The sequence below is a fragment of the Panulirus ornatus genome, chromosome 38, assembly GCF_036320965.1.
Source record: "Panulirus ornatus isolate Po-2019 chromosome 38, ASM3632096v1, whole genome shotgun sequence".
Lineage (NCBI taxonomy): Eukaryota > Metazoa > Arthropoda > Malacostraca > Decapoda > Palinuridae > Panulirus > Panulirus ornatus.
This window is the reverse complement of record NC_092261.1, coordinates 3,630,821-3,702,909: the sequence shown is the minus strand read 5'-3', so window position 1 is coordinate 3,702,909 and position 72,089 is coordinate 3,630,821. Positions and strand designations below refer to the sequence as shown.

At 45.4% G+C, this 72,089-nt stretch overlaps 2 protein-coding genes across 3 annotated transcripts in view; both read left to right on the top strand.

The window, feature by feature from the left end:
- Window positions 1-29,069: 29,069 nt before the first annotated feature.
- Window positions 29,070-52,562, top strand: LOC139760808 (leukocyte elastase inhibitor-like). Of its 2 annotated transcripts, none has more exons than XM_071684438.1 (7): window positions 29,070-29,452; window positions 43,782-44,180; window positions 44,719-44,948; window positions 45,327-45,500; window positions 46,777-46,981; window positions 47,813-47,961; window positions 50,150-52,562. In XM_071684438.1, exons 2-7 carry the CDS (start codon window positions 43,872-43,874, stop codon window positions 50,352-50,354), a joined length of 1,272 nt encoding a protein of 423 aa, XP_071540539.1. In that variant the 5' UTR covers window positions 29,070-29,452; window positions 43,782-43,871; the 3' UTR covers window positions 50,355-52,562. The 2 variants fall into 2 exon arrangements, with proteins under 2 accessions (XP_071540539.1, XP_071540540.1); XM_071684439.1 differs by having other exon boundaries at window positions 29,315-29,452; window positions 43,768-44,180; window positions 50,150-50,504.
- Window positions 52,563-67,735: 15,173 nt separating this feature from the next.
- Window positions 67,736-72,089, top strand: part of LOC139760806 (dnaJ homolog subfamily C member 8) — a 34,313-nt gene continuing 29,959 nt past the window's right edge. Inside the window, exons 1-2 of the mRNA XM_071684434.1 lie at window positions 67,736-67,894; window positions 72,027-72,089. The exon at window positions 72,027-72,089 is cut by the window's right edge and continues 96 nt beyond it. Of these exons, the coding sequence (XP_071540535.1) occupies window positions 67,805-67,894; window positions 72,027-72,089 (153 nt within the window). The 5' untranslated portion in view covers window positions 67,736-67,804. The remainder of the gene's footprint in view (window positions 67,895-72,026) is intronic.

Here is a 72,089-nt window from a genome sequence, read left to right as displayed (position 1 = left end):
CCCCCAAAAAGGTGAATTAATAACAGGCCATTTACATGGTTTCCGAAATAACAGATCATGTTTAACGCATCTGATTGAAGTTTTTAGTCATGTTTTACACTTGGGCTTTCGTAAAGCCTTTGATAAAGTACCACATAGGAGACTAGCCAACAGAACTGAAGCTCACTACTTGAGAGATCGAATCTCCGCGTGGATAATAGCAGATTGGTTTTCTCAGCGGGAGCAGATAGTGGTACTGACTGAGGAGACATCTGACGGGTTTCACATGTCTAGTGGAGTTCCAAAAGGTTTACTCCTTGGACCTATGCTTCTTATCATATACAAAAATGACTCAGAGACAGGACTTGCCGACAGTCTCAAATTTTATCGGCGACACAATCCTCGTAAAAGCCTGAAGATTCAGAGGGATTTAGATAAACTGGTTGAGTGGTTAGAGATATGGCAGATGGATTCCAATACCAGCAAATGCAAAGTTATGCACTTTGATGCTGAAAATATAAATCACGTGTACAAAATGCTTGATAAAGCTCTACACGAAGATAAAGAAAAAAAAAACATTGTAATGATTATCATTCATGACCTAAACCATAACAAACATTGCCTAACTACAAGCAATAATGCCAATAAGATGTTAGGTGTTATACATATATACAGCAGAACATGGGATGTGATACACTTTACTAGGACCTGCCTAGACTTCATTTGAGTACGCCTTTAGCTCTGGTGAATTAAAAAAAAAAAACAACACTCGAATCCCTTCACTCAGAAATGAACCTTATGAGGAAAGATTCAAAGACTTAAAATCATTCCATCTTCTGAACAAAAAAAAAAAAAAAAAAAGCACAGACTCCAAGTTGACTTGACAGGAGTGTTCAAAATCCCAAATGATTCAGATAATATACCACAGGAAACTTCTTCCTCTTAGACACGCTTACTGACCAGATACAATGGCAGGAAGATAAAGAAAAATGTGATATCAGTGTAGGCAAAAAAAACATTCTAACATGTAAAGTGGCGGAGCTTTGGAGTAACATATCTCCCGAAGTTGTAAATGCAGACTATAAATACCTTTACATCGAGGTTAGACTAACTTACACGATAAGGAATATGCCTCATTTACACTCTCATAAGTACAGTTCTCCTGAGACAGATATTCCTATCATCCTGACTTAATACCCTCAACATTTTCACTGGAACTGGTCTGCGTTCAATCTGATGTCCATGTATGTTCAGCTACCACTGTCTCCATGTAAGTGTCCAGGTATTTTGTCGCTGAACTGATTCACTGGTTTAATCCTGGGGTAATAAAACACCATAATGCACGATGTATTTTCCAAATACATAAGTTGCTGGTATATCACCTTTTCCAGTGATACAATGTAACGAGATAACTAGGCAGTTGGATGGTTCAGTTACAGAATTTCAACGTTTGGTGGTTCAATGGTAGTTAGCAGAGCATGGAGTACAAGAGACGGGGGACCCACATGTGTACATCTGCCTCCCCGTAAGGCACCATCAGGTGATTCCACTCATCTTAGTCCTGGTGCGTGTAGTTCGCAGCCACGCCGTCAGGCGGGTGCTTGTTTGCGAAGCACCACGGCTGCTGAGCTGACCCACGTCAGCCGCTGGCTTGACCCATGCCAACCGCTGACCTGACCCACGTCAGCCGCTGACCTGGCCCACGTCAGCCGCTGACCTGGCCCACGTCAGCCGTTGACCTGGTCCACGTCAGCCGTTGACCTGGTCCACGTCAGCCGTTGACCTGGTCCACGTCAGCTGCTGACCTGACCCACGTCAACTGTCGTGTCCATGTCGCTGTGGCAACACACGTCCAATCATCACGTGATCCATTAAAAAAAAAATCACTTATTTCCTTCAGATGTAAACAATTTTCGGCGCCTCGAAAATGAACACGGTGTAGGGTGTTGGCTGGATGGACCTGAGACGGCCTTTACGATGCAGTGACCCGTCTGGGCACAATGGAGGCAGGGGGTAGGGGCCGGCCGGCGCTGCTGGGGCAAGACGTTCGTACCAATAACTTGTGGGAAAGTGACGGTGCGAAGCGCAGGAATGGTGGCGGCCGAGGGAGGAGGAAGGGGCGCTCGCTCGACGCTCGACTACATCCCCTGCAGGAATGATCGACGGTCGAGTGTGTGTGTGGCGGGGGAGGGGGACACCACCCCTCCTTCCTTCCTTTCCACCTCTATCCCCCCCCACCCAGAAGAGAAGAAACACACACACACACACACACACACACACACACACACACACACACACACACAAAGATTACATATTTCACAGCGCAAGGACAGCCAAGGCTGGCGCTCTCTCTCTCTCTCTCTCTCTCTCTCTCTCTCTCTCTCTCTCTCTCTCGAGAGAGAGAGAGAGAGAGAGAGAGAGAGAGAGAGAGAGAGAGAGAGAGAGCTGGGATAAAGGTTTAGTCCTTGGGTCTCTGCTGTCACGCTACAGCAGTCACCGCGCCCTCCGATGGGTCAGGCGATAACCACCACCCACCACACTAACCCCCACTCCCACTCCCTACTACTCCTACACTAACCTCCCCCCATCACCCAACGCCCCCCCATCCCGACCCCCGTAACGTCACCGGACACTTTGCCCCGCGCTGCGGGCCGGCCCTGGCGTCCCCGCTGAGCTCAGGGATCGAACTGGATTCTAAAACCATTCTGGACACAGACCATCACCTGAACCTTTCTTAGTGCGAAGGTGGATGTTAAACACACCTAAAGTCTCTCTCTCTCTCTCTCTCTCTCTCTCTCTCTCTCTCTCTCTCTCTCTCTCTCTCTTAATCCCTATGGTGGCTGTCACGTTCACCTCTCTGGCCCAGGTTGCTACCTTCTTTCTGCCCGACATCCACTTGGGTTGCTGGAATTCGGTCCTCAAACTCTCACTCACTCACTCGCTCCATCTCGCACGTAACACTCGACATCACGAATGTCACACGCCTCTTGCATCGTAGCCCTAATTCTTCGTGAGGTGTGCGCTCGCTACGCTCTACATAATGGCAAAAGTCGGTCATAGGTACTCAAAGGCACAGCATATACATCAACTGTTATATTTCTTTCTTGTTTCTCCCCGGATGATGTGATTAGTACACGAAAGTGCACTTGGGAACTTATCGTGTTTCATTTCCCCGTGGACTCATAGGAATATATATATATATATATATATATGGTTGCGAGGCGTGGGCTATGGATAGAGATGTGCGCAGGAGGATGGATGTGCTGGAAATGAGATGTTTGAGGACAATGTGTGGTGTGAGGTGGTTTGATCGAGTAAGTAACGTAAGGGTAAGAGAGATGTGTGGAAATAAAAAGAGCGTGGTTGAGAGAGCAGAAGAGGGTGTTTTGAAATGGTTTGGGCACATGGAGAGAATGAGTGAGGAGAGATTGACCAAGATATATATATATATATATATATATATATATATATATATATATATATATATATATATATATATATATATATATATATATATAATCATTTATGCTGCAGAATCATGGTAAAACGTCGGAGAGACACGGAAGGCCAAGTCTGGGAAAACAATTAGTATTCGTGTCTCTTCATACACGGGCGGTTCTTAGTGCATTTTGAGCACGTTCATCTTCCGTGTATTCCTGCGTCTGTGTTTGAGCACAACCGCTGCCCCCGCCATTAAGCATCTCTCACATGGCCCCAAATGAAGGCACCTGACATAATGATGTAATTAAAAGCAGAACACACCCTTGGACATCCACCTGGCTGTAATTAGGAGAGTCAATTAGATATCCTGAACTGGGCAGAGGGATTGTAGTAGACCAATTGGCCCCTAAAGGCACAGTCGTGGCGGTCCGGGACACTGGTGGTCCCCTCAGGGCGGTCCAGGTCACTCAGGGCGGTCCAGGTCACTCAGAGCGGTCCAGGTCACTCAGAGCGGTCCAGGTCACTCAGGGCGGTCCAGGTCACTGGTGGTCCCTCTGCATGGTCCGTGTCAACGATGGATCCTCAGAGTGGTCCAGGTCTGGGGTCACACTACTCGACCTTCAGTGACGCTCTTGTAAGTATAAAGAGAACTCGGCCTTCGGTGATGCTGTACAGAACTCGACCTTCATCAACAAACTACTAAGGGCAAACAGAGCTGGACAATTAGGCAAAGGATATTTATCAGAACTTTAAGTTACACCTACATTTCAAACATCACCAAAACTTGATCTTCAGCTCTGGTTTATGAATATAAACCTCAGGTTTCAATGAAGAATACGACCGAAACCTTAAGAGCGATAATCATAATGGAACATTTATGAATACTGTTCTCTGAACAAACCATACTACTCTATATGCAAGTCGCCTCATAGTTCCAAATACACATCCATAGATGGCGTTTGTTGTTTTCATTCATTCTTAAATTTAAACATTTCATACGAGGGAACGAGCACGCAGATAATGGAATAACTTCCGTATGCACTGATGGACGACAGTCGACCCACAGATCTCACGCAAGGTCCAAAAAATGGTCGACTTAAGGCTGTGAATGATAAGCATGATTGACGATGGATTTGTCCTTCTGAATCACACCCACAAGATGGCAGTCATCCCTCGGAAATAGATATGTTCTTATTTCAAGAGAATGAGAAGTTCCGAGGGCTTGATGGCTGTCATACCTCAAAAATAAATGTGTTTTTGTTATAGGACAATGAGGTGTTCAGGGGGGCTTGTGCCTCGAGCGACTCTTGAAGAGGGTGGGCGTCTGTGGAGTCACCTTGGCCAGCCAGCTGACAGCACGACATCACACTTCCCTTGCTCTTCCCCAGGGTAAGTGTCCGCTGATGATAATGCTCGCTAACAGGTATTTTCACGCCTGGGAGTCACCTAAATATACTCTTATCTTCTGTTTACTCGCTGGTGACCAGGCTTTTATTCCTTGATCGACTCGCTGAACAGTCAGGAGTTTCAGGGCGTCTGGTTAGACGAGAAGGATTTTCTGGTCGTTTCAATAGTCAGGAAGGATTTCCTGGTTGCATGCTGGTAAATATGGTGGATTTCACGATGGTTCAGTGGATGGGACACCTGTTCCCGGTACTTAACCAGATGGAAAGGTATTCCGAGTAGGGTCATTGGTGGTTCCTAGTAAACGATGCTGACTGTCGTTAACTGGCCAACGGTCAATGCTTCTTTTCTTGTTGACTGGCCAACGAGAAACAGCTCCTAACTTGTCAACAAACAGCTAACATTTCCTGATTATTGGTCAGTTAGAAGGGTAACCTCATTGCTTATTGATCATCAACTTGCATCTGATTGTCTAATCGAGGTTATCCGTGGCTCCTGTGAGGTCAGGGGTCAACTATATAATCACAATGGGAAGGCAATATCTGATGATGCATTCATCACGAGTTCCGAACAAGTTTGTTCATCCCAGTCAGCCATACTCTTTCTGAATCTCTATTCTAAAGCCAACGAGATGTCTGGTTTACGTCGACAACCCCTTCACACACCAAGGGGCTTCACAGGTTATGATAACGTCTTTCCTTATCTCTCTAACTCGGGTATACTTCGAGGGATGACAACCTCTATCTTGCTTATCCTTCTTGATAAACATACACTCTCTACTGCCTGCTACTGAACCCTCCCGAGCTAATCCACTCGTGCCTCCTCAGTATGAGAGGAAAGCGGAGGAAAAGAGACTGCACGAAGGATCACTTTCCTTCACAGAGTTGGCAAGGTGTATGGCAGGATGGTGATTGGTCGTGTTAGAATGATTGATGAACCCCTTTTTGGCGAAGACCAAAGTGGGGAATGAAAGAGCAGTAGGGTATGTAAGACCAGATTCTTGCACTGAAAGAAGAAGAAAATGTTTAGAGACAAAAGTGTATACAGCATTATGGATCTATAGAGGACTTGAAAGACAGAGGAGCAAAGCTTACTGGAAATTTTCAGCTACATGGTGTACACAAAGGAACTCCTGAATGCTGCTAAGAACTTTTACAATGGACAAAGAACACGTGTAAATAGTAAGGAGTGATGTCAGTGACTGGTTGGATATAAATGGTGGGAGCGCGTCAAGGATGGGTGATGTCAACGTGGTTATTTAAGGTTTTTATGGATGGGGAATTACGTGAGACGATAGCGAGCGAGGTGGTGTGACCCTGGTATCTACATACTATTAACGTGCTATTGTGTATTTTTCTGTGTGTTTGTCTGCGTGTGTGTGTGTGTGTGTGTGTGTGTGTGTGTGTGTGTGTGTGTGTGTGTAAAAAGTTTCGGCCGGCCTTGAACTGAGCTTAACGAAGATAAAGGTACTGAGATGATGAAGGTGTAGTAAAAAAAAAGGTATAGCAAACACAAAATGAGCCAAGCTAGGCAGCTGGCCTTAAACCTAGTTTAGTGAAGGTAAAGGTATTGTGAAGTTGTAGTGAAGATAAGGATGTCCTGAAGACAAGGGTGTAGCGAAGATGAAGGCGTAGTGAAGCTGAGCGGAGAAGAGTCGTGAGAGAAAATTAGGTTGAGCACCAACAGCAACTGGCAAATGGGATAAAGCTAAGCATGAAAGTGTGCATGGAGGAGTCCCATCTGTGGTGTGTGGATAGGAAAGCTAAGTTTAGACGGGTCAGCAGAGTTGGAAGATATGGACGGTAGAGATGAGTAACTTGTGGAGTCAGCAGGATAGATAGAACACAAAAGGAATATGTGGTATGTAGTCTAAAGAAGTCACGGGAACGGCGCATGGATGAAGTCATCTAGTAGGGAATGGCCATGTGGATTGTATGGCGGATGATAAGCTGGAAAAGAAGATTTATAGTAGTGTAGGAGACGGCACAATGGAGGAGAGGTAGGCCTATGGAGAGGTAGATGGATGCAGCGGGAGAATTTATCAAAACTCGGGACATTTTGGATGATGATGTTAAGAGGTATGAGTGAGGATCCGAAGCACCGCAGAAGGTGGTGTCTTTTTACGAATCAACTTCGTGTGTCAAGCGGGAAAAGACACGCTTTTGTGAGCGTCTCAGTCCCATGATTCTTTTGTTATATCACCTGATCCAAACCCATGAAAAATGGAGATGAAGATAATGACAGAGAGAGATGGAAAGACCGAACAGTCGATGGGTCGGGAACGTACGTGCATGTCTTCAGTACCACGCCAAAGACCCAAAGGTACGAAAGTTGTGAGTATGTACGGCTCAGACAGCGTCAAAGTCTGGCAATTCTTCAGCGTTAAACGTGCATGTGTGCAATTTCACCTCCTCGCCTGTCAACATTTGAGGATCGAATGTGTATACTTTCAAATACCTAGCAGAGGACTGGAGTTCCTTTAGCCTGGAATATGTGTGCCTTCTGGAACGGGAGAGACTAGTGGTCAATTATCCATCCATCCAGTGGCACTTGTATTACTCCACTTGTTATGGTACAGAGCTACCACAACCCAGATGGTCGAGCAACCATACACTTTGACGTTGTGGGAGCGTCTCACTGCCCATCCTGTGGTCAGTGAGCCGAGATTTGACCAGTGGATTAAGCTGGTGCGGTCCAACGTGAGGAGCCTCTGGGTGGCGAGTTCGAGTCCAGGGTTTGGCACACCCTATTGACGATACAATGTGGGTGTGGGAGATCCGCCTCTTTAGTCGCTCGGGGGTCAATCACCCGGATATTGGTGTCTAATGCGGCCCATCAACAAGTCTTGCCACCTACAGCCACTGAGTACTCTTCTCCGGGAACTTCCCTTCCTAATCGTCCCTTTCCATTTCTAAACATATATAGACTTTTGGCTCATTTCCTTCATTCTATGTAACTCGTCTTACATAAGCTGGCGTCAGCGGGATCAGCCTGTGTTCGTGATTGTGTAGCGGAGTGTCACGTCGACCCCAGTTCTAAAGCTCTTGAGATAATACCCACATGAGCTCTTGTCCTGCAACATTATGGAGCAGGACACTGACCACTGACTGTGGAAGCTTTTTTTTTTTTTTCTATTTCACCCTGACATGTAGATACCTGAACAAGATCACGGAGAATGAATGTGGACTGAATTCTATATGAGTCCCAATCAATGGATTCAGAATCATTATTTCTGGGAGTCAGAACCTCCGTGTCTCATTAATAATGATCTGGATTATGTTGACACGGTTGTGTTTTCACCATCCTTTGGTCCAAGTATCTGAGATGTTCCACTCATTTTCAGTGAATCTTCCATGTACTGACTAACCTACATATGTTTTAATCACTCGTCTTCATGAAAACGTAACTGCTCATAAATACACAGCAGGTGTTACCGGGCTCCTACTGCAAGGGCTTCTCAGTCCAAAGGAGACTACATTTCCCTATTACTGGAAGTAGCGTGGCCTGCGGCTGCAGGACCCTTTAGAAAGAGGTCGTGATGCCAGAGGTCTTTCATAGAAATTCGTCCTGTGGTAATCATAAACCAAGATGCATCGCATCATAACACCGTCAGTATCTCCAGGCAGTCCGTAGATCCGACGATTGACCCGACTTTCTTGCCCAGACCGTAAACAGGGCAGCACACATATCACCCACCCGCTGCGTGTCGCCATGAGTCTGTTGTGTGTCATGGCTTCCAACACCTCATGCTGCTATCCTGCAGCCTCTCGCTTCCTTCCTCCTGCCCACAGCATGCATTCCCTACCCAGGATACAGTATGCAATCCTGGCAGGGCATGATGCCCCCCAACACAGCACAAGCAATACCCACATAAGCATGCAGTAGGCCGTATCACTTCTAGCATGCACGCCATACGCCAATGAGGCCCCTTATCCCTCCTCATACAGCAACCAGCCCCCACACTGCATGCTGCTCCACACACAACATACAACACCATCCACAACATGCAGCACCATGAGCATCATCCAACACCACATACGACACACATACATGAGGGAAAACCATTGTGGAGTAAACAAGTTGGTGGTGCCACGGGAGAGATGGTAGTGTTATAAGGCTGTTGGTGGTGTCAGAGGAGAGATGGTAGTGTTGTAAGGCTGTTGTTGGTGGTGTCAGAGGAAGGCTGATGGTGTCACAAAACTCTCGATGTCGCCAGAGACTTTTAAAGCTGCTACAGGGATCTGGTCAGTGTTATTGGAGCAGGTGGTATAGGGTTACTGATGTTGCTGTAGGTGGTATGGGGTGAGGACAGTGGATGCGTCTGTAGGGACAGGGGGCAGCGCTACCGCTGTTGTGGAGGTAAGCGGGGATGGTGCTGACGGTGGCGGACAGATGTAGCCAACGGGGCAGCTCCGACGAGTCCTGCCTAAGGACGGGGGGTTGGCCGCTGACCACTTGGACCCTCGGAGAGCGAGGTGAATGACACCCTCGTCTGGCTTGGAGAGGATGGCAACACTGACCCCTTATTTGTCGGTGGTCCCTTTCTCGGAAGGAAAGGTGGGAGGGGAAAGAGGTTACTTCTCTCTTCCCCCAGAGAAGAGAAGGGGGTCTTGCGACTCTATCCCCGTAGAGAAAATGACTAACAACCTTTTTTTTTCCAGGTAAGAGCCACCGACCCCCCACATCCTCCCCCAAGAAAAGGAGCCACTGACCTCTTCTACCCGGTGGAGAGGAGGAACCAAAATCCATCTCTTCCCAGTAGAGAGGAGAGGTACCACTGACCTCTTCTTCCCCGTAGAGAGGAGAGGTACGACTGACCCCTTCTTCCCCGTGGAGAGGAGGGAGCACTGACACCCTCCGCTAGAGACGAACAGGTACCACCCGCCGCCCCTCACCCGCAGAGGATGAACAAGTCATTAGCGCCGACGAGGAAGGAACAATGAGCCTCTCCCCGCCACAGGCAGAGAGAGAGAGAGAGAGAGAGAGAGAGAGAGAGAGAGAGAGAGAGAGAGAGAGAGAGAGAGAGAGAGAGAGAGAGGTCAGACAAGGGAAACCAGGTCAGCCACCTGCTCCACCTCACCCTCAGAGGAGGTGGGGCAGTGATCACCCTCACCCCCTGGTCAAAGAAGATGGGCGGACGACCTGCCCTCCCTCCCCACAGAACAAGGGGAGATCTAGCCACAGAAGGGCTGTTGACCTGGACCGACGGCCCTGGGAGCGACCCAGGGCAGACGGCAGGTCAAGCAAAAGGCATGATTCTCGATGTTTGATTCTCTCCGGATATGGTCTCTGCCGCTGCCTGGGGAGGCAGGCCACGCCGAAGCTTAGGCCATCAGAGACCATACCTACAGAGTACCGGACCGCATATGACCTTTTATGAGGAGGGCCGTTGTGTAAGGCTTCGTGGGGGTGTTAATGACCGTTCTGGGGCGTGAGTGGATCCCGGGGAGAGGAGCTGCCACTGACTGGGTTATGACCCAGCCACTCACCAGACCACCCTCCCCTCATCTCTCTCTCTCTCTCTCTCTCTCTCTCTCTCTCTCTCTCTCTCTCTCTCTCTCTCTCTCTCTCTCTCTCTCTCTCTCTCTCGCTTGGACCTTGGGCCTTTAGTATGGTCTGTGTACCTACGTAACTCTCTCCCTCTCTCTTCACCATTACCAACTGTATCCCGGGGTTACGCAGAGAAAAGCATGGCGGTGGGGAGATAACTCGCCTCTGTTTCCCTTATCTCCTTTGATCATGTTTACGATAAGGAAGATATTATTCTGGACGGAATACGAACGGCGGTGGTTTACTCTCGCTGTGGAGAGCGAGACGTGCTGACCCCGTGCCGAGACCTTTCGATCATTACTTCGTCGAGACCCTCCCGCCGGAGGCCCTTTGAGCCGCCATATTCCGCACATCACGCATTCTAGATACTGAAGAAAAAACAAAAAGCGATCAACACAATACCCGTCAGGAAAGAACACAATACCCGTCAGGAAAGCAGGAAAGATGAGGGGGGAGAGAGCGTCTTTGCGGGTGGGGTTCCCTTCGTCAGTATGAACCACCACCCCCATCATCCCCTCCCTGAGGCCAATGTGGTTCGGGATGAGTGGCCAACGATGGAATCGGGACTGCTCAAGAATTGGAGACTCTTGTGAGTGAAGCCTGTGAGACGTCCGCTCGTAAAGTCTCAAAAGTATTGAAGCTTTTATTACTCCATGATAACATTTCTAGTGATTAGAAGAATGAGGAAAGAAAATTGTTTAATATTATCTGTTATAAATAAAGCGTCTTTCTTCCATGATCTTTGGAAGGGATCAAGACGAAAGAAAAAATAAAATGGTACGTATAATTACACACGTCGTTTAATTAGTTTTACAATTAAGGTTATTGACATAAGTTATATTTTCATTACGTCACCATACGTATTCTTAACTGGAATCTACGACAAGATTTACAAAATATATTGTCGCTCAACGTATTTCTAACTGGGTTTGGATCTGTGGAAGGATTCATTCGGGAAATATTATTCCACGTAGCGCAAGAGTGACTTCAAATGGTATTATGTTGACAGACACGCCAAATCCATTAGACTTAATGGGGTTATGTTGCCTTGAAGATCAGCCTGACCACGGACATGTCACGATAGCATCTCACGCTACACTGCTATAAGGCTGGTCAGCATTATAGGAAGATCGCTATAAGGCGGGCCAGCATCATAGGAAGGTCGCTATAAGGTGGGCCAGCATTATAGGAAGGTCGCTATAAGACGGGTCAGCATTAGAGAAAGGTCGCTATAAGGCGGGTCAGCATTATAGGAAGGTCGCTTTAAGGCGGGTCAGCATTATAGGAAGGTCGCTATAAGGCGGGTCAGCATTATAGAAGGACTGGTACGTAGCAGATGTGCGCTATAGAAGCGGTTTTCTGTCATGATGGAGATCATAATCACGTAAACTATTTCATCATAACTGCTACCATATTTTCATGAATCTGGTGGAATAAACTCCATGTGAAACTATAGCTGATCAGATGGGTCGTTCTCTGGCAACAGAGTCATTTGAAATAATGTCAACATTTCTGTTAAGATTATAAAGGGAGGCGAGGAAGGAAGGAGCCCGCCATCCGGGCTGGTAAAAGCCTTGATCTTTCGGCTCTGGTCACAGCGGGAGGTGGTGGTGGTGGAGGGAGGCGGTGGGTAACGTAGCGTTCCCCAGGTCATATCCTCGTCGGATGCAAAGGTTACCTGAGCCTGGACGTACACATGGTCCTCGCCTCCTGTGTGACAGCACCCAACTGAGATACGACTGTGATGGGTCCGAACTGTACCGGAAAACAATAAACACCAATAAATAAACATGGGGGTCTCTCCATACTGGGATCTACAGCTCTTACATGACCTGACCCGCCCAGGTGTTTCCTAACTACGTGTGCCACATCACAATTGATATTTACAACAGCGAGTACAAGAGAGAAGGGGCCAGAAAAAGTGGAGATTAACGAGTGTGGAAACTTAGCTACTAAGAAATTATTTCATTCTATTAATGGTGGTGTATATATATATATTTTTTTCCCCTCCACATCAACAGTTAGTGTGGAAAGGAAACAAGTTTGTGGAGGTCATGTTACCCACGCTTACCACTGCCCAGGACGCGAACATATCCATGAACACACGCACTGATAAACACATGCACACACGAATGCACGCATACACAACAAAGATGGATAAGGAGATGCCTAGCCAGTTGTTCACATCTTACATTAGGCCAAAAGAATCCTAAAAGAAGCACACAGAAATGATCAAGCCCAAAGGAAGGCAATGAAAATACCAATATTAAGGAAGCTGAATCACAAAGAAAAGTTAGGGGCATGGAAGAGAAAAGGGTAAGGGGTGACCTGATCATAACCGTTCTTAAACCAGTTTGATGAAGTAGACACTGATAGATACAAGGACAGAATAACTATACTTCATAACATGAAAAATCAAGCAAAGACATTGTTGAAAGAGTTATAAAGAAGTGTTTTCACAATACAAAAGTAGTAGATGAATGGCATTAGCCAAGTGATGACATGGTCAATGTGCGCCACATACTGGAAAGGTTTTACGACAAACAAAATTCCAGTGATGGCGCTCCACGAGGGTTGGGTTCCCTCCCAGCACAGCACAAATACTCGAGTCCTGACAGTGGCAGACTCCGCTGAGAGCCGTATCCTAACAAGGTACAGAAAAAGGAATCAATGTCAAGGACGAAATCTGTAACAAAAGACAGAACATCAAATAGTTGCTGACACAACCACAGTCATGCCAGATTGGTTGCCTGATACCAACGAACCAAAAAAACAAACAAAAAAAAAAACACGTATGAGGCTAGAGAAAAAAAGGAGGATGGAAAATAACGAACAGGGAGAGAGAGGAGGATAAAAGTAATGAAGACGAGAAGGAAAAGGTACATGGGCCAGCCTGCTTTACACCAGAGTCTGGTCCACACAGCATGAGCCAGTCTGCTGAACACACAACCTCCTGATCAGTTAGAGCAACGAGGATACAGATTTTCCACTCTTGATACAGACCGTCTCGGGTGATGGAGGACCACTAGGAGAGTTCTTCATAATAATATCCACAGTCGTTCTGGTTTCCTCGCGTTCCTGTTGTTGGAAGAGCCACATGCACAGTGCAGGTGTATGACGTCTTACAGGGATCCTTAGGACCTGAAGAAGGTGTTCAGTCATCATCGTTTGGTGGATGTAGCTAGACGCTGACGGCCTCCACAACCCTGGCAGTTGGTGGCCCTTAAAGCCCAAACAACCAATCAACTCACAAGCCATCCCTCAAAGAATTACTGTTGAGACAGACGACGTAAATCCGTCTAATGTTTTCGAAGCGGTAAGATGAACTGAGGCCACTGATCCACCTGTGAAACAACAAAAGAAGGAACAAACTACAAAACCAGCCAATCATTGTGTGTCGTAATGACCAACCCTCGCAGTGGTTTTGAACTTTAGTTATAAGAGTTCGAATTTTAAGTGCGTTGGAATTATATAAACTCTCGGGTTCAGGAGTGTAAAACTTTCTAGTATTTATGGAGTATCTATGGAGTTCGCATTTGCTCTCTGGTTCATATTGACGTGACAAACTTTCATATGTGGGCATGAATAAGACAGCAGATTCGAGGGTTCATGTGTGGACATGAATAAGACAGCATGGTCGAGGTTCACATGTATGCATGAACGACAGTAGAGACAGGGTTTCACACGAAGACAGGAGGTTTGATGGCTCCACATGTGAATGTGAATGAGACAGTAAGGTCGAGGTTCACATGTGGACATGAACGAGGTAGGAGTGGTAGAGATGGGGGGGGGGGATTAGACAATGGAGGGGGCAGACACGTGGGAGGCCTCTCCCCACCTTCTCTCTCTGCCAAGCACGAGCACCCTGGACGCGTCATGCAGGGCCATGGGCCATGCATGCAGGGAGAGCGTGTATGGTCTAGAATTATCTCGCACACCTGAGGAGGGCGCACAGGTTTTTCAACTGGTGATTATAACTTGACGCTGACGGCCCGAATGACCTTGTCGGTCGAATGGCTTAAAGTCCAAAAATCACCAACTTAACCGCCATGAACCCGTAACTTCTTGTTAGCGGCGGCGTGACCAATTCCAGCACGTCTGGTCAACCTCACACTGCCTACACCTGCCTGACAGCATCTCAGGGAAATGCTCCTCGCCATAATAGCAATAATTAGATAACAATAAGTAACGGATTATTAAGTTAAATTGGCGCCAAAAGCTGAAAATACACTGAGAAAATACTGAGCACAGGACATGAAGGACATGAGCACTGGGGCTACAGCGAAGAGGATTGAAACCGTTTGTACATTGATAAGAGGTTGATATACGAGTCACTCATTACTGATGCTCACTTTGATTGAGATAGGGCTGTTCTCATGGCTGTCTGCACGAGCTTGGATGGCCTCGGTGCCGTTGCGGTGCTGAACTCCAACACAGAGACAGGGGATATCGTTGGTAGGAGATGACGGTGGAGGGAGTAATGCGAATTCATCCCGAAGTGCTAGGTAAAGTCTTCTGTTGGAGTCGGGAGGACCAGTGTGTGCTGAGCACTTCTTGATGGGTGGTGCCTTCATCTGTACCTTCTGTAGTGTCTCCTGCTGTGTGGTGGACGGGGAGGAAGACCAGGCGGGGAAAGCAGAGGTGAGTATGGGGAAAATCAAGAGTTTGTAACGTTCCTTTGGAGGTGAAGATGCAGGGAAGTCCAAGAGTCTCGAGTTTCTGAAGAATATAAAGAAGATATCTGCAAGACATCGAGACGAAATCTGGAGGATCTCAAGACGAAATCTGGAGGATCTCGAGACGAAATCTGGAGGATCTCGAGAGGGAATCTGGAGGATCTCGGGACGAAATCTGGGGAGTGTCGTAATGGAAATTAAGTGTTTATTAGTTACAAGTCTGCAGTACCGCTGGCGGCCCCACTGACAAAACTTCTCACAACATCCCAGACTTATTCCCGAGTAACACAGTATTGCTGACGGTCTCAGCTTCTCGTGTCAACATCGTACGCGATCCTTGTGATAATACCAACAACAGAACTGACAACAGCTCAGACAACGCTGCTGACCTCACTCCTGATGATGTCTTTAACAACAATCGATATATCTACTACTACCACCACTACTACTAATGATAATGATAATAATACTATTAATAATAATAACTACAAATGAGAAGGTCTTATGCATATCTGATACGAACCTCTAAATTTCCCTCTATCGTATAATCTATTCATGATACATAATGTTGACTACATATAAACCTGTAGCAACAGTGCATGTAGTGAGGAGTATTTGATATAAGCGTGTCTCCCTGATGATGCCTTCATGAAACGTCGAAAATCAATCATTTCTGAGAAGTCGTGTTTGAACATTGAACGCCTGGGAGACCAGCGGTAAGAAAATCAGAAGATATAAGAGAGGAAATTAATAATTGTGGATATGCTGTCGTTTTCAGTACCATCTGCTTCCAATATATATATATATATATATATATATATATATATATATATATATATATATATATATATATATATATATATATATATATATATATATATATATATATATATATATATTCTTCTCTTTCTTCCTTCCTCGTTCAGTTTTTCTCCGTTTTTGTCTGGCCTATTTTTAGACTCTGTCCTTAACCACATTTTCACTACCTGCCCCCCCCCCCCTCTCTCTCTCTCTCTCTCTCTCTCTCTCTCTCTCTCTCTCTCTCTCTCTCTCTCTCTCTCCGTATCTTTCTCCCCTCTTCGTACACCTTTGGCTTTCTCCTTATCTTTCTTCGACACCTTTGGCTTTCTGTCTTCCTCTGTCTCCTACTCAGTGCACCTCTTATTTTCTCTCCTTCTCTATCTCTCAACTTTCCCATTCTTCCTTTTGAGGAGCCTCCGTCAGTCCAGAGCCAGCCTCCCCCCGCAACCTGTGTTTCCCGCCAAATGCCTTGAAAAATGAAACACTAACTTGCCTCAATGAACTCCCACGGATCAGTGACCTGTGACTCACAAGGACGCCTCTCTCATATCACCTCAGGGGAATTTCTCACTTAGGGATTCTGTGGCGAGGTTTTTTTCTCTCTCTGACCAGAATTTATCTCTCTCTGTTGCTCTGGAGGTATGGCAGTCCAAAGCTATCCCGGCTACAGGAAGTGGCGGAAATATTCGGGTCTGCCAGTTCAGAGGTTCGGTTAAAGCTTCGAAAATCAGAAGCATTAATCGGACCGACTCCCGTATCTTGATAATCTCTTAGGGTTTATGACTGTTGCTACCATGCGCACACTTCCCATGAATCAGCAACGTTCATTGTTTTTCTTCACCCAAGTTACGAGTCAAGACACAGACGTACATCCAACGGGCCACCATGACTTGGATTCTTTCTTTCCTAGGAGACGAGAAGCAGCACGCCAAGCTCCCCGGGCCACGTTTCGTGGTCATCCTTTGTTTCGGCTAAATCGGCGATCATCGCCAAACATACACGAGCACCAGAGACAAACCAGATGCCATGAGAGGGTATGGCCACGGAGCCATCCGGCCATGAGGGCAGTGTGGCTCGGGACGGAGGGAGGGTTGAGGACGTCGCTCTGGAGCATCGTGGGAGGAAAAAAAAAAAAGTGCACGACCCATCCTACACATGCAGGGCCGCTACCACCACCACTGCAGGGGCACTGCTCGTCTACCTTATAACCCTTAGGAAGGGCACGTTAACTACACACCTGGGCTGTAGGGGCGATGATGGAGGGAGTCCGACGGCTGCAGGCGCAGACGCGCTCGGGGAATAATAATTCATTACCAACACACCTTACGTGGAAAGGGAGACTCATCCCGTCCCTTTGACAAGGCCCCGGCCTACAACACACAAAGAGGAGAGCAATCGTCTGGAAAGTTAAGTTGGAGGACGTGGAAGGCCGGAGGAGGTGTCGCCAGTGTTGTGGGCCGCATCTGGCCCATATTGGAGGGCGGCAGGTCGCCTGGCATTTCCTACAGCGTTGTGGCAGACGTTTGTGGCCTCCTCCCAGACCCGTCTTCAAACATGTTCCTCAAAGTGTCCCATCCTCTCTCTCATCCCCCATTTCCCTATTTTTTTTTCTCTCTCTCTTTCTTCTACTCAGCCAAATACTGAATTGTCAATACTTCCTTCCTACACCTAACGCTATCATAGTTACCTACCCAAAGCAACCTTCAGCAACAGCTTTCGCGAAAGAAGAGCAAGCGAAGGTGGTACGTCAGCTCAAAGCGTTCGGTTAATGGACTTCATCATCGCTTTCACTGATTTACGCATGAACCTAATAACAGATGAACATACCTCAATATGATCTATACCAGATCAAGACAATAATGCTAGTATGGCATAGATTTATGATACCTAGAACCCTATCTGAAAAATCATAATTATACAAACATCCAACGGCCTTCCCCGCCTCAGCAAGGTGGCGTCAGGAACAAAATTATCAATAGATTCATCTACACACGTCTCCTCTTCACCTGTCGTGTATAAAACACCATAACCACACCTCAAAGTAGTAGTAGTAGCAGTCGCACTGCTGGACGTGGCAACGCACGACTCTTTACGACTGGTCGTAGTGGTTTCGAATGTTTGTGATTGTTGTTTTTGTTGTTGTTTTTGTTGAGTGTCTAAATCAAAGTTGATATGTGACGTCAACAGTAACTCTTTTCACCAAAGGGCCATTATCATGAACATGTGAATCTATAGACTGTTACTACGGGTGATTATCAGACTGATCTCATCTCAGATTATGCGCTTTGATCAACATGATCGAATCCTTCGTGATAATTCTGATCATCTGTATGAAATCAACGTTTTAACCTCCCCTCTCCTTTCTAAGCTCAGTATCATCACGTAATCGAAACGAGTCTCATAAGATTTGTTCCTCAAACCGCGAATCACCTTGTCAGCTATTTCGTATTCTGTCTGTCTGTCTGTGTCTCTTCCCCACCTCCCCCAAGTAGGTCGGCCAAAACTGACCACAATATTCGAGGTGGAGACGCACCAGAGAGACTCGTTCTGAGCGTGGTGTTGCTGCCATGTGTCGCTGCCATGCGTCATGTATGTTCTACATCAATGTCCTTTTTTAATCGAGGTTTCCCGGAACCCGAGGGTTCCGTGAGCGTCCTTCAGGGGTTCCACGAAAGTCTGTAATAATCAAAAAATGATAATAAAGAAATATGAAAGCCCAGTAGTCCATGATTTACAAATGGAGTTCTCTTTAACGTGAGTTTGAGTCATGGTTGCCAAAAAACTGCTTATGGAGCAATATATATATATATATATATATATATATATATATATATATATATATATATATATATATATATATATATATATATATATTGGACTACAATTTCCCTCACAGATAGATCGGAGGTGGCGACCAGAGAATGGCCACCTCACCCTCCAGATTTCAGCCCGTGGTGTTTCGTTCTGGGGAAGAACAGTTCATAAAGTCTCTGCCCGCAAAGCTGAGACCATTTTAGAAGTCAAGGAGACGGCATCACTACTCAGCCTCGTGGTGAACGTATGTCGGCTGTTTTACCGACGTGTACTCCAAGACCCGGGGGTAGTTTAAAGACGAGACGGAAGGACACAGAAGGCATGTAACGTAAGACAAATTCTGTGTGTATCTCGCAAAGCGAAATGATATTCAGTAATGTCATACTGCAACGAAAATGTGATTACTCACTTCTGGCTTAACCTATAAGCGTTTTTTTACGTGATCTCCGTTCATGTTCCTCAAAACATTTACACACAGTCTAAATCGAACACGCCAAATTCCTAGATATTGCCCCCACGACCACCAGACATCGTGTCCACGACCACCAGACACTGTGTCCACGACTATTAGATACGTCTTAAGTAACCTCCTGACACCTGGGTTTCGTCTTGCCCGAAGGGGACTGTTCAGCCAGCCTCCCTGCCCCATCTCTGGCCCGCTCGCCCACCTCCTCATTTAAAGGCGGCGTTTTAAAACTGTTTTTTTTTTTCTAGTGACCTGTTATCTGATTCAGTGTGAAGCTGGTTTATGTCACTCTTCTCGTCTGCGGCTTCAATGGGTTCCCTTGTGTTTATGAGGTTGAAAGGACAAAGAGCAAGGTCAATGATGTTCAGAGAATAATATGACGGAACAATTGAATGTTCACCGACCACAATGGAATTCAGGTGATTCAAATGAAACCTAAATGACTTCATGATTCGCCAAGAAAATGTGTCGATCATGAAATGACAAAACTGATTATCATCTTACAATAGTTGGAGAGCCAGAGGGATTGTCCCGTAACTTCACAACCCTCTGGTCAGCAAGGTTGGTGATAAGAACACTCAAGGTGTGTCAGCGTCAGTTTGACTCCGTGAGCCATTATGGTACCAGACCAGCTGTACCACTGAGGGTCGGGCCCTCCTGCCTACCCAAGACCTGTCACAGGGCGCCTCGGTTGCCACAACACCAAAACCCCTACAGGAGTTCTCACGTCCACAGGACTATCATCATGGCTACCACAGTGGTGAGCCTACCATACTGTGAGATCAACCACGACCAAGACTCATATGAAAGTACTAATGACTGGCACTTCCCTCCCTCGAGTACGGGTTTGATCAGAGCCATTGATCGTGTTCCCCCGCTACACTAACTCTCATGACCTGACACAGCCACGGTGGGTTGACCTCCCACACCCGAGCCGACACAAGATGTCTCTCTCTCCCCAGCGTCGCCACACAGCGCAAGTTTTTCTGCCCACTTTTTTTGACAACACATTAATCCTTTTGCCCCAGCGTACGCTACATCCTCCTTCCTGCGATATTAGCGGTGGCGGGAACTGCCCATCGAGGGTGCTCCTGACCTAACCCCTGATGATATGAAGCTGCCCATCCGTTAACTACCTCGTCCACACACACACACACACACACACACACACACACACACACACACACACACACTGGAGGGAGAGGATGTGTGTGCTAAGGTCCCCAATATCTTTGCCTCGCAGGAGTCTTTAGTAAAACATTCTTTCCTTATGATTCCCTGATCCTGCCTATCAGCGAAGGTCTAGTCAGTACTGAGGCAACCTGGATTTGGTAATATTCTTCAAGGATTATAATATGTCCACATTTTGGCTTTCGTTAAAGGATCACGGGCGAAACTATTTTTTTTTTTCACCAATGAGCCTCGTCTGTGGTGAGTTCGGACGACCAGTTGAATTTACAAGAGAGGTCAAGAATAAACATCACGACACTGTCTTAAAGCAGAGAGTGCGACTCCGTGAGCCGAACATGAGCAGACGACCCTCCATCATATAGAATTCGTGACTTGACCGTCAGTGCGAATACATTAGTAATACCCGGGTGTCTGACGGCATACGTTCCTCAAACGTCAGCGGGTTTGTTGGGGTGGGTGGTTGGGCTTCAGGCCTATCAACCGCCACCGTCATTATGGCCGTCAACGTCAAGCTACATCCACCAACCCGAGGAATCTTGAACACCTCCTCCAGGTGTTGAGGATAATACCATGAGACCACATACACTCTCACTACTCATGTAGCCCCACACGTTAACATTACAAAGTCCACGGAAGTTATAACAACATATGCACCTTATGCTACTATTTTTTTCTTGTCTTACTGACGGTTCAGGATCATCTCTGGCGACAGGGTAGGTAGACGTATTACCCAAGCATATCTTCAGTGTTGTACAAGGCGACTATGATGAGCTAGAGCAAGGGTGCACGAGGTGATCCTCCCCTACTGTATTACCTTTCTAAAAGGAAGAAGGGAAGAAGGAGTCAAGTGAGGATTTTACCCTCAAAGGTTCAGTCACCTGCCGCCACACGAGTGCCATGACAATGCCAATCAGTCATAAGGCAGAGGCAACATTCGCGTCATAACAATGCCATGCGTCAGTGTCATGAGAGCGCCGGCTGTCATCAGGCAGCAACAGTCGCGTCATAACAGTGCCATACGTCACTGCCATACGAGAGTGCCAGCAGACAGCATGCGGCAGCGGCTCCCGGAAGTAGCGTGTAAGGGTGTCGGGTGTATGGGACGGGGCTGGGCGGTGGGACCTGCCTGCCGGCCCCAGTACCTGCGGACACAGACGTGCCCTGGGGTGGGCGGCGGCGCAGGGAGAGAGAGAGAGAGAGAGAGAGAGAGAGAGAGAGAGAGAGAGAGAGAGAGAGAGAGAGAGAGAGAGAGAGAGAGAGAGAGAGAGAACCCGGCTCCTACCGTCAATACCAGACGGCGGTACACGCCGCACACAGACATACCTCAGCCGTACCGACACAGACACAACGATCTGCGGGGAACAGTGAGACGGGCCGATAGCGACCAAAGAATGACGATTGGGAATACACCAAGAAATAAATGTTTTCCCGTGATTGAACGCACGTGTCTCCCGCGAATACTGATGAGCAACACCGAAGGGGCTGAGTTGCTTTGGTCATACCGTCTGCTCGCCGCGGGACCTATTATGGTTTTTCTGTTAACTTCCCCCTCCCCCTCCCGACCTCCTCGCTCCTCACACCCACCCTCTCCTCTTCCTACTTACCCTCCTCCCTCCCTTTCACCTCACTCAGCATCTTCCTCAACCTTAAAGATACTGGGAGCGGCTTCATCATGTGCTTGGTAGCCCAGCCGCACCTGCAGAGACGGGTTTAACCTCACTCAACACATCCAAGCACCAGGCAACACATGTCTACTCTGGTTACCGCATGCATATCCTACGCAACACACACCTAGAAAACACAAAAGACGTCGAAGCTGGTGCACTGGTGCACTCAAACTTTGGCCAGAACTATAACATCCTACACAACACACCCACAACCTAGAAACAACACAGAAACAAACATCTCTCTATCCTATCATCAGAGAAAGCAGATAAATCGTCTGCTGGCAAATATCAGAACAGCTTTCATTTAGAGGGAAATACTCAGCTAGCCTGGATTCAAAAGGTCAGACTTCCAGTGTAACGTTGAACACCACAAACTACCACAGCTGCAACAGCGTAGTGATCACATGAACACAGCCAACGTGCAAGATGAGGCACCTTCCCATCACGGGAGAAAGTTACACAAACTCTTGGATACTTTGACCATACGGATAGATCGGTCGAACTGGGGTGAACTGAATGGTGATCAATATCCTATATTCAAACTCAGTGGATTTCTTCTGGTGCGTGGTAAGAGAATTGAGCTCAAGATCCTAAACGTACAGCAATTCCCTGAGGTTTGCAATAACTAATGACTTCCACTGTACTGATGACCAGCATATAAAGGCCACTATGATGCTGTCCCTCAATGGTCGGAGAAATGTATTGCGATGAATGGCTAACATTCTGAACATGTCCGGTGAATTACGCTTTCTCTTGTTGTGGTTACTGTTGGTTTTTGTTGTGGATGTTCGTTATTTCATAAGTCTGACCGTCCAGAGAGAGAGAGAGAGAGAGAGAGAGAGAGAGAGAGAGAGAGAGAGAGAGAGAGAGAGAGAGAGAGAGAGAGAGAGAGAGAGAGAGAGAGAGACAGCGGAGTGTAGGGTAGGGAAGTACACCCACCTACCCAAGAAGAGCTGAGGACGTGAGGCTTGGCACCCACCACAGGCCGGGCGGGGGTCACAGGGCTTCGCCGCACGGGAGACCCAGACCTGCGGAACTGACCATCGACCTTGCCGTGTCTGATGACCCACCGGAAGGACCAGCGGTAATGATGCTCCAGGCTGACACGCGAAAGGCCACCCGATGGGTTCGGATACTGCTTCATTCACCGTACAACACTCACTCTCAGTACGTGCAAGCATGTACAAGGTAGACAGCCAGGTGGACAAAGGTCATCTACCATTGGGACACTTGTATTTTTGACTGTAGAGAGATGTGTGTACAAAACTGTTGCACAGATCTTAAAACGTATATAACTATCTTACGAGACAGAAGTATAAAAAAAAAAAAAATGGGAAATTGATCCAATACAGAGATACAACACAGACTTTGTAATCCCCTTATCACCATCTCAAATATACTCGTCATGAACCTAAGAGACTGCTCTCTGCTCGCATCACCGCCGACAACGCCTTGATCATCTCCACAAACACACCATCGCAGCTCAACCATCCTCGTTCACCCTCTAGCGCCATAATCGTCTTCAACCAGAGTGCCACTAGAACATGAGCCAACTTAAGGGCCAAGCTAGTGTGGCGGGAACCTTAAAGAAACTGACCTTATGGTACTGCATGAAGAGTGGCTTATACCACAAGTTGTAGACCTTCCCACACACACACACACACACACACACACACACACCAGTTCTCCGGGCCCCTGTCGTTCCAATATCTGGGACCATGGGAGTGTTCCGCCTCCCTTGACTGAAGTGCTGAACGTGAATGACATACAAACGTCATGGGATCAGCACCTCAGCCAACACATATTGCCTTCCCTGAGAGGACCTGTGAGAATGCACCGACCTTCGTGCCCTCCTCCCCACTCTCCACCTTCTGGAGAAACGGCGACACCGGGTCGTCTGCCGCCACACCCACCACTAATCCCTACACGGCCCTTCGCGTAAAAACGATTCATGAAATGCCCGCAGCCATGAGACCTTGTTCTGGTGGCTAACTACAACATTGGAAACACTCCGACATCATCCTGTGGTACGGGAAAATGGAGACATCCCTTCCTGGAACACCATTATTAGTATCATCACGACAACTGTCTCCACCACTGGTATCATCAGCCCCATCTTCATCATTTCCATGGCTGGGCCATCCTCGTCATTTCCATGGCTGGGCCATCCTCGTCATTTCCATGGCTGGGCCATCCTCGTCATTTCCATGGCTGGGCCATCCTCGTCATTTCCATGGCTGGGCCATCCTCGTCATTTCCATGGATGGTCTTCATCAGCGCATCATCACCATCGCCATTAACACCAGCACAATCATTACACTAAACAACGTCATCATTTATGTCTAAATCCATACACGTACATCCTCCTTCTCATCACCAGCATAATCCCAGTACCTCCCATCTTCACTATCGTCAACTTCCAACCTCATGATCACCATCAACGCGCTCATCATAACCCAACATATTCACTGTGTTGATAATCACTATCACAAAACATCATTATCACTCTTACCATTAACCCCGATACCGTCACCATTAATCAATCATTATCACCATCATATATTATCATTATATCCCACCAACACCATCATCATCTCAACCATCACCATCAATGCACTATTAACGGTGCAGCCCCACGCTATCTAGGGCACCAGGATTCCCCATCACCATCATCTACCACTACCATCACCATCATCTACCACTACCATCACCATCATCTACCACTACCATCACCATCATCTACCACTACCATCACCATCATCTACCACTACCATCACCATCATCTACCACTACCATCACCATCATCTACCACCACCATCATCACTCGCATGGACATCAGTAATGTCCTTGTTACATCTAGTCAGCGGGAGGATGCCTAGATGACCAGGCTGGCCCTAGTATCTGCTAATACCCACTTACTAGTGCTCACATGCCAGTACCCACGGACAGTATACCTACTGCTAGTACCCATTAATAGTACCCACCTACTAGTACACCCTCACTAGTACCCACAGACCCACCTAAAACCACACAACAGCAACACACTCACACACACACCTTGCCGACCACCAACACACACTCTTACTAGCAACACAGTTTGGGATTCTCGTCACCAGCGCCACAGACGCCTGACTCCCGCACTTTTTGCGTGTGGATGTGTGTGTAGCGTGCGCGCCAGGAGAACGGCCGGCAACTGCTGGGTAATTTAAAGGGTTTTACTGCTGTGGTCCAGCCATTTTTTTTCTTTCTTTTGTGTGTGTGTTTGTCTGTCTGTGTGTGTGTGTGTGTGTGTGTGTGTGTGTGTGTGTGTGTGTGTGTGTGTGTGTGTGTGTGTTGGTCAGCATTTTGCCAGCCCAGACGAGACCCCATCTTGCGTATTACAAAGATGGAGTTTCCTCTATTCAGGGTCACACAGATGGAGGGCGGTTTCACCCGTCGAGAGAAAGGTTTGGAACGCACCAGAGAGGGTCAGACAACATTCCACGTGCACCCGAAACGTTCGACTTGTAAACAAACGTCGAAGAAAACGTCGGGTTGGGATGCCAGCTGGGGCCGGTGCGAAAAGCGAAGGCTGCCTTTAATAAACCCGAATCATCTACTTCTAATGCTCGATCTACGGGTCACGAACGGTTGTGTATGGAGAGTCATGACACTGTTAAATGTCAGCAAAATGACCTAACGTGACTCAGGCTGACATTATTGGAAGCCTGGGAGAGGATGGGGGAAGGGGTTGTTTCGCCAGCCAGGGTGGGGCAACAGCAGCAGCTGGGGCATGCCAGCTGGGGCATGCCAGCTACGGCGATACCGCAGTGTACTCAACAACAACAACAAGGATGACGAGGTTGGGTCCTGGCCAATGCACGTTACAAATATAGCAATTACAGGACAGTTAATACACGAAAGCGCTCACGATCTCATGTGTTTCCTTTTCCATTGTTCCTTTTTTCAGCATTCATAAAATCACGTGTCTGTTGTGATTTCTAAACCAATACCCTTATACCAGCAAAAGACAACCCTATCTATACCTTGTGACTTTATTCTTGTTGACAGCCTTCGACGTGAAGCTTTATCGAATGCTTTTATGTCATTATGTGGCAGAATATGTTATCGAACGCTTTTATGTCATTATGTGGCAGAATATGTTATCGAATGCTTTTATGTCAGTATGTGGCAGAATATGTTATCGAATGCTTTTATGTCATTATGTGGCAGAATATGTTATCGAACGCTTTTATGTCAGTATGTGGCAGAATATGTCTTCAGCTGTAAGTTCAGAGGCAAAAATATCAATCAAGACACTTGGCCATGGGCTTCGTTGTCTTGAACCAAGTCACCGTTTTCTGTAATCAATGAACAAATGACTGTAATGACTTTTGCTTCTCACTATGAAACTCCTTGAGGTTTCTTCCGCTACTTTCAGCAACATACGCTTCATACCGGCGTTTACTTTGACGCTTAAATCTCTTAGTTTCTTGACGCAAATTTACACAATTCACTTTACCATGCTGGGATATTGGTCTCTGAGATTCTTTGTGCTACTTTCTTGGACAACAAGAACCTAGGTATTTCACCATCACCACAACCTTGGCCTTATTTTGAGTAGAAGCCTGCCCAGTACGCATTGTCTAAAATCTGATATTTTTTTCAAGATTTTCATGCTGACGAAGAATAAACACAAAGCTGAAAGTTATCCTGAAGATAATTTGTCGGCGAACACCTGTACAACCAGACTTCTCTACAACTTCACCATAATTAACCAGAGCCACGTCTGTTGTTAGAAATCAAATATGATTTCGTTACGATTCTCAACTTATTGGATCAGGCCACCGTCAAGCAAATTTAGGCACAGTCCGCGCCCAGAACTACGGGAAGGGAATTTCCCCACGAAGATGCACATCATGATCGAGTCGTGTTTATCACAAGTCTGTGATAACTGATTGTGAAGTCTCTCTATCTCTGGTATCTGTGCAAGGGGCCTACAAACTAGTCCTACTGTTTTTCTTAAAGAGGTTTATCGTTAATATCTGAAAAAAAGTCAATATTATGTGTGTGTGTGTGTGTGTGTGTGTGTGTGTGTGTGTGATATGGGAATACGTGAACCATACTCCACGCCACTGGAATTATCCTTTTGACCCGTCGTCAGGAAGGCCACTTGTAGGAGGGCAGCAATTGGTCGTATGGGCTACTGGTGACCGGGCAGTTAGTTATCGCAGCCAAGAGAGACACAAGACCTCTGTGGTTCTCGCCTTCACCGACCACCAGAGCAGTCAGTCTAGTGAATCATGCCGTCATCATCAAGAAAGCCACCGGACACTGGTGCTGGGAGTAGTTCCAAGTACTGTCTTACAGAGACTTCCTCAGGCAACGTCGTCAGGCTCCACCTTACAGTCCCTCACCTGCGGCGTCCCACACGCTAGGATAGGACGCTTGAATTTACCCATCCATATAAAGGTACCTTGCTGGAGGCTCTTGCTCGATGGAAGTATATCGATGGAGACTACTTTTGGTCGCTATAAAACAAAACGGGAAACCTCATTACATATGGCCTTATGTAACGTGGAGAATCAAGGCCTTACCAACAGATGGAAATATCCAAGATCAAAATACATAAAAGGTTTCGCAATCTTTTCTTGACTGATACGGAGTAGCAGGTGCCTTCGCACCGTGAAATACTGTCGACAAAATGACTGGTCATTGTCATCTCCCTGAGGCACGATGGTACGATCCTTGAGAGCGACGGTACGATCTCTGAGCACAATGGTACGACCCTTGAGCACGACGGTACGATCCTAATCTCTACAGATGAAGGCAGAGTAGCAGTAATAGTAGAAGGCACCGTGCAACATTTTTGCACGTCACAACATCAATCTTGCAAGGGTTCGCATTAACAAGGAGTGATGCAGGGGTCAGTCTGGAGAAGATGAGTGTTGCAAGGTCAATGTTAAAGGAATCACCATGAACTAGGACAGCGTTGCCTGGCTCAGCAGGAACAAGGCCGAACCAAGGACTGCCAACCAGAAGTCACTTAATCGATCACCTGGTAATCAAGATTGCAGCACCTACACCAGGAGCACCAGCAGCAGTTGTAGGCACTATCTGAGCCCTTCCCACACCAGCACCAGTGGTAGGCACCAAGTGAAGCTCCTACACCATTCTTACCAGAAGCACCAGCGACCAGGATTACCATCACTGGTAACAGGCACTAAGAGACCTCTCCCCCTCGCCATTCTCACTAGGATCACCAGCATCAGGAGTGGGCACCAGGTGAAGCCTAACGGTACTCTCCTCTTCTATTCTGTGTGTTCCTCCCTCCTCTCCCTCCGCTTACCTTCCTTGTCCCTTCACCTCCGTGTGAACGATGACAGCGCTGCCTCCCGGCCGTCTTAACGTCAGCTCCACCAGACGACAAGTTATCCTGGAAGCAAACATCGCCTTGAGATGAGATGCTCAAAAGTGATAGTGATAGAAACATATCCTGTAGCATTTCACACCGTCAACTGCTTCAAGTCTTAACTTCAACTCACAGGAACAACCATGAACCATTCAGTGTCAAGAGGATTATTCGTTTTCTGTTCGGCTGTCGGTAACATGACAGATAGACACAGGACAAAAAAGTTATAAAGATACGTTAGAGAGCTCGGTGAATGGGGATAAAGAAGCACAAAAACATACAGACGGAAAAAATGTGAATGCAGAGAAACGGAAATACCCTTGTGAATGAATGTAGCAACAGTTGGTCTCAGAAATACAGACACGAAGAAAATAAGAGAGAAATTCACCAAGAGTGTCAAGAAGCACACACAGAGAGAGGCCAGACATGATCACAATAGGATAGAAAAACGCAAACACAAACAACAATGGCTGACATAAACATTCCCGCCTTTAACGGCTCCTCGTAAGGAGGGAAAAAGCATTGCAGCAATGCGCACATTTCCTTGTGATATATGCGACCGTGTCCGACGGGTAATATGGAAGAAAATCAATGACTCACACAGCGAGAAAATGACGCTCCAGTCTTGGTGATGGCAGCGTCTGGCAATGTCATGCACGGATAAAAGGCGGCCGATTGCAGGCAGAAGCAGAGTTGCACTAAGGCAGTGGCAGTGAGCAGGTCAGGTCAGCGGGACCCGGGCACACCTGCACACGTGAGCAACCGGACCACCCCCGACCCATAAAGCCTGTGGAGGCAGCGTCTTGCCAGGCTCACTTAGAAATCTACTTTGACAGTTTCCTCCAACAACTGCACACATTTGACGCCTGTCGACTTGCCTTCTTGATATATGGACTCGGCGATTTTGGCGGGAGTGTGCGTGTGGGCTCAGTGCATCACCACCAGGGACTGAGCAGGGGGCTGACTTCGAGAGGGGCTCAGCAGAGCAGTGGCCAGGGAGCTCATCGAAGGACTCAAAGACAGACAGTGGAATACACACACACACCCCCATCCCCTCATCGCTACCTGGACGGTAAGTTAACAATGAACGCCGCACTCTCAGAGTCTCTCGCTAGGATGACATGACAGCCCCTCCCCCCCCCTCCCTCCTCCCCAGAGATGAATGAATGGATCACTAAACATGATGATGGGGGGAGGGTGGAGGGTTGTATGTCAGGCATGTGTGCCGGGGGGGTTAGGCACGGGGAGCAGTGGTGACGGGGTCAGGGCATCACGGCTGCTGCTAACCCTGCGGAGTCTGGCGTGTTGTGGTCAGGAGCCTAAGCCGCCCTCCACCTGGACATCCACCTTCCACACGGGTCAGTGGTGGCTCCCCTCCGCAACCGTCCACCGACAATGGTCCTCAATTTTCCCACTGGGCTGCTGTAGGGGTCAGGAGAGAACACAACAGCATGGCGGCAAGCCCTGCAGTAAGGTCAGGACACAACACTACAGTGTGGTGTGAGAGGCAGGTAAGCTCAAGTCGGTCCTTAGAGAGAGTATTGCAGCGCGGTGGGCCACCAGTCTGCCTCTCTCTCTCTCTCTCTCTCTCTCTCTCTCTCTCTCTCTCTCTCTCTCTCTCTCTCTCTCTCTCTCTCTCTCTCTCTCTCCCTACCCACCCCTACTCCTCATGCTGGGAGGTGACCCTGGCAATCGTTGATCAATGGGGGCACATTAAGCTTCTGGTGTCCTGCAAAAACACCTCACTGATAAAGCTTAATGATGGAGGGGGGGAGGGAGGAGCCGGGGCCGCCCCCCCATATAAGGTGCAGCAGACGGCTGCCATACGCGGCCCTCAGATTATGTGCCAAACGAAGTGAAACAAGAATATGGCATGGTGGCTGTGGTAGTCCTCTACACAGGGCTCCGTCCAGCCTTGTGACCTGATGTAGATGATGTCAGGTGAGGCCGTTCCCCAGTCTCAACGCCCTAGACCCACTGTAGCATCGTTAGGGGTCCTGGAATGAGCGGTCATCACTAAAACAAGAGCAAATCATGTCTCATAACACCGAATCATGTCTCATAACACCGAATCATGTCTCATGACACCGAATCATGTCTCATGACACCGAATCATATCTCATGACACTAAATCATGTCTCATAACACCGAATCAACAAACGTATTGCCAGTGGATTCCATTCCATAAAAAGAGTGTCATGTACTGTGTAAAGAAACGGGATGATCCGGTTACATAACAGTTTAGGCAACTCTGATAAGACACTAACAGGTGCTGAAACTTCATCTTTCAATGGAGTTTCATTAACATGTTTTATTAACCTAATTCCTAACTGATGAAGTACACTATTATCAGTACCAATTGGTGTCATTCGCTGTGTCAAAGTTAACATATGCATTCATCTCACGACTCTATATACTACTTGCTCATATTCCTCACGAAACAGGGTGTATATCCCAAAAAGCTTGTTTCACTTCAATGTAGTTTCTTTTTTTGCAAATAGTTTAACTCATTATCCGAGGCTACCAAGGACTCAATGCTGACACAACTTGTGGGGACACCCCACCGTTTCTGACCAACCTCCAGATGAGCTGTGATTAGCCGTTTCATTAGCTCATGTTTCAGATGTTTCAACGACTCTTTATTTCGTACCTGTTTCGATCGATCCTATTGCAAAGTTGCCTCTCATCTGTTTCATAACTAATCCATTAGCTCCTGTTTTATACCCAATTACTGTTTCACTAGCTCCTGTTTCATACCTGTTCAACTAGCTAATGTTTCACATTTTTCACGGGCTCCTGTTTGAAAAGTTTCACTGACTACTGTTTAATACATATTCTATTAGCTTGTTTCATACCTGTTCCACTCGTTCCTGTTTCAATTTGTTCCTGTTTCTCAAACTCCTGTTTCATACCTGTTTATGTCGTCCTAGTCTCGTACTTTTCAGTGGCTCCTGTTTCACTAGCTCTCGTTTCATACCTGTTTCATATTTCTCAAGATCATTTACACCATCCAGCGTGTCTTCCTTTGTGATATTCTACCACCATCACCATCACGTCTCTCATGTTCATCGCATCTGTTTGAGATTCTGTTTAGAGTTCGAAACCCTTGGCTCCTCCCTCCCCCCTCCCCAAGGGTCCCCCCCCTCAAAAAAAAAAAATAATTCTATGGTTTCTGAGAACTTTTCCCCTGGTGAAATCTCCGCCAAAACCTGTGGTTCCTCCCCCGACTCCCGCAGAACCTGTAAGTCCTCCCCCGACTGACTACCCCGGAACCTGTCGTTCCCCCAGACTACTCTGGCAATTATGATGTCTCTAGACCCCCAGGGGAACCTATGGTTGCTAACGCTACCAAGGTTCCCTCCCCCCGGAATCAATCGTTCCTCCGAGAATCCCGGTAACGTCTTGCTTGCACGGCAACTCGAGAACGTGGAGTTCCCAAGATCATACCAGAACCTGTAGCCTCTCCCCAGAATCCTCCTTCTGATTCCCCATAGCCTCCCAAGAATCCTCTTCTTGATTCTCTACAGCCTCTAAATAGGTCCCCAAGAACCTGTTCCTCAGGGACTATCGCTTCACAGTACCCCTTAAAGCATGGGGTCTCCGCTTCCCCCAAGAATCTGAGACTCTTCCCCAAGTCTCAAGATTTCCCCTGATACTTGTTCTCCTTCATCTTCCTGGGTCTGTAGCTCCCCAGTGTCCCCTGACCTTTGTAGCTCCCCAGTGTCCCCTGACCTTTGTAGCCCTGGTGTCCCTTGACCTTTGTAGCCCCAGTGTCCCTGGCCTTTGTAGCTCAACAGTGTCCCTGACCTTTGTAGCCCCACAGTGTCCCTTGATCTTTGTAGTTCCCGCAGAGTTTCTATATCTTGTAAGCTCCCCAGAATCCGTAACTTCGTCAGAACCCTTCAAAAGCTCTGTACCTTCCCCAGAGATCTTCCAAGTAACATACAGCAACCCAGTACCTCTCGAAGTCCAGCAACCTTTCCCTGGAGTCCCCTGAACCCTATACAAGATTGTAGCTTCCCCGAAGGTACCCGGAGGCCCTCGTCCCCTGGAGCCTTTACCTTCTTCAGGAGTACTAAGAGCGTGGATGTCCTTTTACAGGTTAAAGTTATATATATCTGCCTCTCTTCCTGTTGAGCACTGGCTACATCAATCTGCATTCTTCCCTGACTATCAGCATTAGGCCTGAGTGTATAGTTCAGCCTTGCCATTGTCATCAATGAACATGAGGAACACCGTCCCCTATCGTCAGTGAAGCCTGAGGAAAGGTCTTCCGTTATCACCAGTGGAACAAGTGAAACATCAGGTTACATAAACCCATCAAAACTGACGACATGGGCGAATGAAGAAGAAGAATTGAAGGAGGAGGAGGAGGAGAAGAAGAAGAAAAAGAAGAAGAAGAATAGAAGAAGAGGAAGAACTGAAGAAGAAGAAGAACTGAAGAAGAAGAAGAAGAATTGAAGAGGAAGAACTGAAGAAGAATAAGATGCTGAGGGCGACGTGAAGAATGGGAGGAGTAAGAGGGTATGAGTCCAGGAGAGGGCCGTCGCCGTCTGGTGCATCGTCTTGAGGCAGGGTTGTGGCAGACGTCCAGGAGGCCAGGGTACAGGGTCCAGCCAGGCTATGGGGTGAGGTGATCCATCACAGGTAATATAGGGCCTCAGGTACCCGTATGGTAACCCCGTACACGTAACTCCTCGGGTTATGATGATTATATATCGCTCTTTATGTATAAGTTTTCACCATATTTTATTGGCGAGTGCACGATGATACGTCCCGTTGTGGGGGGAAATAATGAGGAAGAACCAGATTATACATTCGCTATAACTATCCAAAATGACACCCTCTTATAAACATAGTTATTTTGATGAATGGCCGGCTATGTATCACTGCCGTTCAGATAAACCCTTTGTACATACAGTTATCCGAATGATACGCATTTGTTTATCGTACTGCCGAAAATCACAGCCTGCAGTGGACATAATTACCGCAAATCATGGCCTCTTCTGTGTCACAACTGCTCGAAATGATACCCCGATCGATACATGACTAAAAAACAATAGCCAGTGAATGCCATTACCCACCGCTACTGGGTCTTTGTACTCGTGGGTCCTGAGCCAGACACCCGGCCATATATATAACCGCTCTGTGCTCATATTTCACTCCCACTTTCTCCTTCTTGGGGGGATAATCTGTAGTGTTAGTGTCAGTGTGCGTGTGTATGGGAAGGTATTCAGGTGTGTGTGTGTGTGTGTGTGTGGTGTGTGTGTGTGTGTGTGTGTGTGTGTGTGTGTGTGTGTGTGTGTGTGTGTGTGTGTGTGTGTACGGTAAAGGAAGCTCTACGGACCCATCTCTAAACCTTATAATTCCACTGTTGAAGTCTGAGATATTTTTTTCCCTCCAACTCCTACCCTGCACACGTCAGCTGGTCCCACGTGATCACTTTGTCACTATACAACGTCGTCGCGTGTATCATCTACCACTTCCTTCGTCGAACTTCTTTTTATCTGTGTTGGCTGAGACGGCATAGGGAGGATGAACAGATGGAGTGACTGAGGAGTGCGGAGTGACATCTAATTTCATCATACCTCCAACGTCGATAAAGCTGTTCGTGTTAATCTCCCTGTCAGCCTGTAAGACCTTAATGGTAGTTATCACACAGCCGTGGCCCCATCCCCTGACTGCAGTACGTGCAAGCCTGCCTTCCCTAACCTGTAATTCATCTGTATCAATCCAATTTCTGCCACGCGTCGTCGTTCACCTCCCTCTTGAAGTTCTTCATGTTTCCATTAGAAAAAAACGAAACAGGCGATGCACATATAACCTAGATCCAAACACACTGTCTCACACGTCTTCTTGTCCAAGTACTTAAAGTCAATCATCACATGACTCAGGTTTAAACGTTAACTTTCCTTATAATACGTATGTAGCTTTCCCGTGATAAGTTTGGCATTAACTCACAAGTCCTCTTTGCAAGCTGATTTCCTGCACGTGACACGTATATTCTGGTGTGTTCTGACCTTCTTCCATCTTCACTATTCTATATCATTTCTTTGTTGGGGTTGAAGTGAGTTGCATTATATATAACATATCTGACCGCTGCTGGGGCCTGCTCACGTCCCGCTACATGTTAATGGATTCTCGGAAATAATCAGTGGTTTTGTCCCTGACGTGGCATTACCCACGAGCGCATCCCAGATACTCAAATCCCTGCGGTAAGTCATTTCCATAGATCAGGAACACAACAGTGGCCCCAGAAGCGAACCCTGCGGGACACCATTCCTCGCGTTTGTCCGGTCTTGAATGGGCGGTTCTGACGTGCGTCCACTCTTCCCTTCCAGTTATGCAACACCTGATTCCTCCGAGGGAACACTCGTCTGTATTTGCATAGTATAACAGAGTCTTTTATCAGTATCATCTAGATCACAGTGTTCGAAGGTCATTTTGTCGGTCTAGATATGGACAATCCATCACAAACAGCCTCGAAAGAATCCAATGACCTGTTGCTTTGTGAATTCCTCCGTATCTCTCTCTTAAATGGCGTTTATTGTCAAACAAAACATGTCGACCTTCGTTCACTTAATTCCCCATAACCCATGGAATCATTTTCCATTCGAATCATCTACAATTATCAGTAACATAAAGAATTTACTTACGAGTAACATAGGTCTGGATACTAACAAGCCTGCCTTTATCAATAATAGATTATGTACAGATTCACCATTTTCTCGGCAGGTTATCCCAGATAAGCATCTGCCATATATTTGTTTATCCTCTCTCGTTCAGCCATGTTCTTTTTTTGATGTTGTTAATGGTTTCCCAGTCAAACATCTTCTTCTGAGTATCGTAATTATCTTCTCTTTGCCTTTCATTATCTTCATTATGTTCTTCAAGACTTGCCGGGTCTAAGTTTGGCATGGGACCTTGGCAGCCGGACAGCCCATTGTTCGCTGCGTCTGATTCTTTAACTTTTGCATCATCCGTTCCCGGGATCTCCAGTTGTCCCATCTTGGGATGAACCTCCAGGGATCTCAAGCTGTCCCACCTAGAGACGATCCTCCCAGTATCTCTAGTTGTCCCATCTTGGGATGAACCTTCTGCGATCTCCTGTAGCCCCATATTCGGATGAACGTCCAGGGATATCCACTTGTCCCATCTAGGGATGAATCTCCAGCTGTCCCATCTTTGGATGAACCTACCGCGATCTTATCTTGTCCCACCTTGGGATAAACCTCCAGGGACCATCTGCTGTCCCATCTTGGGATGAACCTCGTCCTCGACACAAGAATTAGATCAACTCCCCATCTCTCCTTGTAGCCCAGGTAGCTACTCCACCTTTGTGTACTGTTGTCCCGCTATCTATCGTATTCCCCTTCACTCTTACACTGTAAGATTATTCCATTCACCATTCATCAGTCACTGTTAGAGATCACATTTCATTCACTGGTCACAACACCTGACCTTTATTGACAAAGTTCTGTCCATGAATAATATCGTTTTCCTCTTTATTCATTTGGCGATAGATACCCACTTGTGTACCATTACAATGATGGTGTCACCATACACTACCACCACCATTTCCATGTACTTAACATAACACACTTTTGTCACTTTTATGTCTTTCTCACCGTTGTCTACACGAACTGTGTAATTCTTCTCTAACAACTTGCACTTTCCAAACTCTGCCTGACAAGATACAGACAGGAGTGGCCAAAACTGGCACCTCTGTATCTCCCGCTGCTATACCACATTTCCCTCCTGAAACATGTCACTCACCATAACCATTCATAATCGCTGACGTTCCTCTTCCTTTTCCACCACTTGAGTGCCTTCATCTCCTCAACCTGTCTGCTGGCCGCAAGTGCCTTCTTGTCCCAACATCTGGTAATCTTAATCCACTTGTGAGGCTCATCATAAAACTCTCATAAAATGTGAGGCAAATTCTCGAAGTGTTACAGAAAGGATAGACACTGTGTGTGTGTGTGTGTGTGTGTGTGTGTGTGTGTGTGTGTGTGTGTGTGTGTGTGTGTCCCTTGTTCATCTGTGTGTACGCACGACTGTCTGTGTGTACGAGTGTCTCTGTGTGGACAAGACGGTGAGCGAGTGTAGGTATGTCTGAAGATTGTTACCAGAGGTGCACATCAAGGCCACTCTCGTGCACCCTGCTCCCCCCCCCCTCCCCCTACCCCCCTCCTCACAGCTCAGGGTAATTACAATGTCTTCGTTCACTGTGGACAGGTCGCCCAGATTCCCATGGTTGGGGGCCACATCAGGGTACAGGCTCTACCTACTGTGCCGGAGTTTGTAGTGTTCTGGGGTCCTGCAGTTGTGCTGGGGGTCATCCGTGTGTACTGGGGTCTTGCAGTTGTGTAGGCTACAAGAGTGTACTGGGATGCAGGGCTGGACGGGGACATGGGTCAGCATAGGCACAGGCCGGAGTACAGTATGTCTCCTACGTACAGAGGCCTGAAGCTCCTCACGTCTGGTCATCCCTCCTTCGTGACCTTTCCTCTGTACAACATCAAGACCTTTCTACCTCACCTCGCTCGCCCTCGTTTACACTTCATTATCTCCTGCGAAAACCCCATTATTTTCAGCAGTGCCTCTGCAGTCAGCATATTCATCCATTCCAGAATCCACTACAGTTACTTCTCTTATCTGCTCGCTGGCCACACACTTTAGCTTAACTTTTTTTTTTTTTTTTTGTTCAGATCTTATCATCACTGTTATTTACTTTTTTCTCTGAACTTAATCATTTCTTTGCGTACCTAATTCCTCAAGTTATGACTGTGATCATGTTAGCCGTGTACCGCCTCGGTTTCCACTTGGCTCCCGTCTCCAAGTTGGTGCAATTAAACAAATCTTCCTCTTTATTTCAATCTCATGCTCCTGGCTCGACACTCGCCTCCACCTTACCCCTGCCTTCTTTGACATTCTCCCTTCTTCTATTTTTTCCTTGATGCATTGTTCCTGAGACACACACACACACACACACACACACACACGCGAACAACGATAGCTTCTCATTGCCCTCAAGAACCTCCCCCTCTCTGCCTCCCACCCTCCACCTCCTCGCTAAGTTTCCACTTTGTTCAGTGCAGTAAAACATTTTACCTCATACATGTCTATAAACATTTTGGGATGATCACTTATATATATATATATATATATATATATATATATATATATATATATATATATATATACATACAAGGCCTACCAACTGTCAGGGTTATTAAGGCTGTCAACGTCAAGTTATAATCACCAACCGGAAAATACAAATCCCCAGCGACTTCTTCATGCGTTCAGAACAATCCTAAGATCACATACGCTCTCAATATGAATGCGCTCCATGACGCTGCAGGTCTCATGTAATCTCTTACAAGCTCTTCCCACGATTATTGACGTCTGGTCTTTCCAATCTGTGTCCACGAAACGGATATTCAGTGTTTTGCAGCTCCCAGTTTTCTACTGGATCTTTTTGGTTCGGACACTATACCTCTTACGTCGCGTTTTCCATTCCCGAGTTGAGAGAGAGAGAGAGAGAGAGAGAGAGAGAGAGAGAGAGAGAGAGAGAGAGAGAGAGAGAGAGAGAGAGAGAGAGAGAGAGAGAGGCGATGAAGAAATCTGCATGCTCACGAAGACGTCTACGCATGAGAGCGTCATAATGTCTGCGTTTTTGCATGGCTGCTAAATTGTCTATGCCATCAAAGACTTTTTCAAAAGTATCAAACTGTCGTTTACGTGTACAAAATGAAAGACAAGCTGCTCCTTGGTGCACTAACGTGAGCCTGCTTTTAAGTAGGTAGGTAGGTAAGTAGGCGAGTGGGCAGGTAGGTAGATAGGTAAGTAGGCAGGTAGGTAAGTCGGTCCAAAAACAGTAAGTAGCTGTCGGGAGATGGCCTCCTCCACCATCAGTCACGGGGCAGTCTCGCACGCACCAACCCTGGATGCCTCCCGTCCCACGCTTGGTGATGAGGGCGATGATTTCAGAGTTAGTCAGGTCCTTTGGCTCGTGTGATATCCTTCTGGGAACGTGAGGAGGTCGGGAGTGGCCAGCGCTAGGGGTGATGGACTGCTAAGGGTCGTCAACTTCATTATACTTTGGGTGTGTGACCCGTCCTCACGCCTCACACTGACCCCTAATACATCCCTCTGACGTAGATAGATAGATAGTTTAACAGATAGACAGAGAGATAGATAGACAGATAAATAGATATGATCCTTGGGCTGTTGCCAGACTCCGCCTACATGCGGTTACCTTGCGAGTGGAAAGTCACCTTTGGTGAAGCTGTATCATCGTCAGCGGACGAAAAGGGGTACAGTCACGCTGCCAAAGGAGTCTATCATGTCACTGCTACTTACCACAGCGCAGCCTTAGAGCCCTCTCGCACAAAAGGAGCCTACCTTACTCTGCTCCACTGTAAAGCACAATCTTTATCCCCCCAAAATATAAAGTGTCCTGGGGTTACACTGCTAATTATCCCTAGAGATAGGAGACGAAGAATACTACTCACGTATCTCCTGGATGTCGTAACGGTCACTAAAAGGGGTTAGACGTAAGAGCTGGGTATCTTCCCCTCCTCATTTAACACCTTCTAAACGTAGACGCAGAGTCAAGAGGCTTTTTCTCGACGGCTCAGTCTGTCCCTGACTCTTTCTCGTCATGATCTGGAAAGACAGTTATCAAAAAATGATGTTACCTTGTATTTAATTAATCTTTTTTATGTTTATCCATCTAAATATAATTGCCTTTCTCGCCTACTCGAGGGAGACGAACAATGTGCTCGTCCACTCACATTCACTCTCTAGCTGTCATGTATGATGCACCGAAAGCATAGCCTACCATCCCCAGCTGAACCCGAAAGACACAACTCCAGGGTTTACAACGGTCCCCTCAATATACCCTGTTTCTGCCCTCTGACATCAAGTCGACCCCCATATACCACATCGCCTCAAATCTTTCTATCCCATGCACGCCTCTCACCCTACCGACAGTTCAGATCCCTATACTACGAGGCTTCTTTCACTTCATCTCTCCGTCTCCTCTCTCTCTCTCTCCGCTGGCCCCTGCGTAACCAACAACCTGGTAGATCTTCCGTATCCGATCCTTTCACTCATCCTCGCCCTATGCTCGAACCATTCCAGAACCCCGTGGTTGGCTCCGTCAGTCAAACGACCCTCATTCACTACCACCCTTCTCTCTGATAGTGTCGTTTCTCAAATCACCAACCGGTTTCACGCCACATATCATCCTAACAAATCTAATTTCCAGCCCATCCACCTCTCTCTCTCTCTCTCTCTCTCTCTCTCTCTCTCTCTCTCTCTCTCTCTCTCTCTCTCTCTCTCTCTCTCTCTCTCTCTCTGTTTACTCCACTATTCATTCATTTGCGTCTATCTAAAGTATTCAGACACGTCCTATCTTTCCCTGGAGGTGGTGCCTGCACCTGGGAACTGATCGTCTCTGAAGGAGAGGTTACCATGTTATTAGGAGGGGATATAAATCCTGAGACCCCGACCGCCAGGCCGGCCGGTCTCACAAGTCTTCTTCACCCGACTCTCAGGAGAGTCCGGATACCGTTACGGACGGACCACTGTCGGACCACGGCTACGGAGCAGTTATCAGACCATGGGTATCGGACCATAGGTCTGGAAAAGTATTGGAATCCGTGTGTGGCACAGTACTGGACCACGTGTATAGGACTGTTTCGCTAGTGATGAAACCACTTGCAGGTAGTTACATGATTATATATATATATATATATATATATATATATATATATATATATATATATATATATATATATATATATATATATATATATATATATATATATATATACACACAGATATCTGGGCTAGTTCATCATTATCGTAAGAGCAGTCAGCTGTTCCATAAATGATTCCATTTCATAAAAGTTTGCCTTTCAATATACCGTCTGCGATCAACATGGATGACAGGAACATGCGCTTTGAGACGAAAACGTTTAAAATCATATATATATATATATATATATATATATATATATATATTTGCACCGAGTCGTAAATGATTCATACGAACATTAACAAGTCCACATGAATAGTTTTATGTCTCTTATAATCCGTAATAAACAGTCAGATTATTTACGAGTTAAGATAGATACTACTTGCTGCACGTTTTTGGCTCAACAGTTTGATGGGGGCAGAGTGGCAGGTTATTGAATAGTACCAACTTTACTGCCTGCAAGAATTTATGTCCCGCGTCGCACAGGTTCACCACCTCCTCACCCACCCCCAACACCCCCCCGGTTCAACCATAATGCCTCCCTCCGCCGCTCATGGTACGAGTTGCCCAGTCAGGGTAAAATGTTAACATCATTTCTGATGACGACCCAAAAGAACGTTTTCCTCTCTCTCTCTCTCTCTCTCTCTCTCTCTCTCTCTCTCTCTCTCTCTCTCTCTCTCTCTCTCTGAGATTAACTTTCCCGGAAGCTGAAACACTTTCTTTAAAGGCCTCCCTTCCTCTGTCGCAGGGTGTGTCACCACTGACGTTTAACGAGTTGGATGTCACATGACACCATGTACGATGGCAGGGACGTAACAAGAGGTCAAACGTATTTTTTTTTTTTTTTTTTTTGGCAAACGTAGGGTTAGGGCGAGGTGCATCATCAGCCAGGTGAAGAGGATGAGGCAAGACCAGGCTGGAGAGTTACGTCACCTGCGGCAGACGTAGTGTGTCGGTCCGACCAGACAGCCAGGCAGACGTAGTGTGTGTCCGTCCGACCAGACAGCCAGGCAGACGTAGTGTCCGTCCGACCAGACAGCCAGGCAGACGTAGTGTGTGTCCGTCCGACAAGATAGCCAGGCAGACAGTGTATCCGTCCGACCAGACAGCCAGGCGCCACAGTCTTACCAACCCCAACCCTACCTGAACCTACAGTCTTACCAACCCCAACCCTACTTGAACCTGCAGTCTTACCAACCCCAACCCTACCTGAACGTGCAGTCTTACCAACCTTACGAACGCATCTGCTGGTAAGCAGTGTTACCAGTCTGACGTCCGTACTTAATGATGTACAGTGTTACCAGACTGACGTACGAACCTGACGATATGCCCGTGTTACCAACAACCTCACAGGGAGTATACCTTCCTGTTGCACGGTTACCAACCTGACATTCATGCCTCCTCCCTAGCATCGTCCCTGTGGTTGGCACTAATGTAATCATCCAGCAGGGCGGGTGTGACTGTAGCGTTCGTGTGAGATGTGATCACCTTTTTCTTTCCTATCATATACACGTCCATCTGCCAACGTCTGGGTCCATGTGTGGGCCGGAGGGGCGCGGGCCAGGATGGTTCACAATACTGCAAAGAAGAAAAAAAAAATGGTTGAAATTTAACGAGCCATTTTATATATATGAGAATATATTTGTTTCTTTGTTTACGATTCCGACGGTCGTGTGAGGGGAAGTGTGTGGCCTGGAGAGTCAAGTCTCATCCTCTGTGGGGCCTGGTCAGCAAGCCTCCTCGTTACCCTTCCCACCAAAGCTTGCCCGGCAGGGAAGATGAAACAACCCCCCCCCCCCCTCCACCCTTCACCCCCTACCCCTACTCCCCCAACACAGGCAAAGTTTAACATGTTGAATCTTCAGGTAACATGCAAGTTTCACTTTCGGTCCACGAAGGGGAAGCGGGGGGGTTGGGGGGTTGGGTTGAGGTACAACAGACCCCGCCAGAAACAGGGTTTTTAAACCCCTGAAACACCCAGGGTTTCCAGATAGCACGAATTGCTATATCTTTTTTTCTTTTTTTTTTCCCTTCTTTTAAGTAATGACCAAACTGGATGTTCGCCCTTAAAGGTGCACACCAATTTAGCCTTACTCTTAAAACACCTTGCACGACTATAAACTCTTGGCATTTACAGGCTGTGTTATTGTCTGACATGGACAGGCAGAATACACACGCATGACAAATTTATGCAAAGCTCTTGCTTGCAAAACATCTTCACAATTTCATGGGTATAAATGAGTAGCATTCCGGCAGGGCAAACACGTTTTCTTTTTTTGTCTAAATTCACGAGCGATGTGGGGGTTCCTGAGCGTGCTGAGCGCTTACATCGGCTGACCGTGTACAACACCATCATTACCAGACCGGCTGACGACAGCTATGGACGCCTCCACCATTCCCTCCCTCTCACAACATCACCACCCACCCACCCACCCACTAAAGCTCTCCTCTGTTAGCTATTGATAATAATGTTGTCATGACCTGACGTTGTATTTTCAGAGCCCTCAAGATAAGTGGAATGATCGGTCGTCTGTGTGGCAGGTGTGTGTTTAATTACTATTCTGTATTGTACGAGGAAGGATTCATACATAAGTGAAGGGCGAGGGTGAGGGGGACATCTCTTGAACATTCTCTACCACAACACATCATCTTAAACATACGCGTACTGTCTGTATGAACCATGTCCTCACTCATCATATTCCATTCATCCATCGCTCTTATACTATTAAAGTTTGTGCTTCAAATCCTTACCAAGTTTCTTGTTTTATATCACGTCATGACCTCTGGTTGTTCTATTCCTGCATGATATCATGTCATGACCTCTGGTTGTTCTATCCGTATATCATGTTGTGACCTCTGGTTGTTCTATCCCTACATTATATCACGTCATGACCTCTGGTTGTTTTATCCCTTCATTTCAGAACTGTTTACTGCCTACGTCATCAACCTGGTTTAAAAACTTTACAGGTCACCCCACACTTTTCTATCTTCCCTGGTGGGCATATTCAAGGCCTGTTGCCTTTCCCTATAACTCAGCTCTCTTAATCCTAGGACAATTCGATGTCCTCCTCTGGACCTTCTCTATTAGCTCTTTTTACGTCCTTAAGCGCAGAGACTAACCTGGACACGCCTATTCTAGTTTTGGTCTTACGTAGGATATGAAACGCTCGCTGAATATTTCTTTATCCACACATTTGAATGCTAATCTAATATTCGCCAACAGACAGTTTGTCTCCTTTATCATTCTCCCAGTGTGGGACTATGGTTACACGTTGAGGACTAAGGAAACTCCCCAGTCCCTCTCACGTAGGGATTCCTGAAGCTTATTTCTTGCCAGGTAATTATCAAGTTGGGGCCTTTTTTTTTTTCCACCGAGTCCCATCCTCATTACACAGCATTTACTGGGATTAAATTCATCCACCGTGTATCAAACCAACTTTGTCCCTCTCAAGCACCCAAAATCCTGAAGCTTTATTCCTGCCACATAATGATAGTGAGGCCTTCTTTCCCATTTTTTATGTGTAAAAGGGTAACAAAAGCGAAATCGGCTGTGAGAGAACCTCTCTCTCTCTCTCTCTCTCTCTCTCTCTCTCTCTCTCTCTCTCTCTCATGGATTGTAGGTCCAATGTTTCAGTGGTGCTGAGGCTGCCTCCTCCTGGCGGCAGAGAGCGGACGGGAGGGTGTGAACGTAACGGGAGGAGGAGGTCGGGTCGCCACCATCAGCATGAGGAGTGAGTGCAGCCTGCTGGTGACGCTGCTGGTGCTGCTCGCCTGCCCAGGGAGCCTCCGGGGCTTCCCTACGTCACCAGCCTCCCCACGGGCAGCAGGCGGCGGACCTGACTCTACCACCGGCAGTGGGGGTCAGAGGTTCTCACAAGCGCACTTCCAATTTACTCTGGACTTGTACGGCGCCTTGGTCAACAGGTCCAGCCAGCCCAACGCTAACGTCCTCTTCAGCCCAGTGGGTGTAGCAGCCGTGCTATCTCCTCTCCTCCAGAGTCCTGAGGCCGAAGTCACTCAACAGATCAGAGAGGTATATGTATATCTTTTCCACATTTCACTCTTCCCTCTTGGTGTTTGCACCAGCCATAAGCAGTCTGACGATTGGAAAAGAGACGGTCATATTGTTTAACTCTATCATTAAGAACAAACTTGATATATAATTCGCTTCATCTCCATGATTAACACTAATTGCGCTTTCTTAGTCACTGAACAGTGTGCAGGTTTTTCCGTCGAAATCATAAGTACGCTCTCCGCTTTTACAACACTAATATGTGAGTTTCTGATCTTCCACTATTACAAACAGCCTCGAAAGGACCCAGTGGTTCTGTTGGTGTTCGAATTTCTTTACATTCCCTACTTATATACACTCGCCAATTACAGTATGAATTTTACTTTTGTAGTGATGGTCCATAACAGCGCCTGATACTCAATCTCCTAGTTGTAGCACTTTATAAGTGCCACTGCTGAATCCTACGTATGTTGCATGATCAGCAACAATGGAATGAATTCCGGTCCTGGCAAGGCTTGGCGGTACGTCTGGTGTTCACCCCTGTACCTCACATCTGCAGGTCCTACGGTACTCCAACATGACATCAGAGGAGATACAAGAAGGCCACTCCACCATGGTGGCCAACTTCGACGACGCCTACTATGACCAGGACCTGCGCTTGGCATACGCCCTCTTCCTGCAGGAAGGCTCCGCCTCGGCCGAATCCACTCGTGGGCTGTATCCCACCGGGAAGACGCAAGAAGTCAACTTCCACACCAACGGCACGGAGATCATGCATGGGATTAACCAGTAAGTGAGACCAGCAAAGGTGGCTAAAGACGGAGCGTTATAAAATCACGTTAGACTGGCTTTGCCCGTTTGTATCAGCAACTGTTGCGCCTGATGGCCATATTGAATGTGGCAACCCAAGGCGTGGGAGACGCCATATGTTTTTGTTAAATAGTGATGTTACTTAATGTTTGGCCTATGATCATAGCATTTTATTTTCTTAAGAAATTTTGGCCTTAATGTTATATCAACAAAGATAATTCTATAGGTTTACAGGACGCTGGCATTCAGAAATTCAGGACAATAGATAAATATTCACTCATGTCCCTCAAGAGCTTTATATTATTCACTGGTAAACGCGTCACTGTACAGATGCTTACGAATATTGTTGTGACGCAGGTGGGTGGCGCGGGAGACGGAAGACCTGGTGGGCGCGCCGCTGGCAGATGTTCCCACTGCCCAAGTGGAAGCCTTGGCTGTGGTGGTCGTGTACTTCTCTGGCCGTTGGCTTCACAGGTTTGAACGGAACCTCACCTTCGACAAGGGTCTGTTCTACATCACCTTAGACGAAAGGTAAGTTGACACTGAACTTAAAATATTTCAGATTTACCAGTAAAAGATGACTTAATGTTCATATGAAACTTTGTATTGTTTTAAATTGACGATTTCCTTGAGGGACCTCATTTGATAAGACAATTGTAACATTCAATTGTAGACACAATCAAAAAATCTAACAATCATGACAGTAGTTCTGAGAGCAGCTAAGTACTAATTCAGTATAGCTACTTTCTAAGGGCGATTTTTATTTTCAAACAGTTATTGTGAGTCATGATATCCCTGCTGAGAAAAAAAAACAAAATGAGCAAGCTTTCCATCCCTTGGTTAGCAGAAACGTAACTTAAACTCTCGTATCTTTATACTTTTCCCTTACATGTAGATAATGCTGGAAGAAAAAATCATAAAATAATTTTGCCAAATTATTAAAGGGTCTGATAATCTTGAGCTATCAAGTTACTTAAGACTTGATTCGTCTGATTTCACTCCAACGATAACAAACTCGCCAAAAGTGACTTTTCACCTGCAGCATAACCACAAGCAGGCGGAATCCATTAAGGCCATATGCAGAGAAATGAGAAAATTTATGAGAAAATGACTTCCACATCCAAAAAGTTCAAAACTCCCAACACCTGGGCTACAATCTGAAATGAACACCACAAGGTGGAAAAGAGTTTCGATGAACAAGGGAAATATGGGGTTAAGTATAGCCAACTTCTTACACATACAAACATAACCAAAATAAACTTAATCTAATCTATCCAAGGATAAGCTATACAAAAACAGCTTGGTTAGGAAAAGTTTGGTTGAATTTGACATGAAGTAAACGAATGTTATTTACCATAGGTGGGTTAGAGCTAGGACAACGAGCCCATTTACCAAATAAAGACCAATGACAAGCATTCATACTTGAGAGACACTACCCACGAAGCAAAATTGTTTAATATTGTAACTGTGCACTTTGTCAAAAGAAGTAGCAACCAAACTGTAACTGCATTTTATTTGGTCACTGGAATTGTGTATTTTTTGTCAAAAGAGTATCAAGATAATTGTAGAATACATTTTACACGCATTTCATAGCACAGTATTTGCATATGGTGTCTTTGGTAGCCCTTATGGAAAATCATTACAAGTAATATCACTTAAGCAACACTTCTTCCTATGAACTATAAATTAAACAAACTTCATCAGTAAATTAACTCGAGATTATTTCAGATAAAAAAAAGACACTAACTCCACATGCAACATTAAAACGTCATTTTCAGCATGTATACCTTTCATTGTCCCACGTAAGGTTTGAGATCCCGATGATGGTGGGACGTTTGGAACTACCACTAGGCTCCTCGGCCGAGCTGGAGGTACGGATCCTCGAGCTGCCCTTCGTGGCCAGGCGGCTGTCCATGTTTATCCTGCTGCCTGACCACCCCGACCACGGCCTGGCCTCCCTCGAGCGCAACATCACCTCAGACAACATCAAGGCCCTCTTTTCTACCCTCAAGGTATAAGTCACAGCTACAAAAAATAAAAAAAAAAAGCGAGTTCGCTTACGCTTCTCTGGTGATCTTAAAGGCGCAAACCGCATTTAGAAACTTCATCAACTTCCTTTTTGCTGTAGGGTCTTGTGCTATAAAAAGATAGGGCGTATGGTTAATCCATCCCGGGGTTATATATGACTTCACTGCGACCCTGTAAGTGAAAAATATTTAGAAGCGAAGTCAATTTGTGCAATTACTGTGCGTTTACTGTGGGCTGTTAACTGTGCTAGTTATTCAATAAGCATCGTTTCACGTAACTATTATTATTTTGTTTTTTCTGAATATGTATTTAATTTACTTTTTTGTTTGGTATTGGTAATAGTAGGTTAGTGATGTCATCAAATCTGCTGACATTAGTGTAAGTATACAAAGTATATTAGACATTAAAATATGGAATGATAACACTAAAGATGTCATTAAAGTTAACTGGTAACTGACTACTGCAGTCAATATATACAGATAATTTTCGCCTATTATGTCTAGTGTAATCGGCAAAAATAGATGCATTACTTCCTGCCGATTATGCCTAATACAAGGTAAACACAAGGAATGTAGCTAGCGTCTTGGCTGACTAGGCGTGCGTCAGTGAGCTAGGTCCACCTCTAGCTGAGTGGCACTACGCTGGCTTATTTCCTAGATATGAAGACAAACAGGCGCAGCTCCTAGGTGACCATCATTATACTATGTTATTTAATGTCATGTTCGCCCTGCAGAACGAGATGCTATGCTATCCAATGTCATGTCTGCCCTGCAGGACGCGATGCAACGTTATCTAATGTCATGTTTGCTCTGCAGGACGAGAAAGTCAACTTACGGCTGCCACGATTCCGCATAGACGTCATCCCTCCCCTGCAGGACGCGCTCGTGTCCCTGGGACTGACCTCTGTCTTCCCCACCACCAGGGACGCCCAGCCGAGCATTCTCATTCACGACTTCTTACACAGGTGATCAAATGCATCTTCCCCAGTTAAACACTGACCCCCTCCAGTCGTCCGTCTCACCAAAACATATATAAACATTTTTATCTTTATTTCGAAATATACCATACCGATCTACAGTGGAAGCCACACTCACTTTCTACCACAGAGGACAGAAGTGAAAACAAGCAGACTGTCTCCCCATCAACGTGAACACAAACGATATATCAGCGCCGATCTTTCTTGCATCTTAGTCTTTACACAGAGCAATACAAAACAGTAGGTGAACGCGGGGAAATGCATGTGAAGAGGTTCCACTGAAGGCACTCTACTGCAAGCAAAACTTTTGTGTTGAATTAGTCATAACTAGTTTAGACGAATCATTAACATAGTCTGACAGCCAGTTAGATACAACGTTACGTTAAACAAGACATTACATAAAACCTGATATGATACTCGAAGGTAAATGATGGTCAAATGATGGATCCCTTGACAACAGATTGATAATTCGGCCACTGAACAGTTGCCTTGAGCGAGGGAGTTTGCGTTAGGTTAAGGAAGATGTAATTGTGAGTGTGGGGTAAAGCAATGATGAGTCACTAACATATGTAGAAGGCCATGCAGATAAGAAAAAGAAAATAACTACATGTAATCACAAAGCGGTATGAGGAACCGAATGCTACACCGAAATGAACTAAGACCGCAGTTTAAGAAAAAGAAAACTGAAATTTAACTAAATACCCTGCACAAGTGTTTGTAAGTTTAACACAGATTATATCTATTTTTGCATTGATGTGAAAACTAAAGACATATAACGAAGAATTAAATTCATAGTGAACCGAAACTCATTTGCGTCCAAGATTTCAGTACCTTGTCGGATACCACACAACAAAAACAGCAGAAATCTACTAACACGGCTATGTGGGACGGATGCCCCCACAGGTTTTCCACAATAATCATGTTCTCTCCCGCTCATTTAGTAGTGAACTAATGCACACGTAAATCAGATAACTTACCTGAGATGCTTCCAGTTGCTCCCTACGAGCAACGACAATCGTCATATTTCAGAACACCTTTAAAGTACCAAAAAGCAAGAGAATATTGCCTCTGACAGGCTTAGCTTCCTCCCTCAAGTGAGTGAGGTTCAGCTTTGCCAAGCTGACCACCAGAACAAAACACTTCTACTTTCAAGTTAATTCTTCCAGGAACATGAACACTTCATCTTCTCCCCATGTTTACCCCTGTGTCGGACCAACGCCAATGGACCTTTACTAACACGGATTTAGCCATCGTGCATCTGTAATTGTTTTCCAGTTCCTATAAACTGATTTAAATGCTGCGCCGTTGTTAACAAAAAGGAATCACAGTGGTTAATGGGAATGCGTAAAATTCCCCCGTGATTTAAAACTACTCAAAAACTAGATAGGCTGCACACTATTAGTATTCTTAGCACTAATCACTGACGGTCATTAACAAAACTCATTTTTGTAGACAGTAAATTAATAACTACATCGTTAAGTTTCTGCCCGTCTTATTTACATACGACTTTCAATTTGCTGCCTATGTCTTTGAGAGGCATTGTAGGAAGAAAAAACCCTCTTCACACACAGACGGAATAAAGTCAATGAAGCATAAAATGCCTAAAATTTTGAGAAATTCAAAGCCCTTTTGAATGAATTTAGAGGATAAGACATAGGAGCCCACGAGAGTACAGCTCGTTCCCCATTTGCAGTACAGGTAATCACTAGTTAATGACAGATGTACTCTTGCATTAATGAAAAGAAGTGAATGTAAACAGGTTTCACAGTGTTGGGAATGATGCAACCCAAGGGAGACGTGATATGTCCGCCAAGGAAATTTCCATTTGTTTTGTTATTGCGGTTGAGGGAAGGGGGAGGGGGATGAACGCCAGTGTGGCAACACAGGCGGGCCCGGGAGGGCGAGCAACAAACACCTACACCCGCCCGCTTGCAACACTTAATGTTGCAAGTTGCAGTGTTGTGAACAAGTTCACACTACAAGGAATAATTCATGGGTGCTACAAAACTAAACTCTTATAGTCTGGTTGGATTATAAGAAAAAAATATTTAAATAAAGATTCATAACGTAATATAATATCCTCTATTTTTTCTACTAAATGATGCAGGCTATTGTGGTACGAAGGCTGAGTGGAGGGTGTGGTGACTCCTAACAACTGACAGCCTTATATTCTCAGGGCCGTGTGTGAGGTAGTGGAGGCAGGGGAGGACTCCTCTCCGGCCCTGACCTCTAAAGGTGACCAAGTGGGCACTTTTGGGGACAAGTACTTCGAGGTGGACCACCCGTTCATCTTCTTCGTGTGGGACTACATCGCCAGCAGTGTCCTCTTCATGGGTCGAGTCGTCACACCAGAGCCCATTACTCTTCCGCCCCCCAACTAATAACCCAGCACATGTGTCTGCTAGCGGTTGACCCGAGTGCTCTCTCACAACGTAAGCTCTCTCATGTATTCACTTTTCATATACAAAGTAACCGCAAAACCTGTGGAAAGCCTTGGAAACCTGCCTACAAACACCACACACCCATAATAATCGCTGCATATGTTCAAATCCAGACATGTTACTGAAGTCGTCATTGTTTCCACGGTAATAGTTGTGCTCTCGATGAATATTTTCAGGTGTAGGTTTCGAACAGTTTTGTTAATGTCACCATCATGTGCTCCGTCGGTACTTGTGTCAAAAAAAATGTCTAAGAAAAAGAGGACAAGAAAAAACGAAATTTAGTCAGAAGAAATACTGCATAAAACTTTAGTGTCGAGAAAGACTGTTTTGTCTCGACATAATCCGTGGAGGAGACATATCCTGGTCAAGAATATTTGAGGACTCAGGCTATGGAAAGGAAGACGTGATGGAGTCCATGAGACGCAAGGAAAAAAAGGCCCGAGTCCTCATAACTACCACATAAGTGATGCAGCAAGACTTTATATATGGAAATATTTGAAAAATGATCATGTGATTAATATAAAGAAGTGCTGCAGCCAGGACCAATCGGTTTGAAATTAAAAGATCCTTAAAAACTTATTTGATACACTGATATTTATAAGTGGATGTAGAATTTACACTTGACTTTTTGAGGGACAAGCTTAAGTGTGAGTGAGAGGGAGTGAGTGCGCCTGTACTCACTCACTGTATATACACAGCCTAGCTTATATTTACTAGACTGGAACATACGTATCTGCCAGGTGGTAGAAAACGTGAGTGAAGGGGCAGACTGTGATAATGTATTTGTCTTGTCTGAGCCGTCTGTATCAGTCAAACTATACACCCCCTTGCTTCACACCAGCAGATTCTGCGACTGTTGTATGCTTCATGAGGCTATCTTTTATTATGTGAATCATCTAGCTTCCTCCTCCTCTCAAGTTCCTGTATGTATGTGTGTCTGTGTGTCAGTCTGTATCGCTGCGTATGTGGGAAGCTTAAGTGTAATTCGCCAAATGAGCTTACACGCAAATTTTGGTAACAGTCATAATCGTTGCATCTTAAGCTTCAGTAGCACGTATTTATAGGAAGAAATCGCCGTTTTAATAAGTTTATGCCAAGCTTTAAGTTGCTTAAGGGTAAATCACTTATTTAAAACCCTTTATTAGCCGATCTAGTTTAAAGTTTCTGACGTTGGTGAACTTAAAAGAGGTTTTGAGATGATCAGTGTGGAGCATGTGAAGTTTGGAGATTTTCTTGGTTTCATGTTAAACTAAAAGACTTTCTGTAAGGTTATATGGAATATAAAAATATTCTGTAAGACCATAATGAAGTTGATTGTTCTTTAGTGCCATGTTGGGATTTTTTTTTCTTAATGCCATGTGAAGAATAGAGATTCTTAATGTCGTGGGACAACCGAATGTGTATCTGAGGCCATATGAACTCTTAGAGTTGTTGTTTAATGCCATGAGAATTTAGATTTTATTAAAGCCATTTAATGGTTGGAGATGTCCTCCAAGGACAAGCGAAGTTCAGAGATACTATTTTTAAGGCTTTGTGAAGTCCAATGATGTTTGTCAAGATCGTGGGAAGTAATGTTCGTTACGGTATAAATATTCTTGAATTCCACGTGAAGGATAAAATGTTATTCATTATGCTCATGTGAAAGTTTGAGATGTTCTCAAATTCCATGTGAAATTCTAGAGGTATTCATTATGGCCATGTGAAGTCTTACATTTTTTTTTTTTCATACAAAGAAAATGTTGAAAATGTTCTTTACAGCCGTGTGAATTTTTATATTTGAATTTTTTAATGTTATTTGAAGGTTTGAGACGTATTCCTCAAAATCATGTGAACAATGGAGATGTTCTCTAATGTCATTTGAAGTTTTGGAATATTCTTTAAGGCCATGTGAAGTTTATGGATGTTATTTAATGCCTTGTGATATTTAGAAATATTGTATACAATGATGTGAAGTTTAGAAATGTTCTTTGATGTCATCTGAAGGTTTGAGAGGTGTTCTTGTTTTTTAAGCTGATGTCAAGCTTAGAGATGTCCTCAAATATGATGTGAAATTCGGAGATGTGCTTTGAGGCCATGTGAAAATCAGAGATGTTCTCTGAGACCGTGTGAAGTATATAAAGATGTTCTTAAAGAATATGTGTTTAAAAATGGAGATATTCTTCAATACCTTTTGAAGTTAAAAGATGTTCTTTAAAGCCATTTGAAGTTTATAATACTCTTTTTGAAGTCTGAGGAACGTTCTTCAAGGTAATTTAGAATTTCTACGATTTCGAGAACCTAAGTGACATTCAAAGATTATATTTTAAGGTCATATGAAGTTCGGATATGATCCGAAAATTCTCGAATTTCGAAGATTTTTTTTTTCTATATTCCTATGATTACTGGATATATAAAGAATTTTACATTCTTCAGAAGGCTAAACAAATAGGGATGATCCATAACGGAGAACTTAAATAAGCTCCTTTGAAGATCACCGATGTACTCCAAAATCACTTACATCATAAACTGCTAAGATTCGTCAGGTCTCAAACCTATGCACGAGCCCCTTTTCAATGACAGTCCGATCTTAGCAACTGGTTGGTTATCTGGGCTTTCTGCCCATCAATTGCCGGAGTCATTAAGTCAAGGCCGACAACGTCATGGTATAAACACCAGTGGAAGAATCTTGAACACCTTCAGATGTCCGAAATAATTTCAAGACCTCGCTGTGTATCTGATCCTTGATCAATAACGGATGAATGGGCTTTAAGCACACGCACAGCCAGGGTCATTAAGACCAGCGATGTCATACGATATTAACCGAAAAATACTTAACGTTTTGATACATTATATCATATCATACTATATTATACTATATAAAATACTGAGGTCGTCGAGCTGAAATTTTCCTTATCGTGTAGGTTTCATGGAAACCTCTTAATGTAACTTGTAAGTGGTTAGCAACGAAAAATATAATCGAAAGTCAACATAAATTGTAAATCAACTCATTTCACTGCCCCCATGAATGAACATATCCGAAAGCCTTTTAGTAGCTTGAAAAGATAATGGTCTAGCTACCAAAATCAGACATATATTTTTCTTTAAAATATTAAGATATTTTCGTTGAAATGATTGCATTTCATATATCTCACCACTCAAAATATGTTTTAGAATTTTTCGAACATATCAGATATTTTGGAGGATTTCAGCATATATTCTATAAGAAATATATTATCAAATGTTTCATATACGAAAGATTTTCTTGGACATAAGAAAATTCAAAGAGTAATTCTGTTTATTCGAAAACATTTTAGTTCCTTTATTCACACCACGTCAAAGTCACAATGTTTATCAGTATTTCCAGTAAAGCTATATCATGACAGTATTTCCCAAATAATTCGTTATGTACGATCTATTCATACGGTTCACGGGTTGGGCCTTGATTCAAAGTGAGAATTTTAATTTCAAGAACATCAGATTTTCATAAAAAAAAAAAAAAACATATGTATAAAACTCGCTCTGGGACGTTTCTCCGGTAGATTCATCCCAAGATATACATTTGTGTACATAAAATTTTGAATACACAGGTACACACAGCCCTTTCCAGGTGTACATAAAACCACTGAGCGATACACACACAAACACACACACACACACACACACACACACTCGCCTCGCTTGAACTGTTAAGGAGGAAAAAAAAACAGAAATAAACCACGTGTGAGGATGAAACGGGGGATCCATAATTAAGGTTTTATTTGCCAGGTGTTATATAAGCCCGAGAGGCGACATGTGCGGGCGCGGCCAACTGTGACGGGTCCTTATAACGACCGCCGCCAGCAGCCTAGCTAGGTAAAAGCCTCGCTGTTGGAAGTGAAAGATGTTGAAAGCAAGGATGCAAGAGACGGATTTAAGAGGAAAGGGGATGGCAGAGAGAATGGACACCGGTGAAAATAAGAGACGACAGGATAGAGAAACATGGGTGAAGGGCGGGGGAAAGCGTAAGGTTTCAGGTGGCCATTATTGTGTGGAGATGACCGGGAGAGCAGGTCCTCAGGGGTGGAGCCGGGAGTCTCCCGGCCTTGTGATGCCCCCGGCGTGGTGGTCCTCCTCCAACACAAGCAGGAAAGGAGGTGGTGGTGATCCTCCTCCTGCCCACCACCACCACCACCACCACTCTCCCTCCTCTGCCCCACTTGTTGGGGGTCTGGGGTTGGTGTGGGTGGGGAGGAGGAGGAGGAGGAGGAGGAGTTAAGACCTCCCTGCTAACCTATACTTTGATACAACACACCACAAGATCGATGTCACGTATCTGGTCAGCTGATACTTCAACAAGTCACACAACACCCACCATCACCGTCATTATTGGGAAGCTGCAAAAAATATTAGGGAAATTGGTACATCTGCGTGCTGGGGGTGCAGCTGAGGTCAGCGGTGACTTACTCATGGCTCATGGCTTGGGCAGGGCGCCGGGTTGCGCATCGCCCGCCTGGCCATGAGGCAGGTTGGAGCCCTCCCATCTCGACACCCAAAGAATGAAACATTTCCAAATGAAACAGAGTGTCTATCAGTACATATGTATATTCGCCATGACCATCGGCCGACATGTACGAAGGAAAGAAAAACGGAAATATACAAAGCAGAACTGTTATTGTTCAAATTATAAAACCATAAATCCTTCGACCAACAATGCTAGTTTTTCTTGCGGGGACCTGACTGTAAGAGGAAGGTTATATGTTAGAGTCCAGCACGACCCTGTCTCTCCTCTAGAGCCCAGCACGACCTTGCCTCTCCTCTGGAGCCCAGCACGACCCTATCCTCTGGCGTCCAGCACGACCCTGTCTCTCCTCTAGAGTCCAGCACGACCCTGTCTTTCCCATGACCATTTCTCTCAAGCAGAATTCTGTACGACCATATCTCTCCTTGAGAATCGAGTACGACAATGCCTCTCCTCGAGATTCCTGCACGACAAAGCCTTTCCTCGGGAGTCCTGCACGACCATACCTCTCCTCGAGAGTCCTTTGCACTTGTCAGTCATTTTGTTTCCAACTCATTTTTCGTTTTTCACTGATCAATTCTTTCCTGTTAAACCTCCAACTTTTTTTACATTTATTTTTTGGGGGGTTTTAAGCTCATTCCTCTCCACTGTTGTTGTTCTACGATATATTTTACACCCTTGCTCGTACTGTGTGCCTTGTGGTTGTGGACAGGCAAGCAGAAGGAGTCAGTGACAGACTGCGTTGACATGACCCGATATTGTAAGGTCAAACAGAGATAGATCGCCCACTGACATGACCCAATGTAAGGTCAAACAAAAACTGCATAACATTGAGACGTCCATCAGTGGGAGGTCATGGGGACTCCAGGGCCAGCGGGTCAGGTGCGGGGAGGACCCGGGGTCGGAGGTCAACTGCTGTTCCACGCAAATGAAGCGCTTATAGACTAAGCCTTGGCAGGCGGCTCAACCGCCGGACTCCGGCATGGCAGAAATATGGAACTAGATATAAACGTGAGGGAAAAGTGATGACTAAGTTTTAGAGGGACGTAGTGCAACTTTATTGTAATTATGACACGTAGTCTAACTTTAGAGTAAATATGGCAGCACGGACTTCGGAAGGAAGGGCTGTAGGAGCAGATAATTAAGAAAATAACATCCTGGAAGCAAGACGACGAAATCCTAAGTAATATTTTGAGCTGTGACAAGTGTGTGTGTGTGTGTGTGTGTGTGTGTGTGTGTGTGTGTGTGTGTGTGTGTGTCACAGACCATAACATCGTCTGTCACCTGACTTTTCAACGTACTGTCCTCTAGCAGTTAATCTGGTAATAGACCATCAGGTCTTATGTCCTCTAGCTTATGCACTCCTTCCTCTCAGGCTACTTTATCCTCTTCCCTTATGTTTCTGCTCCTACAGTGAAAAGGCCTAAAGCCCGTGGGATACTACAGGCCCGTTTTCTGACGATAAAGACACTTTAACGCACGATAACAAAAAATCATCACCTCTTTACCAAACAAGTGACTCGATTTGGTATCCACTGTAGAAAATATTCCAAATACACAGCACAACACAAAACATATTTCCATCGAAAGGAAATGAAAACTTAGGCTTACGTAACAAAGCCAAGAAGGACGTGAATCATTTGAAATATCCAGTACAAAATCAACTGATCCTGATCTCGCTTTTACAATACCAACAAGAAACGACAAACAGCACCTCGATTCACTCGTAACATTAGAACAACTAGAGGCCATAAGGCAATATCATAGAAGACCTTTGCTGGGAAAGGATGGAAGAGAAAATATTCTTATAGTATGAGAGTACTGGATGAATGGAATAAACTGAATGAAGATAGAGTAAATGCAGACACTAAATACATGTTTACGAAATTGTAGGACAGTAGAAATGGGTCAACAGTTGGGGGCCCTACGAGTGTAGACAAACCCCCCTTCCCGTACAGTTCAAATTAGAAATTACACATAAAGAGAATACGCCACAAATAATCTACATTCTAGTACTACTTCGGTTTTAGAAGCATACGATTGGCTGAGCGTGGTAAGCGTGGTGCCACGAGGATCAGCTACAGCCACTTTTTTTTCATTAATGACACAAATGATCTGGAGACTGAACTCCTGAGCAAAATCTCTATATAGGTTTACCGACGACAAAAAATTAGAAAATAAAGACCAAAGGAACAATTCAATGATTGAACCTGGTTCATCGGCCGAACAACGGGACTTCAATGTAGCTGACGACAATTAGTGGTGCAAGAAATAAAAATCGGAGTGATAATCAGTAATGAACTAAATACGTAAAATTATGAGTGATTTCATACGACAGAACGAATAGAATGTTGGGAATCATAAATGGACACATAAACAATCAAATAATGAAATTGTACTTTATCCTATACAACGCCTTAGTCACCTTATTTCATCAAAACACAAAGGAAACTAGAATACAAAAAAAAAAAAAAACTGGTTCCTGTGCTTAGATATAAACCTGACGAAGAAAAACCTTCAGGTCTAAAATTGTATTCTCTAGAAAAGCACCGATTCCGACCACATCTAAAACCCCGCCAACGATGGTGTTCCTCAGGGTTCAGTCCTATCTCCTACCCTGTCAACATCTGCGTCTCAGGGATCTGTGCTATCGGCTACCTTATTCTATGTCCATCAGTGATCATTCTTAAACCTCTGACCTTATTCGCTCTTATCTCGATGATTCCACTCTGCATACTTCAACTAATTCCTTCTCTCCCTTACCCCGGTACTCAATTCTTTTTCTCCCACCAAGCCTATCTCTTAAGTCAGAGCTGTTCAAGCACCTCAGGCTGAGGAGGTAGTAACATGGCTAAATTCAAAAGTAAAGAAAGACAATCTGTGCCAACATCTTAATCTCACTCGTTCCCAACTATCAAGTCTCAAAACACTGTGACTCAACCCTGCCATAACAGAAACATGTTGGATACAACCAGATATTAGACTGCCCAGGAAAACAGCAAATCCGAATTCCGAAACCTGAGAGTTCTGTATATACGCCACAACTATTTTTTTCTTCTGAGCCGCTACTCCATATTTACAGAGGTGTCTTTTGCCACAGTATGAGGCTGTGCTTGCACACTGGGGTGGGATGTATTCTTCTCTCTCAGCTAGATTGGATCAAAAGCCTCTCTCCTTATCTTATCAGGTCAACTGCTATCACTTCTCCTCAACCGTTCTTTTGCACTCACTCTAACGTCGCTTCCTGGTCTACGTGTACTACTAAGGCCACTACTTTTGTGTGGTGTCTCAATATGTAGCAGCCTCGAGACCTTAGCCCACAGCATGCGGCTGGCTGCTGCTTCGTATAGTTTTAGAATAACAGCCACACGGGGATTGCCTGTTGCACTCTTTATCTTTGCACAGTGAAGTTGTTGAACGCCTCTCCTTTCTCTTGTCTCGTTGTCTCTCAATAACCTTTCCACCTTTGTGAATTAGGTCGACAAGCATTTAATTACCTCGCATTAATCCCTCGTCTTCTTTTTTTAGTTTTCCTTTTCAACCGAGATGGCCACAGCTTGGGGCATACAACTGCTCATACCATATCGGCTGCTAAAACAGGATCATTTCTAGTCATAAGTGACAAAATGACCCGGTAGAATTGGATGTGGGTACAAGGACACGTAATATAAGCATGAGCAAAAGTCTCTTCAAGAGAAGGGTATCAGAACGTTAGAGATATTACCAAAACGAAGGTTGCCAACAGATCTGAAGCATGACTCAAGTAATCTTCTAACGTTAGATAATATAACTGAACAGACCAGACAGAAACGTCAGTGCCATACCAACGTAATTTATCTTCTCGTTGTCTAACCGTTGCCTCCAACGGCAGAAATGAAACCATAATGTTATCCACTGATCCTTTCCTATAATATTCATATGCCGGTGTTCTCTTCCTATACAACAGTGGTGTTCCCTCGGGAATATTTTCTTACTGGCTGATGTGTGGGAGAGAACTGGTGAATAGGAAGGTGACTTTACTATTCTGTGACTCCTTGTCTCCATCTATACAAATTAGGGACTTGGGACGTCGTCCATTAGCTAGCTTCGTCATGGACCATCAGGTCCCTTGTTGTCTGTCCTTCCCATTTACTCCATAAAGTTGTTCCCCCTGCCACTATTCCTCTCTGTCACTATACCTCACTGCCACTACTCTTCCCTGCCACTTCACCTCCCTAACACAACCCTCGTCCCTGACACTGCCCCTCCTCCCAGCCACAGCTCCCCATCCCCCTGCTACAGCTCCTCTTCCCTACCGCTGCTCCTCCTCCCTACCACAGCTCCTCCCCCCTGCCACTGTGGGTGTGCGAGCCTGGCACCGACCGTGTAAGATATGAGGAGTCAGGGCAGCAGGTCACGGAGGTGGGGGCGAGGGAGGTGGTGGTGGTGGAGGAGGAGGGGAGCACAGCGGCCAAGGCCGCCCCCTCTACCCCTTCCCGCCTCCCCCACCATCCACCGACGGCTGCTCCTCCTCCTCCTCTTCCTCCTCCCTCCTCTTCATCTTCTTACTTCTTTCGGCTCTTCTTCCTCTACATCTTTCTCTTCCTTTCTTCTCCTGCCCTCCCCTCCGCTGTCCCTCACCTGCCAGACCCTCCCCTGCACCCCAAACTCATCCCACCTCGCCCCTATCACTGTACACTCCTCTCCATGTTACGTGCAGTCACACCCTCCTGTGCTATACTGTACACCCCTCCTGTTATTCCTGTAAAACACGTACAACAAGGTGCACTCCTCTTTTTTTCCTTGTTTCGTACAATATGTACAACCAAATACACCCTTCTCTCTCCTTCCTTTATGGAACGTACACAAATGTACACTCCCGCCCTAGCTACAACTCGGCCAGCCCTCTCTCAGTATGGTGGCGTGACAAAAACCTCCAGCCTAGCCAGGAGATGCCCTAGTGGATCGCAGTGAGGATGCTGCTCTGCCACTGACTGGTACGTAAGCCGTCTGCAAACTGTTTGGAGCCAGCCCTCTCCCAGCACTTGCTCACCCAGCCCTCCCCAGCACGTGTCCCACTCAGCCCTTAACCAGAACGTGCCCCAGCAGCCTTCATTCACCATGTGCCTCTGCAGCCTTCCTTCACCACATGCCCCACCCAGCCTTCCTTCACTACGTGCCCCAACCAGCCTTCCTTCACCACAAGCCCTATTCAGCCTTCCTTCACCACGTGCCCCACCCAGCCTTCCTGCACCACGTGCCCCACCCAGCCTTCCTTCAACATGCGCCAGCCCCCCCAGGTATCCCAGGGACTCACCACCACTCCAGTCCGTCCTGCTCCAAACCACATTGTTCCTCTCTCACCATCCACCTCCCCTCCAGCTCCACCTTCCATCCCTTGCTCTCCTATCCCCCGACCCTCCATCTCTTCTCTCCACACACACACATATACCACCTCCTTCCCCCGCCGGGCCTTACCTCTGGAGACAGGATCGTTACCCCTCTTCATCCTCAGCAGGTGTCCGCCTACGCCGCGCCAGACCCAGCTTCCTTGGGTAAGGACTCCCAGGTTCTTGCCTACGGGTCCGACTGACTCAGTCTGGGTACTGAGATGCTCCGAACCCAGTTCGAACATTATAGACAGTGGGACTCGACCTGCCTGGCCATGGCTGGATCTTAATACGCAAACTAAGGTGTGGAAGCACCTACTTTACTTGGGTCCACTGGCTATAGTTGATCCTAGAGTGGCGGACCGGGTTACGGTACTAGGGTTCGCATCTGACCATCTGGGACAGCGCACTGGGACCCGGTAGTGGGGTTCACATCCGACTTCCTACAGTCTGGCTGGGTTTATACTGGATTTGATCTGGATGGAATCAGGACCAATGGTGTCAGATCAGAGTGGGTTCAGTCCGGTTCATTTGGAATCATGAAGGTTCTGGGTGTGGCCAGGACAAGGTACTCAAGTGTAGGATTAACTAGATGTCTGCAGGACCGTGGTGGACACAGCGTTGGCGTTCAGCACCAGGTTCCAGAGAGACATTGGCTCTACGTCTGAGCAAGCCTGGCTGCTTGACTTTTAGAAGGCTTCGACAGATTTCTGGCAGGTAACGAAAATATTCGAAGGTTGCGACACACTTTGGAAGGTCGCTACAAATTTCAGAAGATTCCAAGAAACTTTAAAAGGCTGCAAACACTTTAAAAACGTCGTTAACAAATTCAATAACAGACCTTGGAATATTGCGCCGAAATTCCGGAGGGTTGCGAGACTTTGGAAGATTGCAATAACAGACCCTGGAAGGTTGCAATAACATACCCTGGGAGGCTGCAGGAACAGCCCCTGGAAGGCTACAGGAACAGACCCTGGAAGGCTGCAAGGACAGCCTTCTCTAACCAGCAGTTGTCATAATTCACAATACCAAGTCGACGGTTTTAAAAGACTGTTAAGAACTCCCCAAGTGATAAGCCGAGTATGGCGACGCCATCATCCGTGCCAGTCGTCCTCAGGGTCGTGTGAAGATGTTGTGCAAGCAGCGTTTTCTATGATTAAGTTCTAAGTCGAGTGAGGCGACAGGGAGTGAGGACTGCTATATTTACGTGGAAAATAATGAGTGATACTTTATCGATATATTCACTGATACGACTTAATTAGAGGCACGGTATATGATATAGGATATAAAAGAGAGCGGTCTCTCTCTCTCTCTCTCTCTCTCTCTCTCTCTCTCTCTCTCTCTCTCTCTCTCTCTCTCTCTCTTACCCACATGTCTGCCTACCTACCTACCTACGAACCGACATAGCTACCACGGGAAGCCATTGGCGGTGTGGTGCGGCTGTGAGGCAAGACACGACGCCGACCAGCCTTCACCTAAGCCAAAACCTTCTGCCCGACATTTATAACGACTCCAACACACACACAATACACACATGGGAAGGTATGGCAACATCAGGATAACAGCACGCAAGCATGAAGACATAGGCCATAGGAGAAATAAAACCTAAACGAAAGACAGAAAATATTAGCACTGAACCTGTCGGCGTGACACTGGGGGACTTCCCCTCTCTTCAGCCCAGCTTAGCTTATAATCGCTGGGTCGGCGACGGGCACCAAAGTGCATAAAATCTCCTCCTCAAAAACGTCTGGAACCACCACGTGACCTTGCCTTCGCCTCCTCCCTCCTGCAGCACAACCACGGGACCTCAGCAACCGCCTCTTCCCTGCTGCAGCACAACCCCAGGACCTCAGCAACCCCTCTTCCTGCGTGCACCACGGCCACGGGACCCCAGCATTGCCTGCTCTCTCCTACAGCATAACCACAAGATTCAGCATCGCATATTCTCTCCTGCAGCACAACCACGGAACCTCAGCAATGCCTCCTCTGTCCTGCAGCAGCACCACAGGACCTCAACAACGCCTCCTCCCTTACTGTTCCCACACCAATAGTCCTACTCTCCTAGTAGCTTTGCGCCATTGTACATATCCATGTATATTGTTGTGAAAACCTGTGTTTCTGTATCCTTCTGTCTGGCACGCCTGGGTCACAAATGTAATGTTAAATCACCAGCTGTGGGTTCGTCTAACTTTTTTCTTTTTTAGAAATATGAAGACAGGGAAGAGTGTCGGAAACAAGGGACCACCATATTGGCGACGCGCGGAGTGCAGGGCCCGTCCATCTGCACAGGGCTTCCAAGGCTTTACGCTCTCAGCGTCAAGGTTACTCACGCCATTTAGGGTGTGTGTAATGAACTATAGTTGTAAACTCCAGTGTTGCATAGGGAACCCTACAGGAACTATGGCTGCGGGCAGGAACGGCCTTTGGAGAGAGGTAGGGAGTGCGTTGCTACAAGGATGTCCCCTAGCACTAGGCCCTCACCACTGATATAGCACTCGCCTTAACGAGTCACTTCAGTTCGGTAGGTACACTGTAGCCTTGTAAATGAGGGAGATGTTGAGGTACAGGAAGATACGAATATGGGAACATGAAGAGACCTTAATGACTTTCTTAAATATATAAGATGATTTTCTTTTGTCTGCATTACGTATTGTAATAAGTCATCGAACACGAGTTCATCTAATGCACAAAAAGAACTGACATATTTCTTTCTTGTATCTCCCCTGACGATGTGATTATTACATGAAAAAGCACTTGGGAATTTATTGTTTCATTTCCCTGTGGACTCACAGGAATATATATATATATATATATATATATATATATATATATATATATATATATATATATATATATATATATATGTGTGTGTGTGTGTGTGTGTGTGTGTGTGTGTGTGTGTGTGTGTGAATTCGGGAGGACAGTGTTGTTTTCTTGCAAAGACAACGGGCCGCCATTTTGGTGCATTACATTTACCTAGTCACGGTTTATGTTGCTTGTGGGAGGGAAGACGTAAATCGAGTGTTCAGTAAGAAGGATAGTGCGTGCACGGTGTGAGGGAGGCATGGTGTGTTCCCTGTGTGCGTTTGATTCCATCAAAACCGGTTCCCTATTTCCAGTCCGAAACTGCGTTTTCCCCTGTCGTAAACAAAGACATAATTCGTATAATTCAGGCTCATCTTCCTGCCACGTAGGCCTATGGTCATTCCTGACCTGGCAGTTTAAGCTAAGGTCAAAACTGTTCAAACTGCCAAAAATACTCGAGGATATCTGAACAGGACAAATGATAAACTACGCAAGATAATATTATAATCTCAGATTCCTTCCTTACGTTATTGTTACTATTCACAATTGAGATATTGCTGATGAGTTGCTGTAAATAATATACACCCTTATGTTACCAAAATTATTGTTAAACTATATTTTTCGCATGTTTCATTAACTATATGGAAAAACTCGAGTTCACCTCGGCATATGTCAATACCGTAATGGGGCAGGATGGGGAACGACGTATTACGATAAACAGTAGGGTGGCGGACGACGTATTACCATGCTTACATGGCGGGAATGATGTATTACCATACTGCAGGGTGGGGGACGACGTACTACTGCTTTGTTTTAAACAGGCCGTGAGGCCTGTTGCCCTAACACTGTACTCCTAATTGGCCATTTTAGTAAGATCAAATGAAAATAAAAAGTCAAATTAGTTTACAGCGTAAACGAGGCTAACATGACACACACACACACACACACACACACACACACACTAGAAGGTATAAGTATTACAGTAAACTATATATTTCAATTTATTGTTTTCACAATTCATGAATAGAGCCAAAGAGACTGGTCCGGTCGCCACTTCGCAGCACCAGCCTACAACCCCACAGACAGAGCTCACTTTCCGCCCTACTAATGACTGCCACTTACACAGGCAATGACAGCATCCTGAAGGGAGGCCAGTCGTGAATGGAGCGACCTTCCACCTGACGTTCAGTGCAAAATCATCGCCCATTAAAGTTATAATCATAGCTATATATTGAAATCTTCTTGCCCATAAAATCATAAATGAGACTGCGTTAAAAGTGCTCTGATAGTATGAGATGATTCCAATTTTTCCTTCTTCGGTGCGAGTAGCTCCATGGGGAATTCAATGGCATACGCGTCACAATATAAAATTTCGCAGGTGTAGAGGGTGAACTGAAGCACCAGTCAACCCAAGGTTAACCATCACTACTAACTAACGTTACTATCACCAACATCGGAATCTCGAATGCCACACAATATTGAATGTTAGTAGACTTTGACTGTCAGTGGACCCGACTGACTGTGGCGGACCTTGACTGTAAACGGACCTTGACTGTCTGCGAGCCCTGACTGTCACTGAACCTATTCTTTTCCAGGTATATATAGAGCTGTTTTTCCCCTAATATTACAATAAATTCACTGGAAAAATGCATATATTCTTTCTATCTGCAGCTCCGCGTATCTGTGTGCATACATACGTGAATAGGAGGAAATACATGCTAAGTACATGAAAGGTTCAGGGACAGGGCAACACGTGTAAATCTCTCTCCCCATAAAATACAAATAGTAATCACAAGTCTTTATCGAGGCTAGGCCTTAAATGACATGTAAAAAGAGCAAAATGACATGTAAAAAGAGAAAAAAATAGAAATAACGAAAATAACCTAAATTTTGGATAAGTTGGATGATTTATAACGAAAATAAACTAAATTTTCGATAAGGAGGATGATTTGTCTTTAAAATGAGGGTTGTAATTCTGCGGAAATACATGAGGTCGAGAGGATTCATCCAACCTTGCCATTAGAGGTAAAGAAACAGATATCAAAAAAGGCCCACCTTTAAGTTTGTTTGTTTTTTCTTTTAAGAATCGCATACTCATCAAATATCACACCCACACAGAGAGATGGTATACCCGCAGGATAGGGCTGATTGAACTTGAACCCATGGCTGCTAAACTTTACCCAAATATGTTGGCTTATATTGTTAGAAATTAAGGACACGAATGTATATATTTCCTTTATTTATTTGAGAGAGAGAGAGAGAGAGAGAGAGAGAGAGAGAGAGAGAGAGAGAGAGAGAGAGAGAGAGAGAGAGAGAGAGAGAGAGAGAGAGAGAGACGTAATCATCTGAGTGAAAAATAGTTCCAAGCATCACAGGTCCAAGATGGTTCCAAATCACTTCACGTCTCCGAAGTCAGGGCAACTGCTGTCTACAACCCTATTGATATGTATATATATATATATATGGAGAAAAACTGGAGGAAGTGAAGTGTTTTAGATATCTGGGAGTGGATCTGTCAGCGGATGGAACCATGGAAGCGGAAGTGGATCATAGGGTGGGGGAGGGGGCGAAAATTTTGGGAGCCTTGAAAAATGTGTGGAAGTCGAGAACATTATCTCGGAAAGCAAAAATGGGTATGTTTGAAGGAATAGTGGTTCCAACAATGTTGTATGGTTGCGAGGCGTGGGCTATGGATAGAGTTGTGCGCAGGAGGATGGATGTGCTGGAAATGAGATGTTTGAGGACAATGTGTGGTGTGAGGTGGTTTGATCGAGTGAGTAACGTAAGGGTAAGAGAGATGTGTGGAAATAAAAAGAGCGTGGTTGAGAGAGCAGAAGAGGGTGTTTTGAAATGGTTTGGGCACATGGAGAGAATGAGTGAGGAAAGATTGACCAAGAGGATATATGTGTCGGAGGTGGAGGGAACGAGGAGAAGAGGGAGACCAAATTGGAGGTGGAAAGATGGAGTGAAAAAGATTTTGTGTGATCGGGGCCTGAACATGCAGGAGGGTGAAAGGAGGGCAAGGAGTAGAGTGAATTGGAGCGATGTGGTGTACAGGGGTTGACGTGCTGTCAGTGGATTGAATCAAGGCATGTGAAGCGTCTGGGGGAAACCATGGAAAGCTGTGTAGGTATGTATATTTGCGTGTGTGGACGTGTGTATGTACATGTGTATGGGGGGGGGTTGGGCCATTTCTTTCGTCTGTTTCCTTGCGCTACCTCGCAAACGCGGGAGACAGCGACAAAGTATAAAAAAAAAAAAAAAAAAAAAAAAAAAAAAAAATATATATATATGTGTGTGTGTGTGTGTGTGTGTGTGTGTGTGTGTGTGTGTGTAAAAATCTACACAAATTCGATCCCAAAACATTCTTCACACCGGAAAACCTCCAAGCTCCTAACTCCCCTTCCTCCTGCAACCCTATATCATTATTGTCAACAGTAAGTAAACTCTCTGAAAAACTGGTTCACAACAGAGCGAATCAATGTGTTCCCCTTTCACCAACATATCACGACTTTAGACCCAAAAACTTCACATTATACCGCACATGGATCTCACACAACGCATCCTAGTCGCTTCATCCAACCATAACTCCCCGTTCACGCTGTGCTGGCGGCGATAAACATCAACTGATGTTGAAACTGTTCCCCGTAACATCCCTCTCCCCCCCCCCCCAAAAAAAAATAATGCTTAATACTATCTTCCACAAACATGACAAGAATTAGCTAATTGGTTTCATAGCTAGCCGACAAGCCAGGGTCATTTATCTTTAATGTTAGGTGGGACTGCATGGCCAAGAGAAGCCCTAACAAAGGGCTTCACCTCTAAAATCCTCATGCTCTACAATGGAGTTCTTCAAGTTTTTTTCTCCAACCTTCACCAGTATCTTCCTTCTACTCCCCAGCACCTATCTGAGACTACATTATCAAAATCCTCTCATATATACACGACCTAATATTTACATCACAAAACACTGACAATACTTAAGCAAAAATAGACAAGCATCATAACATCTCCCAGTTAACACATTTGTTCACTCAACACAGAATGTTTGTAATCCCACACAAATCGACTGTTACCATCTTAACCACAAAAAGACACAATCCAACCTGCACACTTTCATATCCCTGAATGATCAACCACTTTCACTCAACAGAACTCCAACCTCATTAAGTATCCCTATACCACCCTACACAAACCAAAAAAATAACTAGACGCCCTCAGAATACTTACTGACACCAGGTGTCCTTACCACTTGCAAGCATCTTGATGGGGCTCCAACAATATCAATAATGAATATGTTTTTCATAAGAACCCTAACGGCTAAAGTAAAACCTCTGCTCTGAAGAGTAAACACTTACTTCTCAGTTGTCCTGCACCGTCCCACAAATGCAAATCATCAAATCTCGACCCAGTGGACATGGCTGGCTTCCCGAGCGCCGCGAGAGACCCACAGGGCCACAGAAGGGGATCTAGAAGCAGGGAGATAATGGCACGCGCGCATTTTTATGTTTACTCCTCTACACTATGTTCAAATTTTGAATTCACATCTCTAGAAATATCATATATATATATACATAAATATATGTATATACGCATAAAATATATATACATGGTTACGTATTGTATGTAGAGTGAAGATGTATTTAGACCCAACAGGTGCAGTTGTTACACTGGCGGTCCTTGACCTTACAGGCAGCTACACTCATGCTCCCTCGGTAGACATCTGTAAACAAGCTGCTATGGCGTCCTCGATGTTTAAGCCCATCGGAACAAATTCTGGTGGGGTGTCGGCTGAAGGGGACAATAAGTTTGATGCATTCTACAAGGACGTTAGTATCACCCTAGACTGCTTATATTGTAAATGTAGGGAAAGTATGGGAACTACCAAGGTTAAATATGCTAGGTAGGAATAGGTTGGTTGGCCCTATGAAGTCCTGAGCATGTAAGATGTTTCTTACAAAACCAAAAGAAATCATTGCCTAGGGTGACAGATGACATATGTAACCCAGACATGTGGCATGTTACATAATAGTAGTAACAAAACTATGTAACATTTCGCACAGACCACACATTCTGTAGATAATGCTCAGAATCTTGATTGTAAACAAATATCTCCTGCTTCTTACCCTACAGTAAGCCTTAACCTGGTGATTAATTTATTCTCCTCCAGAAAGATCTAAATTTCACTGTTAGGGCATCATTTTGTTTCTCTATGGAACTGCTAAAAACTTGGTTCCAGTGCATTCCTGCTACTGGATCCCTAGAGTTGCTTCAGAGGTTTGCAGCTTGATTTGAAAAATTTAATTCAACGATATTTAAAAAAAAAAATGTAGGGGTAGGAGTTATAAAGACTAGGGAGAGTGTGAGGTTATACATTACAGAAGTAGTTGAAATACTTGTGGAAATCAACGGAACAAATGAAAAATTTGTCTAGCCTTCACTAGCTGTTCAAATTTACCTTATATTTCGAGTTACAGTGAAAATATAACACTGATTCTCAAGTGTTCCATTGGACCACCTGGTGAATGGCAATCTCAGTGAAACTTATCTGGATATAGGTTTATGAAGATCAGAAAAATTCAAAGGATGTTTAAAGTAGCGATTAGCATTTCTGACAGTGACACATCACGGTCTGCCTAGGGTCAAGAGCAAAGGTCTGAATCCTGGTTGTGGCAGTCAGTCCAGAGTCAACCCAGTTCAGCTGTCCCTAAGGTTTCGTCAATAAAATGTGTGCCTCGCTCAGGCTAGGGAACGATGCGGTATACCAGGGTCTACATGCTGTCATTGGATTGAACCAGGGCATGTGAAGCATCTGGGGTAAACCATGGAAAGTTTTGTGGGGCCTGGATGTGGAAAGGGAGCTGTGGTTTTGTTGCATTATACGTGACAGAGACTGTGAACGAATATGGCCTTTGTTGTCTTTTCCTAGCGCAACCTTTTGCTGATGTGATTATTACACGAAAGTGCACTTGGGAACTTATCGTGTTTCATTTTCCCCGTGGACTCATAGGAATATCTTGATCACGTGCAAAATTGTGATCCTTTCCGACATGGATATATGTATATGTCTGTATATGTATATATATGTATACATTGAAATATATAGGTATGTATATGTGCGTGTGTGGACGTATATGTGTATGCATGTGTATGTGGGTGGGTTGGGCCATTCTTTTGTCTGTTTCCTTGCACTACCTTGCTAACGCGGGAGACTGACAAAGAATTATTGATGAATAATAAATGAATATATATATATATATATATATATATATATATATATATATATATATATATATATATATATTTTTTTTTTTTTTTTTTGCCGCTGTCTTCCGCGTTTGCGAGGTAGGGCAAGGAAACAGACGAAAGAAATGGCCCAACCCACCCCCATACACATGTATATACATACGTCCACACACGCAAATATACATACCTACACAGCTTTCCATGGTTTACCCCAGACGCTTCACATGCCTTGATTCAATCCACTGACAGCACGTCAACCCCGGTATACCACATCGCTCCAATTCACTCTATTCCTTGCCCTCCTTTCACCCTCCTGCATGTTCAGGCCCCGATCACACAAAATCTTTTTCACTCCATCTTTCCACCTCCAATTTGGTCTCCCTCTTCTCCTCGTTCCCTCCACCTCCGACACACACACACACACATATATATATATATATATATATTATATATATATATATATATATATATGGGAGATGAGCAGATTAGAAAGATAAAAGAGAGGCCTTTTGACGATTCTTGCAAGGAAGGAGTACAAATGACTGGAAGATGTTTAAAAGAAAGTGGCAGGAGGTCAAGAGAAAGGTGCAAGGATTGAAAAAGAGGGCAAATGAGAGTTGGGGTTAGAAAGTATCATTAAACTTTAGGGATAATAAATAGATTTTTGGAAGGAGGTAAATAACATGCTTAAGACAAGAGAACAAATGGGAACATCGGTGAAGGGGCAAGTGGGGTAGTAATAACAGGTAGTGATGAAGTGAGGAGGTGGATTGAGTATTTTGAAGGTTTGTTGAATGTGTTTGAAGATAGAGTGGCAGATATAGGGTGTTTTGGTCGCGGTGGTGTGCAAAGTGAGAGGATCAGGGAGAATGGCTTGGTTAAGAGTGAAGAGGTAGTGAAAGCTTTGCGGAAGATGAAAGCCGGTAAGGCAGCAGGTTTGGATGGTATTGCAGTAGAATTTATTATGAAAGGGGATGACTGTGTTGTTGATTGGTTGGTAAGGATATTTAGTGTATGTATGGACCATGGTGAAGTGCCCGAGGATTGGCAGAATGTATGCATAGTGCCATTGTACAAAGGCAAAGGGGATGAAGGTGAGTGTTCAAGTTACAGAGGCATAAGTTAGTTGAGTATTCCTGGGAAATTATGTGGGAGGGTATTGATGGAGAGGGTGAAGGTATGCTCAGAGCATCAGATTGGGGAAGAGCAGTTTGGTTTCAGAAGTGGTAGACGTTGTGTGGATCACGTGTTTGCTTCGAAGAATGAGTGTATGAAATATTTAGAAAAAAAGATGGATTTATATGTAGCATATATGGTAGGGTTGATAGAGATGCTTTTTAGAAAGTCTTAGAGTATATGGTGTGGAAGGTAAGTTGCTAGAAGCAATGAAAAGTAAGGCATGTGTACGAGTAGGAAGAGAGGAGAGTGATTGGTTCCCAGTGAATGTCGGTCTGTGGTAGGTGTGTGTGATGTCCCCATGGTTGTTTGATTTGTTTATGGTTCGGGTGGTTAGGAAGGGAAATGCTGGACTTTTGGAGAGAGGGTGGGTATGCAGTCCGTTGGAGATGAGAGGGCTTGGGAAGTGAGTCAGTTGTTGTTCGCCAATGATACAGCTCTGGTGGCTGATTCGAATGTAAAACTGCAGAAGTTGGTGACTGAGTTTGGAAAAGTATGTGAGAGGAGAAAGTTGAGAGTAAATGTGAGTAAGAGTAAGATTATTAGGTTCAGTAGGGTTGAGGGTCAAGTCAATAGGGAGGTAAGTTTGAATGGAGAAAAACTGGAGGAAGTAAAGTGTTTTAGATATCTGGGAGTGGATATGGCAGCAGATGGAACCATGGAAGCGGAAGTGAATCATAGGGTGGGGGAGGGGGCGAAAATCCTGGGAGCCTTGAAGAATGTGTGGAAGTCGAGAACATTATCTCGGAAAGCAAAAATGGGTATGTTTGAAGGAATAGTGGTTCCAACAATGTTGTATGGTTGCGAGGCGTGGGCTGTGGATAGAGTTGTGCGCAGGAGGGTGGATGTGCTGGAAATGAGATGTTTGAGGACATTGTGTGGTGTGAGGTGGTTTGATCGAGGAAGTAATGTAAGGGTAAGAGAGATGTGTGGAAATAAAAAGAGCATGGTTGAGAGAGCAGAAGAGGGTGTTTTGAAATGGTTTGGGCACATGGAGAGAATGAGTGAGGAAAGATTGACCAAGAGGATATATGTGTCGGAGGTGGAGGGAACGAGGAGAAGAGGGAGACCAAATTGGAGGTGGAAAGATGGAGTGAAAAAGATTTTGTGTGATCGGGGCCTGAACATGCAGGAGGGTGAAAGGAGGGCAAGGAATAGAGTGAATTGGATCGATGTGGTATACCGGGGTTGACGTGCTGTCAGTGGATTGAATCAGGGCATGTGAAGCGTCTGGGGTGAACCATGGAAATCTGTGTAGATATGTATATTTGCGTGTGAGGACGTATGTATATACATGTGTATGGGGGTGGGTTGGGCCATTTCTTTCGTCTGTTTCCTTGCGCTACCTCGCAAACACGGGAGACAGCGACAAAGTAAAAAAAAAAAATATATATATAATATATAATATAATATTTTCATGTACTGTCTAAAGTTCCTTCCTTCTTCATTAGAGACAAATTTATGTCAAATGGCTAAGTTTATTGCATTCCTCCCCTTTGTATTCTTCATTGAGATTAATATCTGTGTGAATATTTATAGCTTAAAGAAACTGAAAAGAGGGATGCTGTGTTGACACCAAAACAACAGATTGACCGGCTTTTG

Bases quoted from the DNA above. Each gene is read 5' to 3' on its own strand.
- LOC139760808 (XM_071684438.1), top strand. From the start codon at position 43,872: ATGAGGAGTGAGTGCAGCCTGCTGGTGACGCTGCTGGTGCTGCTCGCC. The intron at 45,501-46,776 runs GTAAGTTGACAC...GTCCCACGTAAG, and splicing joins TACATCACCTTAGACGAAAG to GTTTGAGATCCCGATGATGG. The intron at 46,982-47,812 runs GTATAAGTCACA...TTTGCTCTGCAG, and splicing joins CCCTCTTTTCTACCCTCAAG to GACGAGAAAGTCAACTTACG.